The 51,419-nt window shown below is 32.7% G+C and overlaps 4 protein-coding genes across 4 annotated transcripts; 3 read left to right on the top strand and 1 right to left on the bottom strand.

Moving 5' to 3' along the window:
- The first annotated feature begins 3,100 nt into the window (after window positions 1–3,100).
- LOC107901053 (proteasome subunit alpha type-6-like) lies at window positions 3,101–6,521 on the top strand. The gene is made up of 9 exons (NM_001326899.1): window positions 3,101–3,239; window positions 3,328–3,422; window positions 3,512–3,593; window positions 4,008–4,104; window positions 4,510–4,568; window positions 4,736–4,818; window positions 5,350–5,445; window positions 5,563–5,622; window positions 6,253–6,521. The coding sequence occupies exons 1-9, from the start codon at window positions 3,164–3,166 to the stop codon at window positions 6,343–6,345; spliced, it is 741 nt and encodes a 246-aa protein (NP_001313828.1). The 5' UTR covers window positions 3,101–3,163; the 3' UTR covers window positions 6,346–6,521.
- A 1,688-nt stretch (window positions 6,522–8,209) lies between these two features.
- LOC107901054 (uncharacterized) lies at window positions 8,210–9,264 on the top strand. Its single transcript, XM_016826895.2, has one exon. It carries the CDS (start codon window positions 8,606–8,608, stop codon window positions 9,026–9,028), a length of 423 nt encoding a protein of 140 aa, XP_016682384.1. The 5' UTR covers window positions 8,210–8,605; the 3' UTR covers window positions 9,029–9,264.
- Window positions 9,265–34,199: 24,935 nt separating this feature from the next.
- Window positions 34,200–35,233, top strand: LOC107901056 (copper transporter 5). Its single transcript, XM_016826898.2, has one exon. The coding sequence runs from the start codon at window positions 34,573–34,575 to the stop codon at window positions 34,993–34,995; it is 423 nt and encodes a 140-aa protein (XP_016682387.1). The 5' UTR covers window positions 34,200–34,572; the 3' UTR covers window positions 34,996–35,233.
- Window positions 35,234–35,570: 337 nt separating this feature from the next.
- On the bottom strand, window positions 35,571–38,011 carry LOC107901055 (protein LURP-one-related 6). Its single transcript, XM_016826897.2, has 3 exons — window positions 37,468–38,011; window positions 35,959–36,204; window positions 35,571–35,888 (listed from the first exon to the last, which is right to left on the bottom strand). The coding sequence occupies exons 1-3, from the start codon at window positions 37,699–37,701 to the stop codon at window positions 35,745–35,747; spliced, it is 624 nt and encodes a 207-aa protein (XP_016682386.1). The 5' UTR covers window positions 37,702–38,011; the 3' UTR covers window positions 35,571–35,744.
- Between the last annotated feature and the right edge of the window lie 13,408 nt (window positions 38,012–51,419).

Here is a 51,419-nt window from a genome sequence, read left to right as displayed (position 1 = left end):
TTTTTCAACTACTTGTAAGCACTATCACATTTCTTCTCAATCTTCTCAATTCAATAATTAAATTCACCAATATAGCTAGCTCGTGCTGCTACCCATAAATAGTCTTCAAGGGACTTTCCTCGATGGGCATTAATCTTAGAAAATTTTTGTTACATATGACGAACACAAAAACGATGTTCAACATTTAGAAAAAATGATTGTACAATAGGAATGAGACCCTACAAATAAAACAAACATGTTAGTCTATCGTGAAACATATAATAAGGTATGTAGCTACTTGCTAACCTTTTACCTAATATAAAAGTCCAAGTACGAGAGTTTTTGTTGTTTAAATCATTGGCTAGCAATTTTGGAAACCAACCCCCACCTGTTATTGTTCTCTCTCTCTCAACAACTACATAAGCTATCGAATAGATGCAATCATTGGAATCTATACCTATTACCATAAGCAACTCTCCACCATATTTGCCCTTTAACCAACATCCATCTATCGAAATGGGTGATTTACAACCAGCCAAAAAGCCATCCTTCAATGCTTTAGTGCATATTTGAAAAAACGATCTCTCTAATGCAAAATGGTGTTGGACCTAGGATTTATTTTTCTTACCTCTCTGCAATAGTTTGATAGTTTAGAGTATTGGTCTTCATCCTTCCCCCTAATAATCTCCAATGTTTTTACTTTAGTCCTATATCCCTTCATCTATTTTATTTCAAGATTTAATTCCTTTCTGATCTTAGTTAAAAACGTATTCACCTTCATTTTAGGGTCATTGTGAAACACATCTAAAAACCTATGTGCCAACATTCAACGGATGCAAATTTCTCTTAAAAATTTTACTACAGTTATGTTCACTCACAATGCTTTTGATTTGAATAGTCATTTTGTTTGACATTTTCGAAGCTCGTACACAAGAAAAAAAAATTCTTTGCACCTTACATCCATTTTATCTTTATCATTATGTTTAAAATTGATCCCAAGCTGATTAACTAATGAATATTAAATTCATCAAAATTTTTAAATATCACGCTTACAACAAATTTAGGATATATCCCTTTCATCATCAAATTCAGGAAGTTTTCGTTTTCTCTTGACATCACTATCACTAATAGCATAATCCAAATATAGTAACCAAATCCAGAAACAAACTCATCATCTACTGAATCATGTGACCTTCTAATTAGCTTTTTATCAATCACTTTTTTATTTTTTGTTTTTTTTGTCTCTTTCCAATCATGGATTAATGCACTATAATTTAACATTTGTGTAGGCTCATTCAAACATCTCAACGACAAATCAGTTGAGTTACACCAATCAATATAATCTGCCTCGTCTTCATCATATATATTTTCAACATTAATACAACATAGATTCCATTAATGATAGATTTTTATTATAAAATAATTAATATGATGCACTGCAAAATCAAATAACAAAAATAATACAAAAATTTAGCAAACCTAATTGAAATGTCATAATTGTAAGTGTTACTAATTAAAATACCACCATTATAGTACAATATTAGTTGGCAATCAACCATTATTGAGTAATAAAGAGATATTTCAATTCAAATAAAAATAGGGAGAAAGGAAAGAAATAAAAACATTAATAAGAAATAAGAAGATTCAAATCAAATCTTAAATCTATAGTGTCACATTAGTTAATTTTAATATTTTTTAAAAAACCCTAATACTTACTAATAGATCATTTAGGTATTTTAATGGGTCGAAAATTACATATTGGATTTAAATGATTTTAAACCAATCGAGATTGCATAAGTTTTCTTTTTGAAAGAGAGATTACCTAATTTTAGGTATTTGCCAAAACTAGTGACTGTAAAAGAGTATTAGTTCTTTTATTTTAAAAGAAAAAGCAAAAAGTTCATCAAAATAATAATAGTAGTTATTTATGATATATTAATCATTCCTAACTGAGTTGGTACTTGGTTAACCCGTGAAACCAACTTAGTCAGGAGTTTTATTAATAATATATATAAAAGTTAATGGGGCAACAAATTAGAATAACAACACATCCTACAAAATAACAACACGATTAATTACAAATAAAACACCAAATCAAATAAGCCAAAATAAAAATTGCATTTAGAACCACATGATGAAATAGAGCACCAAATTAAATAAACAGGTATGGAAATTGCATTCAGAACCACATGTTCTCATCATTTTAATAGTTGCACGTCGTGACGATCATAAAAGCTAGTGGAGGAGAGATATAACTAGAAGGATAATTAAATTGGTAGTAATAGAAAACTACTAGATATGCACCACTATAAATAATCCTTAATAATAGCATCTTAGTCTCACTACTGTCAGATTGCATCAACAATGAACTTTGATTGAGGGTGGGTTTGGATGGGCGATTGGGTGCGGTGTGTTTAGCTTACTTTTTGTCTCACGCTACAGTATCTAATCTCACCGCCACCGCTGTTTTTACACTAACCGCAAGTAAACACACCGTCCATCCAAACTCACCTTGATAATGATAACGTGAAAGATCACCGAAAGATTATGCTGATGCACAAAACCAGTCCCCTAAGGCTAAATCAATATATATTAGGTTGGCCCAACCTCCTCCAAAACTAAAAGAAACAACTAAAGAAATTACTAAAAACTAAAACTGCTAGCATCGTCATCACTTAAAAAGAAAAAAACAATAGAGTGAACTATTGTCATCACCACCACTTTTGGAGAAAGCAAAACTTACTTTATTTATAGACATGCTTTCACGGATACCCCGTAATTCATCTGTTCTATTTAAAAGAAAAAAATCAAGGTTTTATTTGAAAAAGAACTAAAGCAGGAGTACTTATACGTATTTTTACAAAAGTTGAACGGAGGAAAACCGCAAAACCCTATTTTTCAAAGCGCCGCAACGTTCGTATCAGAAAAAGGACGCGATTGTGAAAAAGAGAAAAGTAACCAGGAAAAAGAATAATTTAAAAACAAATTAAAGAAGGCTATTTTGGACAAATAACTCAGTTTTCTTTAATTGTGAGTTAACTCGAGAGAGTCATAAAAGCGCTTAACAATTTCGTTCTTGGAGAAGAAGCTTTCTCTTTTCTAAATAAGAAATCTGTGCATCAAAAACACAAAAACAACAAAAAAGAAGAAGGAACAAGACAATTCCAAAGGAACAAGAGAGAAAATGAGTCGAGGAAGTGGAGGCGGATACGATCGCCATATTACCATCTTCTCCCCCGAAGGTCGTCTTTTCCAAGTCGGTATGTATATTCACTCTACTAGCCTGCCTTCTTTTTGATTCCTGTAAGGAGCTTTGACCCAATTTTGGTTTTGGAATAAATTGAGCAGAGTATGCGTTTAAGGCAGTGAAAGCAGCTGGGATTACATCAATTGGTGTTCGAGGGAAAGACTCCGTCTGTTTTGTTACTCAGAAGAAAGTTCCCGTCCGTACTCTCCCTTTATTTACTTTTCCTGGTTTATTTAAGGGGTTTTCACGATTTGGGTATTTAATTTTTTGAATAATGTAATGCAGGACAAGCTTTTGGATCAGACTAGCGTCACTCATCTTTTCCCTATTACTAAGTTCCTTGGATTGTTGGCTACTGGCATGACAGGTTTAGTTTTGTTAAATGCCATTTTTTTTCTTGATATTGTTTGTTCGAATTGGGAAGATTTTGTTCTGTTAACTATTGAACTAGGGTTTTTGAGATATTAAGGATTCTGGATTAATGTACTTATAATCAGTCTAAATTAGGGTTGCAAAAATTTCCAAAACTGCATCAAAGGTATGCAAGCTGTAGAAGTAACAACTAGAACAGAATGGTTTTCTTAATAAGCTAACTGTTGCTGACCCTGGCATTCACATGATGATCGGCATTCTCCCATTAAATAGCTTGCTTATCATCGGCATAGAACTCAAATATAGTTTTGTTCACTACATTAGATTAATGCTTAAGGTTAAATTTTCTTTCTTGCTATGCAAATACTGTATGAGGGATGCTTTGATAATTGGCTCTGTCGCTCTCCAGCTGATGCAAGGACCTTGGTCCAGCAGGCAAGGAATGAAGCAGCTGAGTTTCGTTTCAGATATGGATATGAGATGCCTGTGGATGTATTGTCCAAATGGTATGGTTTCTTATATTTTCTTCAGTTGAAAGTAGCGATGTTTAGTTGTCTTCCTGTTCGTGGCTGTTGTATTTGTAGAGTTCTTCCAGATAATGCTGAATAAATTTAGTGACATCAAGAACTGGTCATTTTGATATAAGCTGGCTGCAAGTTTATGCCTTTGTATGTGTTCTGGTAAAAATTGGACAAAAACGTATGACCCTGATTCATTACTGCTCATCTTCACATATTGGAGGCAATGCACTTTATTTTTGTTAGTTCGTGAATATAATCTTAGTTCTAAAATCAATAACTGACTGCATTTCATGTTACTATTAAATTCATTGATTTTTCTTTGATATATGGGTTTTTGTGCATCTCGATGATCGTACAACTTATTTGGAGTAACGTGCTTTATTGATGTAGGATTGCTGACAAATCACAGGTTTACACTCAACATGCTTATATGAGACCTCTTGGAGTTGGTATGTCTATGATTTCTTTAAAATCTTATGAATATGATTTTATTTTAATTACTTGTATTTGTAACAGTAGATTTTTTACAATTTTTCAATTAGATATATGCTAATGTATTTCCAAGTAACTTTCTCTAATATTGGCTGTAATATCTTTCATATAATTTTCTGTGAAGTTGCTATGGTGTTGGGTATTGATGAAGAGAAGGGGCCCCAACTCTACAAATGTGATCCAGCAGGCCATTTTTATGGCCACAAGGTAGTTTGCAAATTAATTTTCAGTGCTCATTGAGTTTGGATTATTAACATTGGTTCTAATATCTGGTTCCAGAAGCATATGTTGTTATTATTATGGTTATGATTCATTGCTGTTTTCCTCTAATAGTTCTCTTTGACCTTATAATTTTCAAACATGTATTTGCATTGTGGGTGTAGTAATATAATTGCTGAAGATATTTTTATTTTTGTTTATAATGTATTTCCGATAATGGAAGACCACAAAACCATAGAGTTTGGAAGGTCACATCCGAATAAAAAAATTTCTTAAAAAGAGATTTATACAACAATCTAATATTGGTTATCCAGTACCATCATATTGTGGGTCTTTTCTAACTTGAGTTAATGATATTGACTATTTCATTTTCTTTGTCTTTCTCTTTAGGCATGAAAGTAGCGTGTTTGTTCTCCAATCTGAATTTATTTGTGCAATAGCATGGGTTCAAAATTATTTTTGACCAATTTTATGGTAAGCGCTTTGCTGCTGGGATGAATTTTAACTGGTATGTTGCAGGCAACCAGTGCTGGATCAAAAGAGCAAGAGGCAATTAATTTCTTGGAAAAGAAGATGAAGAATGACCCTGCTTTTACTTATGAGGAAACGGTGCAGGTATTTATACTTTTACTTTTGTTATTAATGGTAAAGGAAGTTTCCAAAGACTGCACGTTCAACAATAGCTAAAATAATCACATTTATCTAATGCTTCCTATTACTTCTATTCTTCAGACTGCTATTTCTGCTCTACAGTCTGTTCTTCAAGAGGATTTCAAGGCTACTGAGATAGAGGTATAATGAGGCTGCTCATCCTTCTACTACTAGTTATAGAATTTATTATCTTGCCATTATAAGTTTGCACCATCTAAATGTTTGAATGATTGAATACCATTGGTGCTTTTCTCATGTCTAATAAATGTTCCCTGAAGATAAGCTGTGTATATAATTAGCATAATTTTTGGCCAAAGGAAACACCAGTATTAAAAGCCTGCTAATTTTAACTACTTTGGACTCCTCTATAAACTATAAGAAACTCGAGCATACTGTTGATGTGATTTGAAAACGACACACTATGGGGTTGTCCAGACATGCGGAAGTGCCACACACATGTATTTGCTTTTTTAGCCTGATGGACACACAGGTAGTTAAAATCTAGCTGGTTTGAAGTACCATGGAATCCTGTGTGTAACCTACTAGAAACTTGCACGCAATACCAATGTGGGATCTGAAGACAACCCACTATCAGGATATCCTTTGTTTGTCTCAGAGTCTGCTTGTGGTGTATTCTCACTCTAATGCATTTGATTATGGTTCTTAATAAAATTGCATAGATATATTCCCTGTACTAGCTGAAACTGGAATTATTGTTGTTTTTCCCCATTTGAACTGTAATTGACATACATATCTTTTAATGTTTGGCAGGTTGGAGTGGTGAAAGCTGATAATCCAGCTTTCAGAGTGTTGTCAACAGAGGAAATTGATGAACATCTGACAGCTATTAGTGAGCGCGACTAGTGAGCATGGACCAATATTAGCTGCTGCAAAAACCTTTCTATTATTTGAAACAACATACATGCTTTAGTTGATCATGATGTTTGAGAGGGATTGAACGAGGGTTAGAAGAGCTTTACATTTATGTTGCCTCCTATTACTGCTCGAAACTTTATAATTAAATTCATGTTATTTCTGAATTGACTTCCTCCGAGATGAAGCAGCCTGCAGGTGCATTTAGATTATAATTGTCCAAAATTGTTGAAAGTCTGCAATTTGCTATTATAATTTGTCCAGTTAACATGTCCTATGATGTGTTTGATGGGGCCTAATCATATATGGTCAAGTGGTGTGGTCCATGGTGGTGGGTCTTTGGTTTTTCGTCTCATCTTTCATGACAGCAAACATGTTGCAATGCAATTATCTCTTGGTCTGGATAATACGCAAAAGTAAAATAATATTTCAGATAAAAAGGTAAAGGGTTTAAAAACAAACGCAAAATAGAACAAGAAATGGATAGCAATATCCGTATCTATCATAAAAAACATATGCCACCAAACACTGAGGCATCAGTTGTAGTTATCTGGTCCCAACAACAAAATGAAGAAAAGATTCCCCTTGCCGGTGAAGGTGTGAAAGAGGAGTCCTTTCATAAGGAAGCTGCCACTGCCACACCTCTTCAACCGGTTTTGGCCTTGCCTTTGTCCGTATAGAAGAAGAGTGAGCAAATCTTGCACATGGTTCATTTGCCTTGCACCATTGTCTTTTTCTGACGTTAAATGAAGTCTGATACCGCTCTCTTTTAGCATGAAGAAAGAGTAGACATACGAATTCTTAATTAAACTTAGCTAAACCTTTGCAGCATGGTTGGAGAAAAAGAACGTCATAAGCTTTGGCCGTCACAGACAATAAAGCCTCCTCCTTTAGCTGTTCTGGTTCCAACCCAAGCTAAGTCTCTTCCTTTTCTGTACAATCTTTTGATCGAGCTGTCCCTGGTTTCAGCACAAAATACACCATTTTTATCTACAAAATCCTTTCAATAATGCTTCTCCCAAGTTTAGTCACCCGCTACTAGAAGAAACAAACAAAGTGTCTAAAAGATAAAAAATAATACCTTGGAAGCTTACCTGCAACAAGAATTTTGGATGCCAGTGGCAGTTCCAAGTAGGTGAGGAGATATAGGCAAAATGAAGACGATTTGAAGTACCGAGTTCATCAGAAAAACCCACGAAAAAGACCCAACAACTTCTAAAGGGAACTGAAAAATGCTGCTACAAAGATGTTTGTTTGAGAGAAATCTCTGATAGTGAGATATGATGATTGTGAACTATTCTAAATGCTATGATTTGAATTTTCTGCTGGATTATTAAGAAGAGTAGTTGGAATTGTGTATAGGACTTCCACTACCCTCCAATTATCAAGCACCACATGTCCGCTGAAATGGAAGAAGATAAGAAAAAGACCCATAGTTGTTATATTTATAACTAAAAGATTAAAACCCAGATTTTGAACATCATCAAAGTAGTAATGGACAGTTTCATTGATTAAAAGCTTCATATTAGATCAGCATTGTGGGGTTGTATGGGAATACATTTACTACCATTACAGTAGAAACCACAAATGTGGTTCTATATTTTCTTTTAAGCTGGACTCAGTTTCATAAGATTTGGAGCAATGCATTGAAGAGTAGTATCTCAACACTGAACCTAGACATATTCATATACGGTCAATTAATGTAACTATTATGATCGTGGTTATGAATTTTAGACGGAAAAAGGTTTCATCTTGATTGGGTTTTTGATTTAAAAGTATATTGTTGCTGTGGTCACATCTGGCTGTCTGGTGGCAGCAATTTTAGCAGCCGCAGGTTTTCATTTGAATCCCAAAGTCTCAATCACGTCAACCATGCCAAAATCCACAATACTTGGATCTATAATGGGTTTAGTTTCTCCTCATCTCATTTAAGTTAATCAGTTTTTATTATTTTAGTTTATGTTGGAATATATTTCATAGTAATTTTGATAATTTCTGATTTATCTGTGGGACAGCCACAAGCATGGCAAATGGAAATTGGCAACCACTTTATTCTTTTGCTTAAATTTCATTTGTCTTTTTTTTTTTATCACATCCACATGACATAACTTTTTTTAACTTACCTGTTCCTCTCCCTTCACAATATAAGAGTTGCACAGAACACAAAACAGAAAACAAAACATAGTTTAGAAAACATAGAAATAAGAACAGAGCAACAAAACGAAGGAATATTCAATGTTTGTTCCCTGCAATGGCGGTTTCAAGCATAGACACTCAAAACCCACCCAGCAAAGCGACAGCTCCGATCGAAATTCACTGCGTTAAATGTGAGTCCTGCGGCTTCACAGAGGAGTGCACCCTTGCATATATACTGCGTGTCCGGGAACGTTACCAAGGCCGTTGGATTTGTGGGCTGTGCATCGAGGCCGTCAAGGATGAGGCTCTGAGATCGGATACGCTTATTTCCACCGAGGAAGCACTGGACCGACACATCAAATTCTGCAATCAGTTCAAGGCGTCGAGTCCTTTAGATGAAACGGAGCACCCTATCTCGGCCATAGGGAGGATTCTTCGTCGAAGCCTGGATTCACCCCGGCCTCTTAGGTCTAACTCAAGTGGAGTCTTTCCAGGATTTGAAGAAGTCACTCAAGGCTCCATCTCTTCATCCGTCTGAGAGCTGTTTCTCACCTCTTTCCGGCTTGATTATTCTTCCCAAGTTTTACGGTTACTTGGTAGTGCATGGAAAACAGAGGAATTCTGTTTGAATATAAGATTGTTAATAATTATATATGTCTTAATTGCTGTAATGTTTTGGAATCTGAATTTAATGAACCTTGTAGTGTAAACAGCATGTATATCTGATGAACAGCTTCGGCTTTCAAAGTTTATAAGATTTAGAGTATCTGAGTATGTTCTTTGTGATGAGCACAATCCGAGCATATTATAATCTTACAGCATGTGTTATATATTATGACTTGGAACAGCCCAGATTAGCCAGCTGCCACTCTAGCTGCTGTGCAGTCTCAATTAGCATGATGTACAACACAAATATCTTGGTTTTTCTTTTTGGAACTTTCCCAACCCATAAAAAAGAAAAGAAAAAAAATTCCGACATTTTTTAAGAATCTTATTGCCCCAAGACCAAGGGGGTTGTGGCAAAAGAACATTGCTCCAAGTCACTGCTGTTTTTGACTTAGAATTCCCCAGGATTCATGGGTCAAGCAAGGTCGTTTCTTGCACTTTTTCAGTAGTAGTTTCACCTAACCTATAATAAATTTAGCATTCATTCTAGCTTGGGGGAACTGGGACACCAGACCTAGAGCTTTGAGAATCCTTTTCTTAATAAACTTTCCTTCTAATGTAGTTGCATTCCAAGTGTGGGGATTTTTATTTAAGTGAGCCCACACTGAAAGCAATGGGGATGAGATGAGCAGCATAGATTCAATAATATCATAAAATATCTTGTCAAGTTGGACTAAGAGCAAAATCACTGTCATCACCAAATTTATACACAACATTTTATATGCTCTTAATTCCAGAAGCTCCAAGCATTTGCTTTATGGATCTATCAATGGCAAGCTTTGTCCTAATTGGATTTGGTGAGATTGTCTACATATAGTGAGTTCTCCTAAAGACCACTTTCTTCCACAGCTTGCTCAAGCAACTTAAACCCCTATAGTTCTATCATGGATCATTCCAACGGCTTCAATGCATGCCTCAAAAACATGCCAATTCTTTGGCTAAAGTTTATCCTTTGTGCCAAGTGCAGTTTCATAATTCATCCTGACCTTGCATTTTGCCTCCTTTGCTCAAAAAATAGACAAGTTAGTTTTTATAAATTAAAATTATTTTTTTAAAAATTTTATTTATTTTTATTATTAAAAACCGGTGACAGTTACCCGTGACATATCACGTGTACTTTATGCTAATATACAAAAACTAATTTTTAACTAAATAAAATTTTTAATAAATGAAAATTTTATTGATAAACCAACTATTTATTCATAAAATTAATTTGCCCCTTTGCCTCTCCCAAAAGTTTATCACTATATCAATCATCAGACAAACAGTTCCTTTGATGAAACCTCTTGTTTCACACTCCAGCTAATTAGATTTGTGTTTCTCCAATTCATATCTTTTACTCTGGAGTTCCTTAGTGTGGGCTTTTCATCTATATCAAGTTATTTTATCATAGTTGTGCAAAATTTAGCTTTTGGGGGTTTGCTTTGTTGGCTATATGGTCGGTTGCATTCTTGTATTTATCTATTGGCCCATTGGGAAATACTTAGCGGATTACTTCGTTTGTTCTTTGAAAACGCCTTGCATTTATTGAAAATTTCACCGACTCTTGCTGACCTGAGGTTACTTTGTTGCCATTAGGGAGTAGAGCTCTTGATCGATGTTCTAGCTGTGCTGCTTTTGTTGTTAGCTGTGTTAGATTCAAATTATTTTGAGTTTGAAATATCATGGCTTGAATTAGTTCGAGTTTAATAATTTTCAAGTTCGAATTTTTTTTGGGCTCAAGTTTACTCAGGTCTTTTAACTTTTCATGTCTAAAATGAACAAATGAATGTCTAAATTTATTTGAGTCTGGCCACACATTTACGTAGTTCATTCTAGTTGTAGTTCAGAATATTATAAAAATTTATAAAATTATTAAACTTTTGTAAAACAAATATAGAATTATAAAATTATAAACAGTTATTAGAAAATTATAATAATTATCGATAAATAATAAAAAATTCTATCAAACTACAATACTCATAAAATGTTTATATATATATATATATTACTCCATTTTGCTTTATTATAGAATTTTTGGAACCAGCTAAAAATAAACATAAAAACCGTGTTATTTGCTCAGTTTTGTAATTCAAGCAATTTTGTATTAAAATGTCTCAAAGTAATCAAAAAAATTATTTTAATTGGTTTTCGTGTTAAGTTTTCATATGAATTATGGGTATAATGAGCATCTATAAATTTGATTTTTCATTAATTGAAAGTTTAACAAGTTCTATAGATTTAATTTGATTTCATATCATTAATTTATTATATTACATCATTAAATATTTTATATAATCATTTAATTTAAATTTTTTAATTTTGAATAATTATTCACTTTTAATATTATTATACATATATAATAATTACATTAAAAAATATTCTGTATTCATAATTAATGTTTTTAATATTTATTTTAATTTATAATTTAACATTTATAATTTTACAATTTTAATATAATTATATAATATTTAAAAAATATTTTTCATAAATTAAATATTTTGTCAGTTTTCATTTATATTTTATATTATTTTAAATATCATCATATAATTATATTAGTTATTAGGATAAAATATGTCAGAAGTTTTTGTCCTCTTCATAAATTTTAAATTTAGTCATTGTACTTTTAATTTTAGAAATTTAGTCATTCTACTTTAGATTTCAAACTTCAAGTCCAACTATTAACACTGTTAAAATTATTTTGTTAAATTCAGGTTCATTATAACGTCATTTTTTAGCCACATGGCTAAAAAGTGAGTATTTCTTTTTAATTTCAAAATGTCACATCAAAAAATTTAACAAAAAATAATAATAGTGTTAACAACTGGACCTGAAATTTGAAATTTAAAAAGTAGAGGGAATAAATTCCTGAGAATAGAAGTACGGTGGCTAAATTTCAAATTTATGAAGAGTACAATGACTTATGACATATTTTAACCTAATAATTAATGTTCGTTTCATCATAAGTTCATACTTTTTAGGTTTTAGATCAGATCTATCTCGAGCTTGAGCTCAGATTGATCTCAAGCTCGGGCCCGGACTATTTCAGGCTCAAGCTTTCTTAGGCTTGGATCATTATAGGCTAGATTTTCTCGAATTTAGATCGTTATGAACTAGGACTGGCATGGGCGAGCTTTTGGGCTCAAGCCTATTTTGCTACCTCTAGTTAGAGAAGTTATTTTTGTTATTTGTGTTGATGTTGAAATTATTTATCTTCGTATGGTTTTGCAAGAGTTCATGTAAATAGGAATTCTTTTGTCGAGGATATAGGTTTCTTTCTGTTAAGCTTAATATGGTTTTTTTTATCTCTTGGAATTGCATTGCTATCTATTTTACTTGTGCTATTTATTTACTTGTAGTTGCTCTGAATGAGATTGATAGGTTAAATGATTGGAAGCTTATGTTGGACTGTGTAATATCATTTCTACTTGTTAAAGAAGTTACATTATCTAGTTGAAATGAAGATCAAGATTCTATATATGCCTCACTGTTTTAGTATTGTCATAAAAAGTGATGTATCAAGGCTTGTAATATCCTAAAAATCGAGTTAGAATAAATTGAGTTAACTAAACCAAGAGTGGTTATGTCTTGATTTTGAGTTAGGATTTTGAAAATTTTGCAAAGTAAATTCATTTGGTTTAGTGGTTAAGTGCTTTGGATATGTGCATGAGGTCTTATGCTCAAATCCCTTCTTTGAAATTTTTGTCATTTTTGTCTTAACATCTATCCTTGATCATTTGGTATAAATTTTATTTTTGATCAATTGATATCAACAATGAGCCTAGTGGTTCAGTGGTTAAGCTTCTGTGTACTCTTTGCTCTCGTGTTTAAGCCTTTGCGAAAGCGATAAGAAAAATATTCTTTTTTTAAGCTGCCTTGTGAAATTGTTCTAGTTTAATTTAGTTATTTTATTTTAAAATAACTAAACTCCTTTTCAAAAACTTCTTTTTTTTTGGAATGTCTATTTTTCTTCTTCTTCTTTTGGTTTTTTTCCTTTTTCTTTGTGATAACTTCACAACTGGTTTTGTCGAAGAGATTGCATATTTCGTTGTTTCAACAGAAAGGTTAACGATATAAGTTTGTTGTCGAATTTTTGCTAATGTTCGTTCTTGTTCGTTATTTGTTAAAACTGAAATTGTTATGCTCGTTTTGTCTAATTTCGTTTTTTTAGGGTTCAGTTGGTTCTCTTTCTTAGGTGAAGAGATTGCATATCAAGATTCTCTACCGGTTTAAGTACTTGTATTGCTAGATGCGAGCGATGGTAAGCATTTAAGTTTGATTTGGGCTTTATGTCGAAAGTTTTCGACGAAACTTTGGTAGTAAATATGTTAGTTATTGAAATGGTTACAAAAATCTTTTGATTAAGGTTTGATTATCGTTTTAGGGCAGGGAATTCATCTTTGTTACTTCTGCATCGAATTCGTATCATGTGTGTAATGAAAACCCGAATTTCTACAAACGTCGAAAGTTGGAATCCATGGTTGTCGATGCCACACGGCCGTGTGGTAGGCCGTGTAACTCACTATTTTGGAATTAGAGTCACATGGGCCAGAGACACGTATGTGTGTCCAGGTCGTGTAAATCACTATTTTGGAATTAGAGTTACACAGGAAAGAGACACGAGCGTGTTCTAGGTCATGTGGACCACACGGGCCAGCCACCCAGGCCGTGTGAATCCACACGAGCGTATGAACCAAAAAGTAAGATTTTTCCCTAGGGCTGCAATCATCGTTTGAATTGAACGTAGGCCTACTGTATGACCCGTATGATCTAAAACAAGGTATAAAACTTGATATTCAATGATCATTTGATGTATAATCCGTTATCTGTACGTACGTTTGATATGATATATGTAACGCCCTAAAATCCCTTATATATTTATTTTTGTATGTTTGTGACACAAATATCTATCTACTTTAGTGGTTAAGTGTTCTGGGAAGTGTTTGAGAGGTCCCAAGTTCAAGCTTTAGCTTGGACAAATTTTTGTTTTTAAATGAATAAACTTCTATCTCTAATCAGTAGGCTTATAAATAAATGTTGGTAAAATATGACAGAATGAGTCCGTGGTTCTGGTGGTTAAGTGGTGAGTTGGTGTGCTAAAGGTCTTGTGTTCGAGTTTAGGCAAGAGTATTATTATTGTTAGTTGTACCGTGAAGGAGTTTGGATTGTAGTCAAATGCTGAGAATTTGAGGTGTAGTAAGGAAGTAGTGGACGGTTTGGGAGGGAGAGATTTTATGGATTGAGGAGAGTGTTTTAGGGGATATGGGCATTATCTTCAGGAATTTCATCCGGAATAGAATTTTTGGCTGAAATGTTTTTCTTCCTCCTTTCTTTTTGTGTTCTGCCGATTTTCTACTCTCCATCTTTTCTTCCTCTTTTTTTAGCCGAAATATCCCTACTTACTGCCATTTTTTTGAAAGAAATTCGGTTCCCTTTTTCTGTTCCCAAATTTTTAATGCTAGTTTCCCCTTCCCCTTAAGCCGACCGTGCGTCATCTTGCTCCTCTTCTTGGCTGAATATTTCTAGGTGAGTTTTTCTTTGCCATTTGTTCTCTTTCGACTTTGCACTTCTCTTCTCATCATTTTTTTCTCTTCTTGCTGTCACCCCCTCTATTTTGCCTCTTTTCAGTCTTTGATTCCCTTTTTCGATTCGTTTTCTCTTGCATTGCCAAATTGCACTACGTTCTTTCGTCAGTTGGGTAAGTGATTTAGGTGTTTTGTTGTCTCGTTTTATAAGATACTGAATGAAGGGTTGTGTTTGATCGGTAAGTTTGATTTAATTAAAGTTTACAATGTAATTCGATTAAAGGTTTAACGAAAAGATTTGTGACTCTTGTTTTAGGTGGAGACCAAGGGTTGGTTGGTGCGTCTTCAAGGACTTGAGGGTGTGATTTTGGTTGACTTCGGTAAGGGGGTTTCGATAGTTGATCAATTGTTAACTTCGTTAGGCTTTGATTGAATAATGAGTTAAGTAGTTGATTGAATGATGTTTTGGTTGAATCTAGGTTTTGGAGTACTCAGAGTGCGGTTAACTTCAAACGAAATTAGGTGTGTAAACACAACTCTGAAAATAAAAATCGGTGGAAAGTTAAAAAATGTGATTGTCAACACCATACGAGCATGTAGCCACTCGTGTGGTAGGCCGTGTGATCGACGAGGCTGGTCATGTGCGATTCATGGGCCAAGCCAAATTGGGCCGTGTGGGCCACACGGATGTTGGGCCCAATATGAGTGCACCACACGGACGTGTGGGAATATTGGGCAAGGCCGTAAGATCCACACGGCCAATGCCACTTTCGGCTGTGTGAGCCACACGGGTGTGTGTGCCCACATAGGTATGTAACATGGGCCATGGGCCGATTTTCATTGTTTGACTGCTAAGGTTGCACGGGTCGCCCGAGTCGACTGTGGAGTTACTGTAGGGTCGATAAGCTTACCTAGACCCCTACTTAACTGAAATGACTGTATGACTGAAACGATTATGCATGTTATTAAGCATAATGATGTCCTACTGGTTTGATACTGTATGCCCTGATTTTATGCATGATATTATGTTTTAGCATGTCATATTTGTATATTACATTGCATTGGGGTGGGGTTATATTGTTCGGAGGAAGTGTACTGAAAGGCCTCGAGCCTAAATTACTGGCAGCTCAACTGCAAACTACTATCTAGTGTCGCAATCGATACTTTTTGGAGTATAAGGATGGGTGGGTTGATTATATCCCCACATGGAGTGTAGGGTTGGACGGAGTTGGAGTGAAGAGGCTGGCTGGGTAAGATTCGATACTGTATATTTGTTACTGTACTGAGTATTGATACTGTAATGGGTCAAGGCCCAAATGCATGACTATTTCTGTATTGTAATGGGTTAAGGCCTTAACTAAAACTATTAACGAAATGGGGATTACACACTGAGTTTCATAAACTCACCCTTTTGATTCATCTGTTCAGGTAATCCCCAGACTTAAGCGGATTGGAGCGGCGAAGGACTCAGTTGTGGCCACACGATTCTTTTTTACTATTTCGTACTTAATTAGGTTTATTTTTTTAAAAGCTTTATTTGGGGTATTTTCTGTAATAATGGCCGCTATGAGTTTTTGCTGAAAATTTGGATTTTATATCTGCTAGAGGTGGATAAAACACGAGTTTTAAAAAGAAATGCATGTGTTTTAGCAAAATACCCACAAGGACACAAACTGTTTTAAAAAGCTTCCGCAACATAGAATATTTTGCAAACTAACGATTGAATAAAAAATCACTATTTTAGGATTAATAAAAGATAATGACGAGATCTAAATGGGAAATAATTTAAGCAAAGTTATGGTTTTTCAACACGAGTATCGGTTGTCAAACACACAATCATGCGGCGTCGCTAGATTCGACCATAACGTCCAGGCTGGGTTTGGGGTGATACAATATAAGCTAAGTAAGTATGATATGTTAGCGTATAATGTGCTTTTTTTTGGGACGTATTTAAAGTACGTGATTTATTCAGGTAGGATCCCTACTTTGTTAATTTTAATAATTCGTTTCTGTGTTACTGAGTTGGATGAGAACATGTGATATCCGAATATGTTGTTGTGACTGATAATGATTCTGATATGTAACCATGACAGCATGTCCTACATGCTTATCATTCTGATTCTGAATATGCATGCTATGACACATTCCATGGGGTTCATGATGATGTGAACAGAGGAAGTTTCTGGCAATTTAATGATCTGTATTATCTAGTGGTTAATCCACAATTCTGTCTAGCAGCTTGTCTACAATTCTGGTGGCATTGTCCATAATTATCTGTTGGTGTGATCTGGGTGGATGAGTTCTAGGGAACTCTATTTTGGTGTGTAGCGGAGTTGGGTAGGATAATTTGCATTTTGATTTTTCGAAAAACATCACTTTGGCATAATCATACATCTTCTACTCTATTATATTTTTGTTATAAAAGTCTCTATGATATTTTGATTTATTCCGCTCTGGCTATATGGTTGATATGAAATTCTCTGCGTTCTCTAACTTTTATATTGTGTTTTGTTTTATCTCTGTTTGAGTTTAGTTATACACTGAGCTTCATAGATCACCCATTTATTTTATCTTTGTTTGTTCACGTAAACCGCTAACTTAGGACCAAATGGCGTGTGGGAGCTCGGATTTTTTTTTTTGCACTTAATGAGAATATGGTGAATTTTGTAATTACTTGTTTTGATCTTTTGGGTTTGGAATCTGTTTTTGAATTTGTTTTGGGATTTTACTTAATTTGTCAGTAATTGATATTTTCTAATGCGAGGCTACGAAATCACTTAAGTCGACAAACTTCAGTTTTCAAAACTAAAACTTCAAAAAATATTTTCTACCGCAAATTAGTAATTTCTTAAGTGTTTCTGGAAGTGAACAAATAACTTTCTAATGACTATTCGTGAAAGTCGTATTTGCTAAATATTTGGTAAAATTAGTTTACCAAATGAGTCGATGTAATTTCTCCAAATTTGGTAAGAACTTCTAGGCCGGGTTTGGGGTGTTACATTTAGTGGTATCAAATCTAGGTGCCAACTCGGGTTATGATTTTCAGGTTCAAACTTTTCCTAAAAATATTTGAAGTAAGTGGAACTTTTGACTGACTTTGAGATTTGAGGGGTATAAAAAGTATGTGTTCAGAGTTTGAGTATTTTCAAGTCTGTAAACCGAGAATCTGAGGCTCCGACGCTGATCCTGTAAGTATATCTACTTTAGCTATATTAAATGTACCAACACAAACTGTAATGCTATGGTTACTTTATCCTTGCTAAAACTCTGAAAATTCTGTGAAAACCCCTGTTAAAACTTTAGACTTAAGATTTTTCATAAACTTAAGTTAAGTCATAAATTTCTGAAACTGTAGATTAGTATAATGAGTTCTAGTGGTCATGATGTGTAAGGATGTGGTGGATCGAGCTGAGTCTTTCTCTCGAGGCGATAGGCCCAATCTAAAAATTAGCAAGTCTGCCTTGATGCCCTAATTTGAGGGTAGTAATCAGTGAGTTGGGGACAATTTTGTGCCCCAAGATGTGTTTGAGGATTTGTAAAGGGTCGATGGGATCCAATTGGGATCTGTGTATCAAGATTTTGTGATTGAGCGACCTCAGCCAAAAAAGAGGAGCGTTGTGAACGTGGATCAAATTCTGATTTACGATCACTATGGTAAGCACCATCCGGGCAATTGTTGGAGGAAAATGGGGGCGTGCCTCAGATGTGGCTCCGTGGAGCATCGAGTTAAAGATTACTCAAGATACTCTTTTACTCAGAAACGAGCTCTGGTTCGGAAACAAAATCAAAGGCGGGGATATATGATTAGGCGTCAAGGAAGTCGAGATGTGTCTGACAAGGATACAAGTATTTTTACGATTTGATTCAATTGTACCCTTCTTTGATAATAATTGTTTGTATTTATATGTTTGTGGTAAGTGTCGTTTTTAGTTGTGTTTGTGAGAATCTCGGGTGGATGAATCATTAGTGATATTTTTAATGAGTTCTTCTGATAATCCAAGTTAGTGAATAGAAAGTCTGTTAGAAACATTGTTGGGATGTGCATTGAAATCAGAGTTGCGCAGCTATAGTGTGATGATTTGTATGAATGAGAATATTTCAGATTTTTTGTGTTAGTGATTGGTGAGACCGTGAGAATTTTGAGGACAATTCTTTTAAGGAGGAGAGAGTTGTAACATCCCAAAAACTGGGTTAGAAGAAACTGGGTTAACCAAACCAAGAGTGGTTATGTCTTAATTTTGAGTTAGGATTTTGAAAATTTTGCAAAGCAAAATCGTTTGTTTCAATGGTTAAGTGCTCTAGATGTGTGCCTGAGGTCTTGTGCTCAAATCCCTTCTTTAAATTTTTTAATTTTTGTCTTAACCTCTATCATTGATCATCTAACATAAATTCTATTTTCGATCAATTGATGTCAACAATGAGCCTAGTGGTTCAGTGGTTAAACTTTTGTGTACTCTCTGCTCTTGTGTTTGAGTCCCTACGAAAGCGATAAGAAAAATGTTCTTTTTTTTACGTTGCCTTGTGAAATTGTTCTAGTTTATTTAGTTATTTTATTTTACAATAACTAAACTCCTTTTTAAAAACTTTTTTTAGGGAACATCTGTTCTTTTTCTTCTTTTGGTTCATTTTCTTTTTGATAACTCCACAACTGGTTTTGTCGAAGAGATTGCATATTTCGTTATTTCGATAGAAAGGTTAACGGTGTAAGTTTGTTATTGAATTTCTGCTAATGTTCGTTCTCGTTCGTTATTTGTTAAAACTGAAATTGTTCTACTCATTTTGTCCAAATTCATTTTTGAGGGTTTAGTTGGTTCTCTTTCTTAGGTGAAAGGATTGCATATCAAGATTCTTTACCGATTTAAGTACTTGTATTGCTGGATACGAGTAAAGGTAAGCATTTAAGTTCGATTTGAGCTTTGCGTCAAAAGGTTTCGTTGAAACTTTGGTAGTAAATATGTCAATTATTGAAATGGTTACGAAAATCGCTTGATTTAGGTTTGATTATCGTTTTAGGGCCGGGAATTCATCTTTGTTGCTTCTGCATCAAATCCGTATCAGGTGTGTAACGAAAACCTGAATTTTTGCAAACGTCGGAAGTTGGAATCCATGGTTGTTGATGCCACACGGCTGTGTGGTAGGCAGTACGGTAGGCCGCGTAACTCACTATTTTAAAATTAAAGTCATACGGGCTAGAGACATGTGTGTGTACAGGCCGTGCAACTCACTATTTTGGAATTAGAGTCACACGGGCCAGAGACATGGGTGTATGCTAGGCCATTTAGACCACACGGGCCAGCCACCTAAGTCGTGTGAATCCACACGAGTGTTTGGACCAAAAAGTAGGATTTTTCTTTAGGGCCGTAATCATCGTTTGAATCGAACATAGGCATACTGTATGGCCCGTATGATCAAAAAAGCTATAAAACTTGGTATTCAATGATCGGTTGATGTGTAATTCGTTATCTGTATGTACGTCTAATATGATATAAGCTAAGTAAGTATGATATGTTAACGTATAATGTGCTTTTGTTTGGGACATGTTTAAGGTATGTGACTTATTTAGATAGGATCCGTGCTTTGTTAATTTTGATGATTTGTTTCTGTGCTACTAAGTTGGATGAGAACATGTGATATCCGAATATGTTGCTATGTCTGATACCGATTCTGATATGTAACCATGCATGTGACTTCATGGTAAATCTGATATGATTCATTAAGATTTGATTAATCTGTCCTGCAAAGTGTGGAATCCCATGCTTTATGTTTCTGTTATTGTACGACAGCATGTCTTACATGCTTATCATTCTGATTCTAAATATGCATGCCATGACACATTCCATAGGGTTCGTGATGATGTGAACAGAGGAAGTTTCTGGCAGTTTAATGATCTGCATTATTTGGTGGTTAATCCACAGTACTATCTAGCAGCTTGTCTGCAATTCTGGTGGCACTGTCCACAATTATCTGTTGGTGTGATTTGGGTGGATGAGTTCTGGGGAACTCTATTTTGGTGTGTAGCGGAGTTGGGTAGGATATTTTTTGATAATTTGCATTCTGATTTTCCGAAAAACATCGCATTGGCATAATCATACATCTTCTACTCTATTATATGATTGTTATAAAAATCTCTATGATATTCTGATTTATTCCGCTCTGGCTATATGATTGATATGAAATTCTCTGCGTTCTCTAACTTGTATATTGTGTTTTGTTTGATCTCCGTTTGAGTTTAGTTATACATTGAGCTTCATAGCTCACCCCTTTGTTTTATCTTTGTTTGTTAATGTAAACCTCTGACTTAGGATCGGACGGTGTGTGGGAGCTCAGATTGTTTTTTGCAGTTAATGTAAATATGGTGAATTTTGTAATTATTAATTTTGATCTTTTGGGTTTGGAATCTATTTCTGAATTTAATCTAGGTTTTTGCTTAATTCGTTAGTAATTGTTATTTTCTAACGCGAGGCTACAAAATCACTTAAGTCAACAAAACGGGCTTCAGTTTTTAAAACTAAAACTTCGGAAAATATTTTCTGCTGCCAATTAAGTAATTTCTTAAGTGTTTTTTGAAGCGAACAAATAACTTTCTAATGACTGTTTGCAAAAGTCGTATTTGCTAAATATTTACTGAAATTAATTTACCGAACGAGTCGATGTAATTTCTCCAGATTCTGTCATAACTTCTAGGTCAGGTTTGGGGTGTTACATTTAGGTAATGTGTTTTAGCGCACTTGAACCCATGTCCTCTTGCACTGACAACAATACTAATTTCAAGAAATTGTGTTATCAAGTTCGAAACAAGTAGCAATGTTCCTTCACTAAATATCTCTTCCAAAAGAAAAATTATTAATGAAATAGTTATTTAGAACAAATTTTTTTTTATAATAGCTACATCTAAAACAACTATGTTCAAAGCATGACTTTAGTTCAGAACAACTGTAATTTGAGAACAACTCTTATTGAGAACATCTAAAGTTTGGAACAACTCTTGTTTAGAATAATGGTGTTTCAAGAATAGTTATGTTTAAAATAATCATTGTTTGGAACAATTTATATTAAGAACAATTGTGTTTTTCCAAAAGAGTTATTACTTAAAATTAGCTTTTCCAAGAAAAGCATCACCACGAAACAATTTTTGTTTGAAACAATCTCTATGTTGATAACAACTCATGTTTGGAACAAGTCAGAATAACCCATGTTCAGGAACAACCCCCCTCCCTGTCTTTCATTACAAAAGATGTTTCGTGGAAGGTGTTTCACATGGTACTAATTCACCAAAGTAAAAGAAATGGAAGTAACCCTGCAATATGATAGCGTTCTTGGGTTATTTTCACTTCTAGGATGTTTCGAAGAGCTTGATTTGGTAGATAAAATATGGAGGTAGTTAAAAGGTTTTCACTCAACACTTTCTTGTAACATTGGGTGCTTCTCTATTTTTTTAGAAACATAGTATACTCTTCTTCACTATTTATCATCACCATCACCAACAAAACCCTCACCATCCCTTTTTAACCATTAATGCCATTGTAACTAAACTTTATTTTCATTATTCATATTAATTAATTAGCTTTGTAACTCCAATTTTCTAAAATCTACTAGTAAGGGGCCTTTTGGCACTTTGGCATTGACTTTCAAAAGTTATTTTCTAAAACTCTCTCAACCGTTGTTTGAGAATAACCATGGTTGGAATATCTATGTTCAAAATAGGGCTTTAGTTTAGAACAACTGCCATCTAGTGTATCTATCATTTAAGAACAACTCTAGTTGAGAACATCTAATGTTTGGAACAACTCTTGTGACACCTTATATCTGACCCAGTTGTTGGATTCGAATATAAAATGTCACATTTCGTTGCCGAAGCAACTCATTTTCCATTTTTTTTGAAAAGGAAACATGGTAAAATTATTTTATAAAAAATTCGGCAGCATTTCTGCCTATTTTTCGTAAAACCCTCTGCAAATTTTAGATTTTCACAAAATATCCACATTCAAATTATCTCCCAAATCAATTCCCAGCACTACGATTTCTCAAAGCATATAAATAAACTAGATTTTTATGCTTTACTATTTTATTAAAATATTAGCTATAAAGTACTAGTAAAAAAACATAATGAAAATATTTAAATTCAGTTTATGACATAATATTATAAATATACAAGCCCAGATACATGCCATTTACATAAACTATAAAGTAAAATTTTCACCAACATTGTTTGAGCTAAACTTCAATTCTTTAGATGCTGCTGGAACGATCTAGCGAACCTAACTACCTGTGTACGGAAAAATAGATGAACCGTATGCTGAGCAATTTTTATGCTCAGTGGTGCTAATATCATATAAATCATTACATAAGTATTAGACACAACTTAATTGATAGAAATAAACTAAAACATGATTATAAATATCACTAATAACATTATAATAAAATAAAATTCTAATATTAATAAACTTTAATATTTTGATATTGACTAATCGAATAAAGAAAATAAGCTTTTTAATTAAATTCAAAATCGCGTAATTAATTGAATTTGCACAATATGGAAATTCAAATTAATTCAAGTTTTGCTTTTGTTTTTCTTTCAATTTAGACCCCGTACTAAAGTTTAGACTCATAACCAGATACACGAATCCACCACCCCGAGTTGTTCGGCAACGATGGCTATCAGAGCAATCCACGACCCTTTGGGAATTGGGACTACCCACGACCCTCTGGGAATTTGGGCTAACAATAATAACAACTGATCGATTTGGCCTTTTCTCCCTCGACCCTCTGGGAATTTGGGAGATCTAAATTCTCTGATATAAATACTCTATGGCATGCCAACTATATCTGATTTAGTCTAACTTAGTGAAACGGGGTAAAAACCAAATTTTATGATCCATTTCAATTCCATTTTCATATAATTCTCATTTCAATTCCGATTCATGTTCAAATCACATACCGCCTAACGTAAAATTAGGCTTCCAATTCAAAACATATTAATCATTTTCTTGCTCAATCATCTAAAATCATAATATTCAAATCCAAATCATAACCATGAATTTGCTAATTTGATCATATGAAAAACATAGTATTCATCTTGAAACATAATTTTATAAATATTAACTAAATTATGCAAACTCATCCAAAACTCATAAAAATAAAATAAAATAAATATAACTAGTCATAGTAAACTATATATTCTAAAGCTTTATGTAATGAAAATAAGATATTAGTACAAACCGAAGTTTTAATCGTTTTACTCCATTTCTTTCCCTTTTTCTTCAAGATGTTCACTTTGTTTTAAGCTACAATAGGAGCAACTCAATACGAAACAACATCATTTATCCATTTTAAAACTAAAACTCATAAAAACAAACTTAAATATGCATGATTATTCCTATTGGCAACTTAAGTTTTCTACTCTGAAATTCGCATATCTTTTGACTCGATTATCCATTTTCAATTTCGTCTTCACCAGAGTACCCACCGCTTTACAAGCTATCATTTAGCACTAATATTACACAAAGTGGCTAATGTTCTCTACTTCCCCTTTAACATGGCCAAATATATTAAGTAAAATTTTCATCCATTTTTATTTCTTTTTCACACTTCCAACAAGCTAGAATTCATCTTTTAATCATTTCCTATCCAAAAATATACATATTTCACTTAAGTTTTCTAAGCTTCCATCAACATCCTTTAATGACAACTTTCAAAATACTTGATAAAATCAAAAACTATTGATATATATATATGTAAAGCAAACTTCAAAGATTCAAAATCTGAAAAAAACTTTGAAGAAAAATCATACATTATACTTGAATTTGAAGGAAAATAATGGAAGTAATCTTTTTTTTCTTTTCCCCTTTGTTTAACGTGAAAAAGAAAGAAAGATGAGAAAGATGTTATCTTTTTTCTCTTTTTTATATATTATAATATTAATTATTAAAATATTATTACTTACAAAAAAACAAATTAAAAGCATGAAACAATTTATTTTTTAATTAATGATAAAATTGTCATTAAGTCCTTTCCATCAAAATAAAATAGGATAATTGCACTTTAATCTCTATACTTTTCCAACTTATTCAATTTAATCTCTAAACTCGATACTGAATTTTTATCTTAACCACATACTCCTACTAATAATCCTCTGTGTTTTCATGCTGATGGTTTTCTCTAAAAACGATCACAATTTCTTAGACTACTATTTATTTATAGATCACTTATTCAAGGACTTCTACCATAAATATTCTTCTTCTCTCTTTTTTTTTTTTAAGTGGGGATGTTACAACACTTGTTTAGAATAATGATATTTCAAGTATAGCTATGTTTATAATAATCACTATTTGGAACAGTTTCTATTTAGAAAAATTGTGTTTTTTCAGAAGAGTCATTATTTAGAACAAGCTCTATCAATAAAAGCATACCCACAAAACAACTCATGTTTGGAACAAGTCAAAATAATCAATATTCAGGAGCAACTCTCATACAAGAACAACCATCATGTAACAACCCGATTTTCGTCGGTGTTGAAAAAGTCAATTTAGGGATCAAATTTATTAAAGTGGACTATCCGAAAAAATTAAATTATTAATCGAGCAGTTACGAAGCAAGCACAAGAATTAAAAAATAAAAAATTAGTAATTGGATTAGAAAATAAATTATTTAATAATTAATTAACTAGAATATTAAATAGTACAAGAATTAAATTGAAGAAATTAAAAATTGATGTCATAAATGGAGAGGGGCTTAAGTAGCAATTTGATATGGCCTTATTTGATAATAAACTAGTAATTTATGAAGTTAGTGGATGAGATTAACCACCACTGTAGATTTCCACTAAGATTATTATGATTAAATTATGGGGATTGATACATATATAAATTAAGAAATAAAAAAAATAAAAAAGTTAATATATATAGGTTAGTGGAAAGAGAAAGGAAACATTAAGCTAGTTTATTTCTCTATTTCGTGTATAGCAAAGAAGAAAAAAAAGGAAAATTTTCAAAGGTTTTCTCACCATTGTCGTTCATCCAATTTGCAAGAAAGGTAAGTTTTTACTTGAAATTTCATGGAAATCTTAATTAGTGATAGTTGATAATCTTGACCTAAGTATTAGATTGTGGAATTGATAAGGTTTAACAAAGTTTCCATGGTAGAGAATTTAGAGAAATTTAGTTGGAAATCATGGGTGAGGTTGTGATTGAGTTAAAATTTAGTGACGGTAAAGAAAGCTATTTTTTTAGTATTATAGATCAAATTGAATACAATGTAAGTTGTTAAATATTAATGATATGGATAGATAGTTTAAGGTCCCTAGAGAATAAATATGAAATTATATTTTAATTCAATCGAGTATATAACAAGATACGAGCATTTTAGATACTAAGGTTAAAAAGGGACTTAATTGTAAAAGTGTGTAATTATATATGGTTGTTGACTATGCCTTCTTGAATGTGAACTAATACCATTTTTGTAAATGAATTATCGAACGTGCGTAGTTGAGACGAAGCCGAATTGTTGAGGATAAAAGGCAAAAATGAGCGACGTGTGGCGAATTAGGTCTGTGCTACTATAGTTCACTTTTAATTACTTGTTCAGTTAATAGTTAGTTAACATAGTCAAATCTAGAATCAATATCAAGGTAACTGCACCTATGCTCGAAACTTTGAGCTGATGAATATGATGTTGTGCTTAGATGAAGTTGTGTTATAAATTATCGATATTATGATATGTTCATATATATGTGCTTAATCATAAGTGATGATATATTAACATTAACTTTGATTATATGCATTTATTTAATTGCATTAAAGACTTTGGTGATATAATGATAATTGATTATATGTAGTGGTGAGCAAAACTCAATTCGACTCAAAAAAATTGAAAAAAAATTCGAATTTCGAGTTAAACGAATCGAGTTATTCAAATCAACTCGAATTTTTTTCAAATTTCGAGTTCAAATCAAGTTGAGTTTTCGAATTCGAATATCAAACTATAATATTTTACATTTTTACCCCAAACTCCCAAACCTGTTTACTTTTCCCTCAAAACTTTTACTCCTTCCCACCTTCCCCCCAAAACTTTTACTCCCCTCCCTTCCTAAGCCCCCAATCTACCCAAAATTCATTTCCCACCAAAATTTTGCTCTCCCATTTACTTTTTCTCAAAATTTTACTCCCAAAAACTAGGGGTGTACAAAACTCGGGTAAAACCGAAAAAATTCAGTTAACCGACCGAATTCGGTTAATCGGTCGGTTAACCGAATTTTTTCAGTCGGAGGTCGGTTAATTATTTTTTTAATTTTTCGGTTAACGGTTAATTCGGTTCGAAACCGGTCGGTTAACCGAATTTTTTCGGTTTAACCGAAAAAATTAATAAATAAAATTATAATATATAAATAGGCCCACTATTCACCTAAACCCAATCCAAACCCAAGTAATCAACCCAACCCAATTACCCAACCCAACCCAATCATAAAAAATTACAAATAATTTAATAAATAAAATAAAATTGTAAAACTAAAACTAAGACTAAAGTCTAAAAGTCTAAAAATAATTTAATTATGTAGTGATTCAATTCGGTTAATTCGGGTAATCCGGTTAATTCGTTTAATTCGGTTAATTCGGGTAATTCGATTAATTCGGTTAATTTTTAACCAAAAATAAAAAATATATAATTTTCGGTTAATTCGGTTAACTGACCGAATTAATTGAAAAAATTTCGGTTCGGTTAACGGTTAAAAATTTTGAAAGGTCGGTTAATTCAGTTAATGTTATTTCGGGTCGGTTAACCGAATGAACACACCTATCAAAAACCCTCAAAACCTTTTATTTTCCCCAAAAAATTTTACTCCCTCCCACTTTTCCCCTAAAACTTTTATTCCCTTCCCATCCTACCTCTCATCTACCCCAAACCCTCCCCCCTCTAATTTTTTTTAATATTTTCCCTCCAAAATTTTACTCCCCCTATTTACTTTCGCTCAAACTTTTATTCCCAAAACTTTTTATTTTCCCCCTAAACTTTTACTTCTCACCCTTTACTCTCAAATAAAAAATTAAAATTATCCAAAAAAAATCACTAAACATAAATAGCAATAATTTTATTTATATCTACTATTTATATTATTAAATTAAATTTCACATTTTATATTATTTATATTATTGAATTGTTTAGTCATATTGATTATTTATATTAAAATTGAATTATTAATTATGCCATAAAACATTCGTGTTAAAATTTTATATTGGTATCAATTTCACATTTTATTTTTAAAATAACTTTTATTAAAAAATCATATTTTTACATTTAATATATTTTTTAATTCCAAAATACATAGTGACAAGAATCTGAAGATAATTGAAACAACTAAGCAAGCAAAGAAGCTAACCAGTATATAAAAAATTAATAAATAAATTATGAGATGATGAAAGTTAATAAAAAAATTGATTAAGGTGGACAAATTTTATTACGATGGTTGACAGTGGTTACAAGAACCCAAAATTATTTTTTAAAATTTAACTCGAACAAATATATTCGATTCGATTCGATTCGATTCGATTCGAATTCCATCTCACTCGACTCGATTCGAGAAAACTTCAAATAAGATGATAAAATGAGATTCAAAAATTCGATTAACTCGTAAATTTTCGATTCGATTCGATTTGATTCGATTGAATGCTCAGCCCTAATTATATGTATTCGATTTGGTAATTATAGACAAGGAAAAGTGCTTATACCTAAATTCTTGAAATGATATTGGGTATATATAAATTTTGTGCAAAAGATAATACTTGATAATAAGTGTTATAAATGAAAATAGTGAACTGAACTCAATTGATTGTGAACTAAAGCATGATATCATGATAATATGAATATATATTATTGGCATGTAATATATGGTACATTGATGATACTATGAAATTGAATATTGATTCGTGATATGATGACGAATACATCATATTGAGTAGTGATAGTAACTAATGATAAAAATATCCTGTTAAACGATGTTAGACATAGTAAAGGTATAGTTGGCATGCCATAGGGTCATAGATATCAATGACTTTGTTTTAAGTCCAATTCTTAGAGGATCGTGAGCAACCCCAATTCCTAGAGGGTTGTGGGTAGTCTCAATTCCCAAAGAGTCATAGATATATATATTGTCATACAGATTGAGTAGCCCCAATTCCCAAAAGGTTGTGGACTTATATTAACATATAGATTTGTGTATCCATTCTAGGGTTTACAATAGGGTAATAAGGGCAAATAGAATAAGAAATGAGAATGTGATGCTGATATGATATGTTGTATGTACAATTATACAATAATATAAAACTATCATCTATTGAAATGGATATTGAATAATGAATATAGGAAAAGATGTGTATTCATATATGTATTTTGTGAGGGTGCACCAATGAAGTTATTTTTATCAATGCTATACATATATGTTTGTTATTTGTTTAGTTTATTATATATTGAATTCATATTATATTTGCACCGCTGAGTATACAATACTCAACGTATGAATTTGTTTATTTTCGTGCACAGGTCCTAACAAGTTTTGATAGATTAGAGGACTTGCAAAGCATCCAAGACTCAACAACTAAGCTCAGACCAAGTTTGTATGTTCTTTGGCTTGTAAAAGTTTAAAGGCATGTACCTAGATTGTGTCATATGATAATTGTCATTTTTGGGTCTTTTGATTTGCTTTGGTACTTAATGGACGTTTGAATGTCCTAAAGTTGAATTTAGTTATTTAATTTTAATGTTTATATGTATGTTTCGGCCTATCTTATTATTGTCTATATATATGATGATACGATGCATTGAATGGTAGTCATATGTGTTGAATGTGTTCAGGAGATAAATTTGATGATTGATGAAATTGGTATCATGGTTGGAATAAGATAGAAATGTGTAAGAGACCTGTTTAACAAGTTACTAAGTGAAACATAGGTAATTTGACCATTTGGTCTCGCGTCATTGTGAACAAAATTAACCAAATTGTGCATTTCTAGGTTTAGGAATCGAGACATGTTGAGCATGTCTCGAGACATACGTTGTCATATCTTGAGATAAGTGATCCTTATTGGAAAATTAGGTTTGGAAAATGTAACAGAAAATAGATTTGAGGAAAAATCGAAGTTAATTTTTTTTCAAAACAAGAACTTGGTTGTAATATCTAAAGTAATAAACACTTAATCAAAATTATACCTTTTCAATTCATCTAGGACGAATGCTTCGATCGAGTAGTCTTATCTGTTATCCTCAAGCTCACGTCTGTCGAGTGTGGGCTCATTTTGAATTAAATTTTTTTCCACAAAATTACTAGTGGAGTAATTTCTCAATTTCTCTAAATTTTAGGGTTAAGTTGTAAATAATATATATATAAATTTTCTAAAACAATTTCTTTATAGAATTCTCTCTACAACATTCTCTTGAATTTAAGTGTGTGTAAAATAATAACCCAAGGTTCTCTTTATATAGGGAGAGTTTAGAGAGTTCAACTATAATTAAACTTAATCACTTTAATATTAAATTAATATAATACTTATCAAGATAAATATTAGATTAAATTTAATATTAAATCTATTAAATTAATAGGATACTTATCTACAAGATAAATATTAAATTTAATTTAATATTAAGATAATCACATTAATATTAAATTTAAAAAAATACTATCAAGATAAGTACAATTTAATTTAATATTAAATTTATTAAAATAATGTTATTTTTGGAATAGCTAATCTAAAATCAAATTATCTGGTCCAAGTAGGAGTGCAATTCTTTCACCGCACAACCACCGCCATCGACCATCCATCGGCCATCGAAATGTCGCTGTTGCAATCTTGGCACCACAATGCACTATGGTGCAGGCACGACACCCTTATGACACCTCGAACATGTTCGGCTGCTACCGGTTCGGTCCAGTCGAGCCATTGGCTTGACCGTTAGCTCAGTTTCACATACCAGGCTCAGCTCGACCAGTTTTTGGGTCTCAATCACAATTTTGGGTTCTCGGGCCAAATTTTTGATCTCAGGTCCAATTTTCAAGTTCAATTACCCATTGGGCCAATTGTCTGACTTGAAAATTAATTTCCAAAAATATCATATTAATTTTAATTAATTTGATTAATTTAATTTTACTTGATCAAAATTAATTTCCCAAAAAATCACTTAGATTTTCCAAATTAATTTTTTAAGAAAATTTTTTAATCAAATTCTAGTAGAACAATTCTCACGACCACCTAATTTAATTCCACATCGAATAAAGTGAATTAATTAAATTATTTTCAAAGTCGTAGAATTTTCTTCTGATTCAAATGCAATCTGTCGAGCTTTTGTTGAGCTAACAGAGGGCCCAATTAGACATATATAATTAGACTAGAGTAATTGCAATTATGTCTAGAAGCATCATTCTGATAATTCAATATTACTTAATCATGGAGTCAATCCACAAGAAGTACCATGATTGAAAACTATCTATTGTATACTCTTTATGAAAGCAATTCATCCAACTACTTTATCTAATGACCTCATCATGTGTGTGTTGACCTCATATGATATCATTGATTCCTTTAAGTTAAATTCATTCACTCAATACAATCCTATTTTATCTCATTGTCACTATTGTGTCTTCTTAATGATTAATATGATCACTGTCAACAAATGACTATGATAAATTGTTTGTTCGAGAATAAGCAACCCGTGACTACATTCCATATTTATCAATCCACACAATACCAATAAAAGGGTATCGTTAAATCTTTAATCGAGCTATGAATTCCATTGTTGCTAATAAAGTCATTCCATACACAAGTCATGTACTCAACATACCGACTATGGGCTTGATCATCTTTAGAGCATAAGCATCTAATCATATCAAAGAACATGAGTTACATACGCATGGTCAGTGACTAAATCAGAATTTAGGTATATCACACCATGAACGTCACAAGTGAATTAATTCACAAACAGATTCAGAATTAATTCATCTTAGGTCCAATCCAATGTATCATTCTTTCAATGAATACATTTATGTCTCTACCCATGGAGTCAACTGCTCCGATAGCCAAGACTAGTCATCTCCCCAATTGTAATTGTAAACGACATAATAATCCTTCTAAGTATTTGAATCAAATTCTCACTTTGATTTTTTTACGGGATTATGGACTCGTTAAGATTATCTACTGAAGTAAGTTGTCTTTCTTGCAATGTAAACGTTCTTACAGTGCCACTTATCATCAGTTTGAACTTAGACAATTAATGAGCTAGTATTTGCTTGTCACAATTTCACTATGCATGTAAAACATGAACGACAAAAACAAAAAAGACATAATAGTGAAATGTGAAATTAACTTTATTTATTCATCGTTCAAATACATAGAAAACAATTACATGTTTACTACAATATGGACACATTTCCCAATAATCACTTGTCTCGAGACAAGTAAACATCGAACCTAAGATAATTTTGCTTTGTTTTAGGTATCGAGATAAGAACCCATTTATCTTGATGCATCGAAGTTAGAGTCTAAAGTAAGGGAACTATGCCTCGAGACAGGTCCCGAGACATAAGTGATCAAGTCTCAAGATATAAACTTAAATGTCTTGAGATATTCCAACACCGAAACAAGAATAAAAATCAATAGGTCTTAAGACATGAATGCCCTATCTTGAGACACTGTTGAAATTTCAGTTTGAAATCAAGTCTTGACTCCGTTTTGTATCTCGAACAATTCTAAGACTTCTTAAATAAAGTTGGTAGACATCTATAATATGCTTATGTGAAAGATTATGAATGTCGATTGATTTGAATTGTATGATAATTACATGTTAAACTTTGTGATATTGGATCGAGGTAGTCAAATTTGCTTCGGTAATGTAATGTGACGTCTCATATTCGAATTTGACGACCGAGTCTGGTGTGGGGTGTCACACATCATCTTGTGTTTTAAGAGATGTTCCACGAAAGATGTTTCTCATGGTACCACTTGACCAAAGTAAAAGAAGTTGAAGTAACCCCGGAATATGATAGGGTTCTTGGGTTATCTTCACTTTTTGGGATGTTTCGGAGAGCTTGGTTCGATGGATCAAATATGGAGGTAGTTTAAAGGTTTTCCTCTTAACCTCTTCTTGTAATATTGAGTGCTTCTCTTTTCTTCCCAAAACATAGTGAACTTTTGTTCACTACTTATTAGCATCAGCAACAAAATCCTTTCATAATAATAATAACATAATAATAAACCATTAATGCCTTTGTTACTAAAAAATATGAGTTATTATTCTCGTTAATTGATCGCTTTGTAAGTCTTATTCTTGAAACAATATAAATAGGAGCCTTTCACAACTAGTAAAAGGACTTTTGACACTTTGGCATTCTAACTCTCAAAGCTCTCTCTAAAATTCTCTCAAATTATTTTCTTTGTTTAGCCTTACCGTTAGCCACATGTCCCTTTCTCCACTTTACCAACCATTACTTATCGATGCGCTTAGCGTTATTGGATTTGCTTTAGTCATCCTCTCTGCCTTCTTCCGATACATCTCATTCACTTGTTTGCAATGTCTCTTCTCTCCATCAAATAACCCTCTACATTATACAAAACCTATATGGGTTTAGAATGATAAGGAAATACTGAAAGATCAATCTTTCTTTTATTGTTATAAGTTTCTTTCATTCCTAGAGTGATTGTTCCAAGACCATTGACAAATGACAATTCCTAGAATAGGAGAAAAGGTCAAATGGGCATGTTGTGGCTAGTGCTACATTTACACTGATTGTTCTAGCTTTTTATGGAAGATTCAAGATGATGCAAGTCATTGGAGTAACGAACTTTTATACTTTATTGATGTTACATTTGGTGGTATGTTAGGAGTTCCTGCATCGATACATACTGCATGTGACCAACCATCTCTTTGACTTTAGCTTCCTTGGGTTTTTTGAGAAAACTTTTACGAAATTGTCTGGCTTTATATTGTTGCAAATAAACTTGTTTCTTTGTTGGTGGCATTAGGTGTGATATTTAGGATTAACCCATCAATCCTGGTTAGGACAATGTTCGCATAGGGCAACTCATTGGGTGATTTGATGTTAAATGCTTCACTTGTGTGAAAATTACAATGGTAAGATGTTGGGGAGGATCTAATTCAATACCCTTGCTAGTTTGGGTATCTCATTAGTGTTTGGTGTGCGATATAACTAACCTTCTTTGTACATAATTCCTAGAGATAGTAACTTGTTTTGTACAATGGGATTTCTAGATTTTGGCCTCTCATTGTGTTGCCTGCAAAAACCCAAGGATATGTGCCCAATCAAGACACTAGGGATCACAACTTGACATTTTTCATTGTTGGGGTGAGCACATCCGGTGGTGTTTTACCTATAGGTTTAGGTTGACAAATTCATGGCTGGGAAAGTATCTTCCTTGACTTTTAATGCTAAACCTAACAACAAAGTTCAGTCAGTAGGGGATAACTTTTGCTTCGCCTTTTGTACTTGTATAGCGTGGCATTGGGTTTAAATAGTTACGTCAGTTGCACTCTCATTATTCCGAATGCTATGCATATCTTTAGATGTTGGATTCCAATTTTAATCTAACTATAAATTTCAATCAACTGTCTCTTGCTTTTGTTAGATGAGAATTGACTCGGTCTAGAGTAGGGCTGGGCCACTTGCAGCTCCATTCTTTTCAACAGTTATTCCATTTCCCCAAGGCCAAGCACATCCTATTAAGGGCATAATCGTAAGTCCATACTCCAAATCCCAGAACTGGATTGGTTCCCAAAATTGGGATTTCCTGATAAAACCAAAGCAATCTGTCAAATTCTTTTTTAAGATTTTCTGTCTTAACACGACAATCAACAAAACTGCTTTCCATTTTGCCCTTTTTGTCTGTGTGTTTGAGGGTTCAGTCAATCGAAGAAGATGATGCACATGACCTTGTACTGGGGAAAGGACGTGACTCTGCTCATCGATTCCTGGAAGACTGATTCATGGCTGAGTTACCTCCTCACTTTGCTTGCTTGTTTTCTCTTCTCTTCCTTTTACCAGTACATGGAAGATCGACGCCTCCGTTTCAGATCCCTTGCTTCCTCCAACCCATCCCCGCCTTCCTCCGCCGGCGCTTCTGTTCCTCTCCTCCCCAAATACCGCCGCTCCGCTAAATTCGCGACGGCCTTGCTCTTCGGGATCAATTCGGCTATCGGTTATCTCCTGATGTTGGCCATCATGTCTTTCAACGGAGGCATTTTCTTGGCTATTGTTTTGGGACTGGCTGTTGGGTACCTGATTTTCAGGTCCGCCGATGACGAGACCGTGGTGGTGGAGAACGTTTGCGCCTGCGCTTAACGCTTCCCCCGCTTTTTTGTCCCACAAAGCTAGCATAGTATTTTTCTGTAATTTGTGTTCTCTACCAGTATTCCCTGTTCTTGAATCGTATAGTAATTGTGTTTTGCCTTGTTATAAATCAATTATCCTTGTTGTAAATTTCGCCGATCTGATTACCTTGTTCATGAACTCCATTGATTTTGTTGAGGAGGGTTTTCTTGTTAGAGAAAAAAAGGAAGTTTGCGTTTGATTGATGGAAGGAATCAAGCGTATTCATTTGCTAGTTGCTTGCCGTGAGAATTTCATAAACATTTGTCTTATGTTCTAAAAGGAAGCTTCTTTTTCCATCAGAAAGTTTAGCTTTCACTCCTTGACATTTTCAAATTTTGATTAAATTTGGAATGTAAAGAGAGATAGAATTGTTCCCGTTCAAAGATGAAGCCATTTACCATCCAATTCTTCATTTCTATTACTTCATTTGACTGTTTGTCAAGTTAGTTGGGCAGAGGCGAATAGCATAGGATTCTTCCTTAAATTTATTGTTGCTGCATTCCTAGGCTATACTAATATAAGCGGAGAAAAACAAACAGAAAAGATAGCCACAAATCTTTAATATTATTCTAAGTTATTATTTTATATACATGCTAAGGATTACAGATCCTAAAATAAAGAGGAATTTGCAGCTTAATTCATTCCAAATCTAGTCATCCAAATGGAACCCAAACCAACAAATTTAACTTCTACTTTGGGGGTTTACAGAAATCCCTCAATCAGCACCTGGTAGATTCACCGTAAATGTAATCAAGAACAGCAATGACTCCAAAAACAAAAGCTTGATCAACCCCAGGTTTTACCACTACTTGATAAACATCTTTACTTGCCATCAACTCCTCTACTTCCTTCTTTACTCCAACCTGTACGTAAACTTATGATTTAGAACAAAACTAAACTTGATACCATGTTATATTAAATGAAGTATACTACCTGAGCGACAAGGTTGCCTGTGGAATCAATGATGCTGCATTTTCTGTCAGGGAAATAACCATTGATCTCATACTCACACTGCTTGCTGCTGCTTTTTGGTTCAGTGGAGATTCTGATGGCATTGTTATTGGATAGGCATGGACGGGCTGGCTCCTTTAAAGTGAAAACCAACTTTTGTGATCCTTCGTAGTCGAAACTGTAGCCTTTCCATTTTTTATGTATGCTTAGTGCCTCAACCATCCCTCCCTGGAATATAGGAATCAACAACCATTAGGCTTTAGCTTAGCCCATAGCAATACAATTTGTGCTTATCTGCCTGCCTGCCTGCCTATGCTTGTGCGTATATATCCCATGTCTACTCGGTTATTAAAAATCACTATGCATCATAGTGCTAAAAAATTTGAAACCAAAAGTTTAATTCTGTCCCCAGTCTCTATACTTTTCAAGCTTATTCCCCGTTTTTAATTCTAGGAATTCAATGCCTCTATTTATTTTAAGTTAAAAGTCAAATTTCTATTGATAACACTATTAATTAACTTCTTTTTAAATCAATTTCATTTTAATTTTTAAATTAAACATTTTTTTTAATATTATAATGTTACGTATTCAAATTTAACGAAAACCAACAATGTTATCAGTTGGACTTTGATTTTTAAATTACACAAGTAAAAGGAACTGATTCTTCAAATTGAAACTAGAGGGATTAGCCAACAACCTAAATGAAGCTCTATGTTGGCACTTTCAACTCTGGTAATAAAATTCCTTCCCGCAAGTTATAATGTATCAAAACGAAAGAAGAATACAGGGACTTGGGCACAATTAGCCCAGAAAGAATCATCACCTGAGGGACTTAATGAGAGACAAAATATGATTTTAGTTTGTTAATATAATGGAGATGCAAACCGCACACCCCTAAAAAAGAAAATTTTCTATTTAAGTCTTTTAAATTTTTAAAATTTTAAATTAGTAAAGGTAAAATTTTACCCTGTCCCTCTAAAAATATAAAAATTTAATTTAATTCTTTAACAATATAAATATATAAATTATTAAAATGATAGAACTTATATTTTTACTATCACAAAAATTATAAGCCCCTAAACAAGTTTTCTGAATTCGGCCCTCGCGGTACATATAGTTTTAATACATGGATAAATCTCATCCCACCAGCTTCTCTATTGTACAAAGTTACTTGAACCAATTTGCCATCCCTATTGGAGACTACTTTAGGACACAGTTATAATCATGATGACCAGTTTTCTATTCCATGTTATCCTGCTTTATCCACTTGCATATCATGTTCCTTTTTATCTTTCCATCTAACATGCAAATGCAAGTTGTTTTCATCCAAAACACTCGAGGAAATTCAAGGCTCATTCATTTAAACTGATTCATTCATATGCATGCACACACACTATAGATCATGCCTTGAAGAATTTATCATAATTTGATGGTATACAAAGGAACTTCAAATCCCTGTTTTAAAGTTATCGAAAAATATACAATATTTACCTTTCGACGTATGAGAAGCAAAGCATCCCCATTTCCATCTCTCAAGACCAGCTCCCCTTTAGTACCCAGAACCCCACAACCGTCGACCCTGAAAACAACCATCTGGCTACAATCCGTCACCACGAAACCGCCTCCGTTCACCACATGCGGCCTCCTCCTAACCGCAAGCACCACCTGAGATGAAGAACAATACAGCTTACTGATAACCGGCATTGTATTGGCTTTCCCGGCCATGGATTTCTCTCTTTCTATCTCTCAAGGATTAGGCTAAGTTGATGTTACTCAAGTCTGAGACAATCCGTGCTTATATACATGTAAAAATGGTTTTTTTTCTCTATTTTGAAAGATTAGGCAAAGTTGTTTGACTATTGCTATACGTATAATATATACATGGATGTAAGAATACGTATTGGCAAACATTGTGGAGCACGTTTTGTTATATATATTTATATTGTTCTTTTTTCTACATGAAGGAATCGTTTTGCATGTAATTTGAGTTAAGAGTGAAGAATTTCAAAAAGGGTTTTTTGAAAAATTTGGCAGGTGGTTGGCCAGAAAGGGAATCTCTTGAATGCTAAAATCTGTTAACAAGTCTTCAATTATTGATGAAGAGGAGCTTTATGGGACCATTATTTCTGTCAACTAATTTAAAGGTCTCCTTTTTGAAGATGGTTTAGAATAACGTTTGGCTCACTATAAAATTGCATATGCATGAGAATAAATTTTAGACCATAAAAAATGGTCTGTAAAAGATGCTAATCCGCATACGTGGCAATAAATGGGTTTGTCAATCGCTTCAAAGCCACCAATTTCTTGTTACTTTTTAATTCTGCCCCCAAGTCCCTGTACTTTTTTGAACTTTACAAACTTTCATCCATATGCTTTTAGGGTGCGTTTAGCTTTGGTTTTCTTCAAGCCAAATAGTTAACTTTTCAACCCAAAAGTGTTAATTTTCTTTTAACTTTTAGAAATTTCACTTTGGAGCCTTATTATTTAGATCTTTGGCTTTTGAATGTACTCCATCTACTGGTTTGGTCTAAAAGTTAAAAGAAATTTTAATGAACTTAAGTTAAATTCGAATATGTGACATTTTAATATTCAAGTATCTAATTTAAAAATTAAATTCCAATAGATAAAACATATTCAATTTTAATAGAAGGAAATTAATTTTTTAAATGAACTAAAAGCATAGAGACTAGATTTGAAAAGTTAAAGAGTATAGGGAGTGGAAGCACAATTAGACCGAGAAAAGATTGACTTGTTGCTACTGACTCCGATTAGAAGTTTAGTGATGATGTCTGTTATAACTTGGCTTCTAAGATATGGAGCTGACTAATATTCAACGTGATTTGGTACAAAGATTAGAGTTTGATACCTTCAAACTAAAGGGTTTGGAAAACAAAATGAGCATTTGGAGCATAAATTCTGATTTATATGTAATCTGCCAACATTAAGGCTAGTTATAAGTCTGTTTTAAAAACATGGTTTAGCAGTAAAAAGAGCACACAGACCAAAACAGAGTCCAGCTGCCGCTGAATATGATCAGATCAGAGGCAGCCTATGGGCGGGCTTATTGATTCCACAATAATCTATCTTTACTAATTTATAAAAATGTCCGTAAAAATACCTCTCTCTTAATTTTGAAATTGAGCACATTATTCCCTCTGAAAAATTAATTTAATTTAATCATCGTCAATTTTGAAAGTGTACAACTAAGGACAATTAATCATAACATTAATGTTTTCTATCAATTGTTCATGACTTTGATTGGTATAATAATAAATTTAACCCTCAAAGTTTACACATTCTGTCAATTCGGTCCTAATTTAATAATTTTATCCCACAATATTTGTGCAAATATTGAGGCTGAATGTGTTGAAATTTTTAGAATTAAGGCAAAAATGACCAAATCTATAAACATCAAAGCCTAAATTTGTTACTATACCAATCAAAATTATATACAATTGACGGAATACATTAACCCATTATTAATTGTCATTAATTACTTTCAAATTTGACAGGGATTATACTACTCCAATTTTTTGAGATAGACTAATTTACTCAATTTTGAAATTGAGAGAAATTGAAGAGATTTTTTTACTAAAATTGTCTCATATTTTATTAAACAATGATTATATATAGGGATAATGTAAATTAAAATTTTAATATATTTTATTTTTATAAAAACTTTTCCTCTTCAAAGGACTTCTCACTCATTTTAAAAACTACTACTTTTCAAAAGCTATCAATCCTTTAAAAAATTATATTATACTTTCATATTCATCTCAAATTAAGCATGAAAGACCCACTAATATAAAACCCAACTCCAAGAGGTCCAATTTAGACATCTTAACTTGGATCATGATAATGCAACCCTATGATGATCACGTCTCGCAAGCTTTGTCCTTAAAACCGCTTTTCACCTTTACTCAAGCACCACCTTCCTAGTACCCACATGATTCAAAGAAGATATATTAAGAAGACCCCTACATAAACTCATCAAACCATCACATCCAATATCTCCCTCCATCTGGTCTTTTCAAGTCAAGTCCAACAATACCCTAAGTTGACACTCATCACCCTACTATGATGCCTAAGCTTGATGGATAGGGGACCATGATTAGCCTTTCTTTTCTCTTATAAATACCCTGCAATAGGTAAATGTAAACCTAGATACTTGACCTTATTCTACCCAAATTCTATTAGACAACCTTTTTGTCCCTATAATAATTCGTTTTTTAATGGTATCAAAAATGGTGATTTTGGAACTTTATTTTTGATAATTAAATTCGTAAATATTATTATTTAATATTTATGAGGTTAGTATAAATATTAATTAATGTTTGGTCATTTAATTTTTTTAATCAGGTAGTTAATTAAGGTATAAGGACTAGGTCGTAAAAATGGTAAAAGTTCAATTGTTATAAATTTTTAAATTGTTAGTGGACAAGTGGAGAAATTAAATCAATTGATAATAGTGGATAGTGGGATTCCATGATGGAATCCACTTTGTTTAATTAGTTTATAATTAAGATTAAGTAATGTATGTTTAATTTAGTTCAGTAAGGTTAATTAGTTTTTAATCAAAGTATATATAGGAAAATTAAAAAGAAAATGAAAACATTTTCATGCTTATCTTCTCCCATTCACGAAAGAAAAGAAAAACAAGGGTTCCAAGTTTCCAAATTTTATTTTCTTCAATTGGTAAGTAATTTTAAGCACGTTTCTTATAATTTTTATGTTTTTGAGATCCCAAGATCTTGATTTAGCTGACATGTGTACTATTTTACAAAATCGTTAAAGTTTTCAAAAGTTTCCATTGTTGAGTTCTTAAAAATTTTGGTACTAAATTTCTAGATTTTAAGCTTAAATAAGAAAAATGACTAATTTGTAAAGTGAAAATAGTTAGTTTTGAACTTAGGGACTAAATTGTAAAAATTTTAGAATTAGTATAAATCTTCTACAACTTTTGATAATAGAGGGTTGTAGGAGAATGGAATTGAGATCAGTTTCGAAATCGAAGCTCAAATTTGAAAGTTATAACAATTTCAATTTTAGGGACTAAATTGAATAAAATGAAAAACTTTAGGGAAGATTTGAATAATGAAATTGAACTGTCATATGCATAAAATAGAATGTTATAAAGCATTTCGAATTGATAAATTGAAATGAATTATCATATAGATCAAGAATTGAACCAATCGGAGGATATTTGTGAAAAGGGAAAATTACAAATTAGTCCTCGACGTCGTGTTTGTTGTTGTTTTTGTCAAGTAAGTTCATATGGAACTTATTATGTTGATTTCTATTACTTAAATAATATATATTCTTGCTGTTGTCCACGAAACTAACTAAAAATATGACAAAGGCAAGTGCACCTATCGATAAATAATATAGCTACGGTGAGCAAGATATCGTTCCCACGAAGACTAAAAGTACTAGTAATTACCGTCTTTCTATTATTTAACTAAAAAATTGGAATGATTGATTAATACTAAAATTAGCTAAATTAATTAACTAAGAACACGACAAAGAACAAATCAATAAAATAATCGATTAACAACTAAGGAGCGAAACAATACCTAGGAAAGAATCCACCTAGACTGCTTCTTTCATTATCAATCTGAATTAAACAATTTATTCACTTAATAACTTGATCCATAGAAATCCCTAAATTATGCTAATATCTCTCTTCAAGACTAAGAGCAACTGACTCTAGGTTGATTAATTGAAATTTCTTTCTAATTAAAACTCCTATTATCGCATTAACTAGATCTATGGATTCCCTTATTAGATTTGACCCGAATTTGGTAGATTTATGTCGTCTTATTTCTAGGATTGCATGCAATTCTACTCAATTATGCTAGATTTACTCTTAAACAGAGTCTATTCCTCCTCTGAATTAAGCACATCAAACATGAAATAATAATTCAAAAATATTAAATTAAGAATTTAGCACACATAACCGAGAACAAGATTCAAGTATTTATTGCGTAAAACAGAAATCAAAAGACAAAATTCATCATAGGGTTTATCTCCCCTAGGTATTTAAAAAATTAGTCCATAATCGCGAATAAAAACATTTCAAAGACAGTATAACCATAAGAAATAGAGAAACTCATAATAAACTTCAAAGAAATCAAAAGGAAATCTTCAATCTTGGTGGAATTTTGCTTCAGGGTCAGCTTCAATGGTGTTTTCAGAGTTGTTTTCTTCAATATTCTCCAACGACTCTTTTCCTCTCTTATTATATTTGGTACTTATAGGTCTTAGAATGCTCGAAAAACCTAAAAATTGTATTTTTTCGCATATTTGGAGTGCGAATCATGAAATTGACATGGTCTGGCACACGTCCGTGTGGCTTACACGGATGTGTGCCCAGCTCGTGTGGCTCTTGAAATTTGCTCTAATTTTCTAATTTTTGCTCCGTTTTTGCTCGTTTTGCTCTCAAATGCTCTCTTGAGTATAAAAACATGAATTTAAAGGATTAGGAGCATAAAATTCACCATTTTGCATTGATTAATCATCCAAAAACGCATTAAGAATGGGATTGAAATATGCTACTTTTGACACTTATCACTTGCTTATATATTTAATTGGAATGAAATATAGTTACTTTTGACATTATATGGACTAAATTGTAAAGTATGAAAATAGGACAGTTTTAATAAGTACAAAACATCGAAAGAGTATGAAAATTATATATATGATTGAATGATATGAAATTGTATATATATAATGATGTTACGGATATTAAAATGGCATGAGTATAGAATAAGGTTTGGATGCATTTAGTAAATAACTAAGGTACTAATGACAAACCATTACGGTTTTTATAGGAATTAGGTGCTAGTCAGGGGCTTAGTTATTAATGGCTGAGCTTAGAGGTGCTCATGGGCCGGGCGGCCCGTCGGGCATATGGGAGGGTTTGGGTAAAAATATAGGCCCGAAATATGGGCTTGGGCAAAAAAATGAGGCTCGATTAAAAAACGGGCCGGGCCTCGGGCACCACTTTTTTAGCCCAGGCCCGGCCCGGCCCGGCCCGAATATAATAAATATTTTTATTTTTTTAATTTTTTTAATTTTAAAATACTTTTTTAAAATTTTATTTAATTTTAAAATATTTTTAAAATACTTTTTAATTTTTTTAATTTTTAAAATAAATTTTTGGTATTTATTTAAAAAACGGGCCGGGCCAGGCCGGGCCCAAGCTTATGAATTTTTTCCCGGGCCGGGCTTGGGCAAAATTCTAGGCCCATATTTCGGGCCGGGCCAAAATTTTTTTCTGGGCCCGGCCCGGCCCATGAGCAGCTCTAGCTGAGATGCAGCATATTTTGTGGATACTTCTAACGCTTAGGTTTGTGCAAGTGTACTCAGTCATTATCAAGTAATAAGTAAGTATCGAGTTATCGTCTCCACGGGGATTGTATTTGTGCAAACTATATGATTGAAATAGATTTTAGTAAAATTAAACACAATTTGCAACAATTATAACATAAATAAACTAGGACAATTACTTTAATTAAACTCAATTTATTATCAACATGCTTAATAACATTTGGAAGAACATTCCATGACAACTCGATCTTTCATGAGTTTGGAAACCACATTAGGTCCTTTCGGAATCCTGTACTTAGTAAATATGCATTTTACTGATCCTTATTTACTAAGGGTTTCTTAGCATTCATGTGAGGTAACAGGGACGTGTTAGGTTTGAAACAATTTAATCACACAAATGTAAAAACTATGCAGACAACAGAGCTTGGTTAGAGTTGTTATACAACCTACAATTTAATCGTGTTAGGATCTAAATTGAGCATGCACATTTCAATTATGCGTCCATTAGCCATCGTCTGGTTAGGATCGCTTAGCTAATTCAGGTGCATTTCAATCACGTATGAACGAAATACAGACTTGATTTTAATTGAAAACATAATCGATTGAGGCACAAACAGTATAAGCATGAATCAAATAAATATTATTTAATCAAAACAATCATCCTAGCTTAAATAAAATTAAGCTAACATTATTGTAAACAAGAACAAAGAACACATAGCAAACATCTTTAAATTAAGTTAAAGAAAAGAAAGATTAAACCCAATTCAGAATGGCTGTCACCCAAGACTCTGACTGACGAGACTCCTTTGTTCCTTTGCTTTACTCCTTTGCTGATGGTTCTCCAAGGTAATCGATCAAGGGTTCTTTAAGAGGCTTAATTGCTAAAATCTCTATAAAGAAATGATGCTAGGCGTGAGAATGGAAAAGGCTAAGAGAAAAAGAGAGAATGATGCTTGATGGATGCTTAAGGGATGATGAATGAAGGAATGGGAGGGTCTTATTTATAGGTGAGGAAAGAGAGATAGTTTGCTAAAAATAGGAGTTTCCATCTTTTGAATCATCTTCCATGGGTGGTCAGCCATAATTTTAGTAAGTTGAGCTGATTTTTCCATGAGTTTTGGTCAATTTGAGTGCCACAACAACTCAGGACTGAGACTCGGTCAAGTGCAAATCTTTAGGTAAATCTCTAATTTCTTCAACTCTTCAAGGACCTTGTGCAATTAAACTAAAAAGTGGTTTATGGATAGCCATGTACAGCCGAATTTTGGGTTGACTTGGTCTCCAATTTGGACGGTTTTGTAATCCAGCAAAGCTATCAGACCTGTCCAAAATAAATTAACAAGTTAGAAAACCAAAGAATTAAATTTATATAATTTAATTAATTAATTAAAACCCAAATTATTAATGAAATATTAAATATAATTTTATATTTTATTATTTAATTTAATCATGCATGGCCCACTTTATGTCTTAAAAAATAAAATATAATCAAATTAATATAAAATAAGCCATTTATTGCATGAAAAATATATAATAAAGCATAAAATCACATTTTAATAATTTCTATGCCCTAATTTCACATTTTCACATATTTCATTAATTTATTAAACAATTACTTAGTTTTAACAACGGATTTAAGTAAAAAGGTGATAAATTACATAGGAAAAATCCTATATATTTTTTCGTTTACAATACTCTACCGCTTGTGCGAGTAGCATTGAACAACACTTATATATGAATAATCCTAACCTACAACTTGTATGATTAGACCCAAATGATATAGTTTGGGTGCTATTCAAGAGCTTAGTTATTGGTGGCTGAGATCTAGCATATGTTGTGGATTATCTACATCTTGTGTGAGTAGCATCGAATATGTTGTGGATTCTCTACATCTTGTGTGAGCAGCATCGAATAACACTTATATCAATAATTCTGACCTATAGGTTTAGACACAAAACTTACAACTTGTGTGAGAAAATCGATCCCTTGTTCTCAAAGTTAGGTTACTATAGTCATACAGGTGAAAATGGAAATAAATCGAAAGAGAAATGATTGGTAAGATTGATTATGAATTTAGTTGATACGATTATAAAATATATAAGTTGGAATAACATATAACTAATTGTATGGTGGTATGTATATGTGATTTGAGCATTTTGATTTTATTTTGCAAATGTACTAACTTGTGGTTGTTTTGTTAATTTGTACAAGAATGCTTAAGGATCATGAGCGAAGCCAAAAAAAACAAAATTTTAAGAGGGGACAAAATGAAATTTTAATTTTTAATAATCTAAATCTTTATAAGTTTTAAAGGATTAAATCAAAATTTTACAATTTTAGGGGGGCAAAGTGCAAAATTACCTTTACTAAATTAAAATTTAAAAAATTTTTAAAGGGCATAAATAGTAATTTTCCATTTTAGGGGGGTCGGAGCCCCTGCCAACCCCTTAGATTCACCTCTGTTAAAAATGCCAAGAAATATCATGTTATGCATCTTTGTGCTTCTATTAATTAAATTTATATAAATTTAGGTAAGTTAAGTTAAGTTTTGAATAAACTTACTAGGTATTCATTATGCTTATCGTTGTCTTCTTACTTCTGTAGTTGTTGATTGTGGAGCATGTTGATCGGATCACCTCAAAGTTCACACTATTCGTCTCTCAATTTGGTAGTCTTTTGATTGTTTGAGCTTGATTATATGTGGCCTAGGAATTGTTATGCTACTTTATAATGTTAAGTTTGGTTTGAATCCATAATTGATAATGAGCTTGTGATGTATATTTCAAGTTGTGTACATATATATATGCATATTTTGGTAGCATGTTGTGTTATGTATGTTTGGTACTTAGAGATATATGATTGAGCATGAATTGCCTTAAGGAAATGAATGGCGAAATGACTTATAATGGTGTAAGTAGGTTGAGATGTATTTGTGCCAAATGTGGCATATTGGTTTGGATGTTTAGGTATGTTTATATGTTATGATTTGTTTGAAAGATATGTTTGAATAGATATGAATGGTGTTAAGTGCAATCTTTTGACCTATTTGCAAGGTGGGTTTAGAAAAAACACCAAATAGCCTATTTTTGCACCAAACATGTTCCTTGTCCTGATGACAAGTGGTTCGACATCATGATGTGACATATTGTTTTGGCGACGCCACAACATGGAGAAGGTGACGTCATAACATTGACCCTAAATTTTGAAGACTTTGCGATTTGGTCCTATTTCATGCTCGAGTCAATAAAAGAGCTTTCGTAAGCTTGATTTAGACTCAAAAAAGTTTGAGTATCATATTGTGAATGAGTTTAAGTCATATATTTTTATTTGATTGATACATTTACTATATTTTGACGGAAGTTGCTCCGACAATGGATGCGACATCCTGTAGCTCAAACTCGACGATCGGTTTAGGCAATGGGTGTTACATCCCTCCACTAGCAGTGGCTCTCCACATCCCAATTAGTGTGAATTGCCCTTACCAACCATGGTCATTCAATGTAATACCCCTCGCCTAACCTAATCGTCGGGTCCGAGCTACATGATGCCACATTCGTTGTCAGACCAAAAACTGTCAATTATGCAGCAAAATAATCATTCAATTATCCAATCACATCATAAACACATTTACATTATGATATACAATATTTTCTGAGTCTCAATCGAGCTTACGAAAGCTCTTTTGATGGCCCAAGCATGAAATAGGACTAAATTGTAAAGTTTTAAAAGTTTGGGTCGACGTTGCTACGTGAGGGATTTCCTTATCGTCACACCGTGGCCTAAAGCCTAGAGCTCGTGGCGATGACCATTGCTTGACGTCGTGACGTGGACTTTGTTTTTGGTACAATTTAAGTCATTTTATACCTATTTCAATGCTTCCATCAACCTAACATTTTATACATCAAACATCAATTTCGAATGGTCCAAAAACATATCCAAACCGTACCAAATAAGCTTAAACATTCAATTTAACTTTCTTATAAGATATTCAATTCAAATTCATCAATCATACTTATCCATTTCAATGTTATTCAAGCATACCAACTAAGTCGTTCATTTTTCAAATTTAACTATGCCTAACCATTTTGAATCATGTCATTCCATAAGACATTCATGTACTGATTGAAACATCATACCAAATACCAACCTAATCACATTCAACTATATGCATTTTAAATCAACTAATCATTCGTTCAAAAGCCAACCTTACCTAAGCTATAATACTTTTAAACACACTATTTCAACTTCTTCAACTATAATCATGTTGGAAAAAAAATCTGGTTTGAAACGATTTTCTTGCACAACGAAAAATTAAAATTTTAAAAACCGACCCGGTTTGTGATATTTATAGCAATAAACCTTAGATTAAAATCATGCATGTGTTTTTGGATAAGCAGATCCTTGATATTTTCTGACTTTCAACCAAACGATCTTTTACGCTATTCTCGTACCACGAACTGCTTCAAGTGTGGGCTCGAATCAATTGAATCAAAACACAAAACTAGAAAAAAAGTTTTCTTTTCTTTTTTGGGGTGAAAACAAAAATTCTCTCTTTTTAATAGAAACTGGTAGAATTATTATTTTGGAAAATATATTTAATAGTTAAGAATAAATTCTCTCTATTTTTCAGTAGATTAATCTCTCATAGTTGTTTAAATAGCTCAACTAGTGTCATCTATTTATAGGAAGAGAAAACAGAACCCTTGTTGAAATGTAGATGTTTATTTCGAATAGAAAGACAACTTCCGAGTCCAACTAGGAGAGAAAGAGAGGGCTAATAGGGTGTGCTTCCCCTCATATGTATTATGATGGGGATTTGGGCGTGCCATTGTATTAGGCCAAATTATATGTGTTTTCTAAATTTTTAATCCAACATAATACATATTTTATATTTTCTAAAATAAACATTAATTTTTCAATTAAATAATTTTCTCATCCCAATTTCACCTCCGATAAAATTATGATGATTTTACCCTTCGTAAAATTTCCAAGAAAAAATATTCAATATTTCACAACTCAACTTGTTCACTATGATTGAATGGTTTATTTTCATTTTGGGGCTTTAAAACTACTAAAAAGTAAAAACTCATTCATCTGATAATTTTTTAGTAATCCATATACATTTGCAAATGAATCATTTCTCATTTTCATTTCCATTTTTGGAAATTTACATTTATTTCCAAATGATTCCATTTCGGAGAAAACTATAATCATTCCTGAATGTTTATTATTTCTCCTTTTCTATTCATTCTGTTCATTTTTATTTAAACACGTAATTCTTTTCTAGTTTCAACGAGCTAGCGAAGGGACCGATTGGACATATGTAATTAAGGTTCAAATGATTTATAATTAAGTTTCAACTTACACATATTAATTATAAACTCATTTAGTCACAAAGTCATTCCACTATAGTATCATGACTAAACTCTCCCTAACAATATACCATTACGAAAACAACTACTCAACGTTTATCCAACGACCTTGTCATAAGTGTGTTACCCTCATAGGATATCCTTGATCTCTTTGGGATAATACTTGCTATCCCAATATAAGCCTATTTTATCTCATGGTAACCATTACATCTTCCTTCATTAAAAGTTGATTACTATCAAATAGTAATCAACTCATTCATCACAAAGACGAACGACCTGTGGCCTCGTTTACTTTCATCAACCATATAATGTCAATGAGAGGATATCATTTACCCATGTCTCGGGCTATGAATTCCACTATTTTGAATGACGCTACATACTTAAGAAGTTGTACACCCAACTAGAGGTGCTCATGGGCCAGACGGCCCAGCCCGACGGTCTGCCCGAAATATGGGAGGGTTTGGGTAAAAATATAGGCTTGAAATATAGGCTTAGGCAAAAAATGAGGCCCGTTTAGAAAACGGGCCAGGCCTCGGGCACCACTTTTTTGGATATAATAAATATATTTATTTTTTAAATTTTTTTAATTTTAAAATATTTTTAAAATACTTTTTTTATTTTTTAATTTTAAAATATTTTTAAAATATTTTTTTTTAATTTTTAAAATAAATTTTTGGTATTTATTAAAAATGGGCCGGGCGGGGGTAAAATTTCAGGCCCATATTTCGGGCCGGGCCGAAATTTTTTTATGGTCCCGGCCTGAACCCAGCCCGACCCGGCCCATGAGCACCTCTACACCTAACGCACTAGTTTTCGGTTCCTTATCTATTCGAACTCAGGCTTTTACTTACATTCGAGTCATACATACATAGTCCGTCATCCATTCAGGATTTAGGCATGTCACACTAAGAACGTCACAAGTGAATAAATCTATAAACAGATTTAGAATCTATTCTAATTGGGTTCTTCTGATGTACTGTCAGTCCAGTCAGTCACATCTATGTCTCTATCTTCTGGGAGTCATTTGCTCTGATGCCCAAGACAAAACATCTCCCCAATTGGACTTGATATATGACATATTAGTCTTTCAATTGGTTTGCTCAGTTCTTATTAGACTAAGGACATGTTTAGGTTCATCTACTAATACAAGCTTTCTTTTTCGTATTACAATTCGATCGCGTAATACCTCTTAGTATTAGTTAAACATTAGACAACTAGTGAGCAACATTTGCTTCTATTTTGCTTTACGTGCAAAAACCATATGAGTAAAATATAAAAATTATTAATGCAATTCATGAATAATTTTATAAACCAATCTGTTTGAAAAAATTGTAAGTGTACTTAGATGAAAATACCACACTTAGGGCACTAGATCCAACAAATCACTCATCCAGCCTTACCATAATCAAACATTATAAAGGTTGCAAGCAAAAATCATTGTTTTAAGTTAACATATACAAACACCTATGTACATGACATATAATCAGGCTTTAAAATGTTTAAAAGATTATTGAATCAACAATAGGTTAGTGTGAGCTTCTTAACGATCCACTTTGTAACCTCCCGTTTTCAGTGAAATTGGAACAGTGCTTTCGGGACCAAAAATTCGAGTCCGAAAGAAAATTTATTTTGATATTATTTTATGGTCTACCGTATGATAGGAATATCGTATATAAATTTCGTTAAGAAAATTTTACAGATTACATGTTTAATTGATAAAATGACCAAATTGCATAACATGCAAAAGTTGAATTCTAGTAGCTAAAAGGATCAAATAGCTATGGAATTCAAAATTTGAGGTCCTTATATGGAAAATAGACCATTAAAATGAGTTATTAGATAAGTATGATGATTTATCATTGGAAAATTAAATAAAGAAAATGACTAAATTGGAAAGTAAAAATAAAAAAAAAGATGATAAATTATTAAATAATGAAAATATCATCATCTTATCATCTTTCCCAAATTATTTTTGCATGGAAACCCTAGTTAGAAGAGCTTGAAGGTAGCAAGCTTATTTGGCTTAATTGGGTAAGTATCTTTGTCCCGTTTTTAGTAATTTTCATGTTTTCGAGATCGTAATAGCTTAATTTAGCTATCTCGGGGATTAATTTGCAAAGTTATCAAAGTACTAGGATTTTTCCATGGATGAATATAGTTGAATTTTGAAGTTTTATGGTAGAAAATGAAAGGTTGTTGATAGATAAACAACTTTTGTAAAGTGAATTTTGATGAAATTATTATTCAGGGACTAAATTGTAAAGATGGAAAATTCATGGAAAAATTTTGAATTTTATGAAATATATGGCTTTTTATTGTTACATGTAAAAATTGGCTAGGCTTGGAATAAGGATTAAATTGCATGAATTTTATTTCTCGAGCTTAGGGACGAAATTATAAATAATCAAAAGTATAGGGACAAAATGGCAATTTTACCTAAGATATGAATTGGATTGAATTGAATATAAATTGTATTAAATTGATGTTAAATTTATTCGTATAGATCTGGATAGATCAAATACGGAGATAGATCGTGGAAAAGAGAACGTAATGGATTAGTAGATTTTGCATACACAAATACTTGTCGAGGTAAGTTCGTGTAACTAAATTGTATATTTATATATTTTAAATTAAATGTTATGTATATGAAATATATTAGTGCCATGTATATGAAAACAGTCACATATCCCACAATGTCTGACAAATATTAAGTCTCGTTTTAATAAATAAAATTTGATGGAT

This window comes from Gossypium hirsutum, chromosome D06, assembly GCF_007990345.1.
Source record: "Gossypium hirsutum isolate 1008001.06 chromosome D06, Gossypium_hirsutum_v2.1, whole genome shotgun sequence".
NCBI lineage: Eukaryota > Viridiplantae > Streptophyta > Magnoliopsida > Malvales > Malvaceae > Gossypium > Gossypium hirsutum.
Note: the sequence above shows the minus strand (reverse complement) of the source record. Positions and strands in the feature narration are given on the sequence as shown.

Coding starts and splice junctions, on each gene's coding strand:
- LOC107901053 (NM_001326899.1), top strand. CDS start 3,164: ATGAGTCGAGGAAGTGGAGGCGGATACGATCGCCATATTACCATCTTC. Junction 3,423..3,511: donor TTACTCAGAAGAAAGTTCCC/GTCCGTACTCTC, acceptor AATGTAATGCAG/GACAAGCTTTTGGATCAGAC. Junction 4,569..4,735: donor TATGAGACCTCTTGGAGTTG/GTATGTCTATGA, acceptor TTTTCTGTGAAG/TTGCTATGGTGTTGGGTATT.
- LOC107901054 (XM_016826895.2), top strand. CDS start 8,606: ATGGCGGTTTCAAGCATAGACACTCAAAACCCACCCAGCAAAGCGACA.
- LOC107901056 (XM_016826898.2), top strand. CDS start 34,573: ATGATGCACATGACCTTGTACTGGGGAAAGGACGTGACTCTGCTCATC.
- LOC107901055 (XM_016826897.2), bottom strand. CDS start 37,701: ATGGCCGGGAAAGCCAATACAATGCCGGTTATCAGTAAGCTGTATTGT. Junction 36,205..37,467: donor TGCTTCTCATACGTCGAAAG/GTAAATATTGTA, acceptor CCTATATTCCAG/GGAGGGATGGTTGAGGCACT. Junction 35,889..35,958: donor CAGGCAACCTTGTCGCTCAG/GTAGTATACTTC, acceptor GTTTACGTACAG/GTTGGAGTAAAGAAGGAAGT.